Source organism: Schistocerca piceifrons, chromosome 2, assembly GCF_021461385.2.
Source record: "Schistocerca piceifrons isolate TAMUIC-IGC-003096 chromosome 2, iqSchPice1.1, whole genome shotgun sequence".
In the NCBI taxonomy this organism is placed as follows: Eukaryota; Metazoa; Arthropoda; class Insecta; order Orthoptera; family Acrididae; genus Schistocerca; species Schistocerca piceifrons.
The window spans coordinates 1120592871-1120664959 of NC_060139.1; the positions used below are offsets into that span (position 1 = coordinate 1120592871).

General features: G+C 40.0%; 1 pseudogene; it reads right to left on the bottom strand.

The window, feature by feature from the left end:
• Positions 1–27335: 27335 nt before the first annotated feature.
• Positions 27336–52079, bottom strand: LOC124776839 (annotated as a pseudogene).
• Positions 52080–72089: the final 20010 nt, after the last annotated feature.

Sequence of the window (72089 nt, forward strand, 5' to 3'; positions counted from 1 at the left end):
AGCAAGACACCCTGATACTGTAGTCATACCACACTGCGTTTTCTTCATTTTGCAAAATGCACGATTTCACATGTCTGAACATTTAAAAGAAAGTTTGAAATTATCAAGATCTGACGAATGTTTGTACAATTTCTTTCAGACTGTACTTTATTCTAGATAAATGCACTATCTGTGAAAAGAGTGCTTTACTATTAATATTGTCTGCAAAGTCATTAAATTACATGAACACGAACAGCAATGGTCACAACATACCTCTCTATGACACATCTGAGGTTACTTCTACATCAGATGATGACTCCCCAGCCAAGATAACATGTAAGTCATTCCTACCAAAGTATCCTCAATTCCAGTGACAAATTTCACTCGATACCCCTCACGGTAGCAATTTTGATAATAAGCATCGATCTGGCACTAAGTCAAAAGCTGTTCAGAAATCGAGAAATACTGCCTGCACCTGTCGAGTCAGGAAGACGAAAGTTTTAAGGTCAGGTTGACAAAACAGATTTTTAATACTCTTGGAAACAACCCTAAAGTTTCTGACGTAGTTCAGGGGAATGACAAAGGGATCTTTGACAGGCTGGATTAAATCTACGCGGCATCTCAGACCGACCAGAGTTACAACTTTAAAGGCTTCTACGCTGAGCAAATACAACAGAGGAAGAATGCAAAGGCAGCTTCTAGTAATCTGCAATTGCTATTCTGCGTGGTCTTTAATGGCCATTATCAAATTTTAAAAAATTAAGAATAACAATAACACAGTACACAACAGGAAGGGTACAGCAGACTTTCCCTGATAGTTCCTTACATTACCTTTCCTTGATTTTTTTAAAAAAAAAATGATAATGTTTCTAAGTCTTTCCTGGTTTCCATTGAAAGGTTTGGATTGTTTCAAAGATTAATTTACACATTAATATTTTAATGTATTCTAGGACAGGAACTCAAAGAGCACAAGTATAAAAAAACTGCATGTAGGACATTCATGTAAAGCTTCCCATTTTTAACTGCAAGGTAATGCCAGTCTATTTTGTTACAAGAAAATGAATCGGGACTTAGTTCTCCAGAGCTGATACTATTATAAGGAGTTGTGATGGAAGAACATGAGTTCCAAACAATGGATGCCTTGATCTGTTTGCTGCTGCTTCTTTTTAATCTCTGCTGCTAATCCCATGAGTGAAAGATCTCTACCAATGAAAAAGTAGATTTGAATGACATCAAGTTTCTTCTCTTGTCGATAGTTGTTTCTACTGAAGAGAAATGAGTCTGGTCATCTTTGTCCATTTGCAGTAATTCAAAGGTGTCGTGGCACCTGACATGTATGCTTGAAAATAACAAACGATCAATACTGTAATTAACAAAAGTATTGACAGCAGTAAGCTGTATTTATCACATTCAAAAAGTTTGTAAAAGCTGTGGACTCTTGTTTTATCATGTCAATCCATTTGTGCCAATGGCTAACAGAGTACCATTCACGATCATGTCAAGTGGCAATAACAGTTTGCTTGCATCATAAATATTGAGTGTCAAAAGTTAATTCTAACAATATGAAATAGGACAGATTGCTACCCACCAGTTAGAGCAGGCAATGGGCAGCAGACAAGCATACTGAAAAAAAAAAAGAAACTGTCAGATACTATATACTCAAAAAAACACTTAGGTACTGAAGGAATTATCCAAATACCAAATAGGGCTGAAATCAGTAAATGTGACATACATGTGAAGACAGAAAAATAATTACAGTTTCAGAAAAAACTGGACGATTTATTCAAGAGAAAGAGCATCACAAATTGGATGAGATGGTCCACCTCTGGCCCTTATACAAGCTTGGCTCTGGCTGATTGAGTTGTTGGATGTCCAACAGAGGGACATCATGCCAAATTCTATTCAAATGTCACGGTAGATAGTCAAAATCTCGAGGTGGTCTAATGGCCCTGCCCATAATGCTCCTTACATTCTCAATTGGGGAGAGATCCAGCAACTTTGCTGGCCAAGGTAGGGTTTGGCAAGCACAAGGACAAGCTGTGTGCGGACAGGCATTATCTTGCTGAAATGTAAGCAATGTATGGCTTGCCAAGAAGGGAAACAAAATAGGATGTACAGTATTGTCAACAGACGACTATGCTGTAGGGGTGACATCCATGTCACCCCTACAGCATAGTCGTCTGTTGACCAAAATGGATCTGTTACGAAAAGAAATCGCACCCCAGATCATCAGTCCTGGTAGTTGGACCGTATGGGATGTGACATTCACGGTGGTATCCCACCGTCTGGGGCGTCTTCAGACACATCTGTGCTGATCATTGGGGCTCAGTTCATAGTGGGATTCATCACTGAAGCCAATTATATTCCAGTCAATGCAATTCTAGACCAGGGACGTGCCTGGGGACACACCAGATAGCAGTGCGATACCAACCCGGGTGCTGGCTGCCATACAGCCAAACGAGGACTGATGGTCTACTGTGCCATTTCTTTTCATAACAGGACCCCTTTGGTTGTCATCTGTGTCACCATTACAACACAGATATCTGTTGACGATATTATATACCCCATTTTGTTTCTCTTCATGACAAGCCATCATTTGCTTACATTTCAGCAAGATAATGCCTGCCCACACACAATTCGTCTTCATACTTGCCACACGTTATCTTTGCCAGCAAGGTCACGGGATCTCTCCCCAACTGAGTATGTCTGGGGCATTATGGGCAGGGCCACCCTACCAGCTCATGATTTAGACAATACAATACGCCACTTGGATAGAATTTGGCTTGATGTCCCTCAGTAGGACATCCAACAAATCTATCAATGCCAAGCTTGTTCAAGAGTCAGAGGTGGACCAACTTGCTCAATTTGTGAAGCTCTTTCTCTTGAATAAATGATTCAATTTTTCTGACATCGTAATATTTTTTTTTTTTTTTTGTCTGTGCACGTACATCACATCTACATATTTCCATCCCACACAGATAATTCTTTCATGCTGCATAATGTTTATTTTTATCTTACGAGTGTAATCTAATGGACAGAGCCCACCTCAGCATAGGGAGTCTCTGCTGGTTGGGAGTGTGGAGGTGGACAGACAGAGAGAGGTGTACTAGGGGGACAGTTAACAGTGTGTGAGGTTGGAATGGGAGCAGGGGAGGGCATTGAGGTGTGGGGCCACAGGAACGAAGCCTAGAAACTCTAGCTGCAACATATTCCCCACTCCTGTAAACCCCCGTTACCTAAACCTTTGCTAGTCTCTCTGTCTCACATATCTAGGCCTTTACCTGCTCCCACCCCAGCCTCACACCACCACACCTGCTTGATGAGGACTGTCCCATACTTTCTAATATCTAAAAATCTTCCTTCAATGCGCCAGTCTGCCACTCAGTGTCTCCTCTAGGTGGGGAGCTGAAAGCTATCCTATTTCATATTATTGTTATTCCATCCCAGATTTCCCAATGCTTAAAAATTAATTTTAGGCTTGCCGTAAAGTATTACACAAACACTAAGTGGTTATTTTTTCTGATATTCAAATTATATTTTACTCTCATTTTTGTCCCTTTATCTAATCAACTTTGCAGTGGGACATTTCTGACGAAAGTACGAGTTATTCAGAAAGTAGGTAAAAAGTAGTGAATTCTTCCTTTGAATCACTCTCACTTTGCCTCAGGCACGAGCAAATGTGTGTACCCGTATATGCGTTTAGCTGTATCAAATTATCTTCCCCAACACACAAAATGGGGGTCATTATTCAATTTATCTCTAAAGTATGTGTGAAACGCACTTTCCACAAAAATGCTCAGATGCATAACTCTCAAAATATGTGTTTGAACAATAGGTCTGGAATTTTTAAAGACAAGGTGAAGAAACCATTGAATTGTATAATTTTTTTATTAATCACAAAGAAACAACATGATTCAAAGACATCAACAACAGCATTGGAAGTTCAAGTGAATTGTCTGCCTCCAATTCTGATCACAGAGAAACACTCCAATAGGAAAGAGGGCACAACATCCTGCTCCATTTTCAAAAGCTGCAAACCTGTAACAAAAAAAGGTCATGTGATAAATATTGTTTACATATCGATTACAGTAACAGAGGCATATATGGTCTAATAGGAAGAGGGAACAGAAGGGCAGGACATGGGGAACAATGAACAGATGAGATGTGAAACCACGGTAAGTTAATAGTGGCGATAATGCCAGTTAATGACATGTGTGGGAAAAGCAACCACTCTTGCAACTCAGAGCTACTCTTGTTTCTGCAACTGATCTTCCGTTCTTTCATTGTTCCTATTTTTCTCATATTAATAATTCTAGTTATAGAAGGTTTTCTAACTAAAAGCTTATTAGCATTTTGTAATGAAACCGATAAACAATACAGTCTCATTCTCTAATGGAAGAACACAGTACATCGCGTTCGTAAATAACTTGATCCAACAAAACTTTTCATATGAGTATCTGGACATTCATTACATGACATTTAATTTTAAGTATCAATACAAACACTTACATAAAACATTATTTACACTCAAAACCCATTATTCAAAACTGATGTCCATATGTGTAACTGTTTACAGTAGCAATTATTAATATAGTTACTATTGCTAGCTTTAATATGGATTGTTAAAAAGTTTAGAATGTTAACTTAAAAATGAACTGTAAGCAAAATCTTTTCTGTTAAAAAGTTAATGTTGAAACCACTGGAGAAACATTATAATGTATTATTGTAGTCATCATGTACACTGAAGAAAAAAAAAAAAAAAAAAAAAAAAAAAAAAAAAAATTTGCAACACCAAAAAGTAATTAACGTAGAGTAATGAAATTTCAGGAACATATATGTCTAAGTAACTTATTTAAGTGATTAACGTTGCAAGATCACAGGATAATATAAGTGCGAGATACACCATTGCAAATGTGATACACTAATACATTGAAATCCAGTGTAACTGCCCGAATGTAAGCATGGAAACGTACATGCATTGTGCTGGATATGAGTTTGTGGGATGAAGTTCCATGCCTGTTTCACATTGTCATCAAAACAGGGATGGTTAATGCTGTTTTTGGGAGACACTGGAGTTGTTCGATGATGTCCCGTGTGCACCGAATTGGAGCCAGACCTGGTGATCAAACAGGTCAAGGCAACATGTTGACATACTGTAGAGTATACACCCATGCCTCCATCTTTGCTACCCTCCCTGTTTACCTCTACCCTGTTGCTTCATAACCTGGGTTGTGAGTAACTGAATCCACTTTCTCTTCTTCCCCTTCTTTCCCCTCTCTCCTCCCCGATGAAGGAACAAAGTTCCAAAAGCTAGGATACGTAAATTTTCTGTTATGTTTTGTGTATCTATTGGATGTACTGGCCAGCCCCTCTATCTCTTTGCTAGTATTTGTTTCACGTCTTTATATGAGATTTTCCATCATCACAATAATGTTAGTTTATAATTTATGGACAGCCTAATCCATTATTTCCTGTCAAGGTTTGAAACTTTAGTAAATCATAATTTTTGTCTTGGTAAAATAAAGGTGATTAGATGTTTCCCTCATGCACATGTAAGAGACTGTCAGTTCACATCTACGTTTATAATCTGCAATCCACCAGGAGGTGCATGGTACAGGGTAAGTCCCATTGTACCAGTTATCAGGGTTTCTCGCTGTTTCATTCATGTATGGAGCGTGGAAGAATGATTGTCTGAATGCCTCTGTGTGAGCAGTAATCATTCTAATCTTATCTTCACGACCTCTGTGAGAGCAATATGTGGGGGGTTGTAGTATATCCCTAGAGTAATCATTTAAAGACAGTTCTTGAAACTTTGCTAATACACTTTCTTGGGATAGTTTACAACTGTCTTCAACAGTCTGCTATTTCAGTTCCTTCAGTATCTCTGTGACACTCTCCCATGGATTAAGCAAACCTGTGACCATGCTGCCTTTCTTTGTATACATTCAATGTCTCCTGCTAGTCTTATCTGGTACAAGTCCCACACACTTTAGCAATAGTCTAGGGGGGGGGGGGGGGGGGGGGTCACACAAATGACTTGTAAGCATCTCTTTACTAGACTGATTGCACTTCCCCATTATTATACCAATAAACCAAAGTCTACAACCTGCTTTACCCACAACTGAACCTATGTGATCATGCCATTTCATATTCCTACAAAGTGTTACACACAGGTATTTGTGCGAGTTGGCAGATTCCGACAGTGACTCACCAATATTATAGTCACAGGATACTAAGTTTATACATTTCTAAACATTCAGAGCAAGTTGCCAATCACTGCACCATGTTGAAATCTCATCAAGATCTGACTGAATATATATATGCAGCTTCTATGAAATAGCACTTCATTACAGATAACTGCATCATCTGCAAAAATCCTGATTTACAGCAAGGTCATTAATGGACAAGAACTGCAAGGGCCCCAACACACTTTCCTGGGGCACACCTGAAGTTACTTCTACATCTGATGATGACTCTCCATCCAAGGTAACATGCTGTGTCCTTCCTATCAAAAAGTCCTCAATCCAGTCACGAATTTCACTTGATACACCATATGATCATACTTTTCACAGACAGTGTAGATGTGGAACAGAATCAAATACTGTTAGGAAATCAAGAAACACTATTTACCTGTTGCCTTGATCCAACGCTTTCAGCAAGTTATGTGAGAAAAGTGAGAGTTGGATTTCATATCATCTATGTTTTTGAAAACCATGCTGGTTGATATCGAGAAGGTAGTTCCGTTGGAGATACCTCATTATGTTTGAGCTCAAAATATTTTCTAAGAATCTAAAACAAATCGATGTCAAGGCTACTGGATGGTAGTTTTGTCACTCCTACAACCCTTCTTGCAGACAGGTGTGATCTGTAACTTTTTCCAAAAACTGGGTAAGGTTTTTTGGATAGATTACAGTGAGAAGAGAGGATAACTCAGCCACAAATTCAATATTGAATCTGACTGCGATTCCATCAGGGTCTGGAGCTTTGTTTAATGATTTCAACTGTTTCTCAACACAACTGACACTAATACCTATTTCGTTCATTTTTTCAGTGTACGAGGATTGAATTGGGGCAGTTCTGGGTTTTTATTTGCAAAGGAACATTTGAAAATCGAGTTCGACTGGACACTAACTTTTGTGCCACTAACAGCCCTTACATACGACCAGAATTTATTTGGATTTTGTGAAATGTTATTTGACAATATTCTGCTACAGTAGTCATTGAAGGCTTCATGCATTGCTCTCTTGACAGCCAAACATGTTTCATCCAGCGTCTCTCAATCTATAATCCTACACTTTGTTTTACACCTATTATGCAGTAATCTCTGTTCCTTTAGAAGTTTTCTTTACAGTGACTGTATACCACGGAGGTTCCATCCCATTATGAACTGTTCTATTAGGAACCTATCTACTCAGTGCATGGTCAACTGTTCTTTTCAAGTAGAGGAAGAGCACCTCTACATGCTCCTGACCTGCGCTGAAAGTTTCAAGTTCCTCACTGAGATAAGATATTACTGATTTCTACTTAGTTAACTGAACGCATAATAAGAGGGAAACATTCCACGCAGGAAAATATATCTAAAAACAAAAATGATGTGACTTACCATACGAAAGCGCTGGCAGGTCGATAGACACACAAACATACACACAAAATTCTAGCTTTCGCAACCAACGGTTGCTTCATCAGGAAAGAGGGAAAGACGAAAGGATGTGGGTTTTAAGGGAGAGGGTAAGGAATCATTCCAATCCCGGGAGCGGAAAGACTTACCTTGTTGTTGTTGTGGTCTTCAGTCCTGAGACTGGTTTGATGCAGCTCTCCATGCTACTCTATCCTGTGCAAGCTTTTTCATCTCCCAGTACCTACTGCAACCTACATCCTTCTGAATCTGCTTAGTGTATTCATCTCTTGGTCTCCCTCTACGATTTTTGCCCTCCACGCTGCCCTCTAATACTAAATTGGTGATCCCTTGATGCCTCAGAACATGTCCTACCAACCGATCCCTTCTTCTGGTCAAGTTGTGCACACAAACTTCTCTTCTCCCCAATCCTATTCAATACTTCCTCATTAGTTATGTGATCTACCCATCTAATCTTCAGCATTCTTCTGTAGCACCACATTTCGAAAGCTTCTATTCTCTTCTTGTCCAAACTATTTATCGTCCATGTTTCACTTCCATACATGGCTACACTCCATACGAATACTTTCAGAAATGACTTCCTGACACTTAAATCAATACTGGATGTTACAAATTTCTCTTCTTCAGAAACGCTTTCCTTGCCATTGCCAGCCTACATTTTATATCCTCTCTACTTCGACCATCATCAGTTATTTTGCTCCCCAAATAGCAAAACCCCTTTACTACTTTAAGTGCCTCATTACCTAATCTAATTCCCTCAGCATCACCCGACTTAATTAGACTACATTCCATTATCCTTGTTTTGCTTTTGTTGATGTTCATCTTATATCCTCCTTTCAAGACGCTGTCCATTCCATTCAACTGCTCTTCCAAGTCCTTTGCTGTCTCTGACAGAATTACAATGTCATCGACGAACCTCAAAGTTTTTATTTCTTCTCCATGAATTTTAATACCTACTCCTAATTTTTCTTTTGTTTCCTTTACTGCTTGCTCAATATACAGACTGAACAACATCGGGGACAGGCTACAACCCTGTCTTACTCCCTTCCCAACCACTGCTTCCCTTTCATGTCCCTCGGCTCTTATAACTGCCATCTGGTTTCTGTACAAATTGTAAATAGCCTTTCGCTCCCTGTATTTTACCCCTGCCACCTTTAGAATTTGAAAGAGAGTATTCCAATCAACATTGTCAAAAGCTTTCTCTAAGTCTACAAATGCTAGAAACGTAGGTTTGCCTTTCCTTAATCTTTCTTCTAAGATAAGTCGTAAGGTCAGTATTGCCTCACGTGTTCCAGTGTTTCTACGGAATCCACACTGATCTTCCCCGAGGTTGGCTTCTACTAGTTTTTCCATTCGTCTGTAAAGAATTCGTGTTAGTATTTTGCAGCTGTGGATTATTAAACTAATTGTTCGGTAATTTTCACACCTGTCAACACCTGCTTTCTTTGGGATTGGAATTATTATATTCTTCTTGAAGTCTGAGGGTATTTCGCCTGTTTCATACACCTTGCTCACCAGATGGTAGAGTTTTGTCAGGACTGGCTCTCCCACGGCCGTCAGTAGTTCCAATGGAATATTGTCTACTCCGGGGGCCTTGTTTCGACTCAGGTCTTTCAGTGCTCTGTCAAACTCTTCACACAGTATCATATCTCCCATTTCATCTTCATCTACATCCTCTTCCATTTCCATAATATTGTCCTCAAGTACATCGCCCTTGTATAGACCCTGTATATACTCCTTCCACCTTTCTGCTTTCCCTTCTTTGCTTAGAACTGGGTTTCCATCTGAGCTCTTGATATTCATACAAGTCGTTCTCTTATCTCCAAAGGTCTCTTTAATTTTCCTGTAGGCGGTATCTATCTTACCCCTAGTGAGATAGGCCTCTACATCCTTACATTTGTCCTCTAGCCATCCCTGCTTAGCCATTTTGCACTTCCTGTCGATCTCATTTTTGAGACATTTGTATTCCTTTTTGCCTGTTTCACTTACTGCATTTTTATATTTTCTCCTTTCATCAATTAAATTCAATATTTCTTCTGTTACCCAAGGATTTCTACTAGCCCTCGTCTTTTTACCTACTTGATCCTCTGCTGCCTTCACTACTTCATCCCTCAAAGCTACCCATTCTTCTTCTACTGTATTTATTTCCCCCATTCCTGTCAATTGCTCCCTTATGCTCTCCCTGAATCTCTGTACAACCTCTGGTTCTTTTAGTTTATCCAGGTCCCATCTCCTTAAATTCCCACCTTTTTGCAGTTTCTTCAGTTTTAATCTACAGGTCATAACCAATAGATTGTGGTCAGAGTCCACATCTGCCCCAGGAAATGTCTTACAATTTAAAACCTGGTTCCTAAATCTCTGTCTTACCATTATATAATCTATCTGATACCTTTTAGTATCTCCAGGGTTCTTCCATGTATACAACCTTCTTTCATGATTCTTAAACCAAGTGTTAGTTATGATTATGTTGTGCTCTGTGCAAAATTCGACCAGGCGGCTTCCTCTTTCATTTCTGTCCCCCAATCCATATTCACCTACTATGTTTCCTTCTCTCCCTTTTCCTACACTCGAATTCCAGTCACCCATTACTATTAAATTTTCGTCTCCCTTCACAATCTGAATAATTTCTTTTATTTCATCATACATTTCTTCAATTTCTTCGTCAGCTGCAGAGCTAGTTGGCATGTAAACTTGTACTACTGTAGTAGGCGTGGGCTTCGTATCTATCTTGGCCACAATAATGCGTTCACTATGCTGTTTGTAGTAGCTTACCCGCATTCCTATTTTCCTATTCATTATTAAACCTACTCCTGCATTACCCCTATTTGATTTTGTATTTATAACCCTGTAGTCACCTGACCAGAAGTCTTGTTCCTCCTGCCACCGAACTTCACTAATTCCCACTATATCTAACTTCAACCTATCCATTCCCCTTTTTAAATTTTCTAACCTACCTGCCCGATTAAGGGATCTGACATTCCACGCTCCGATCCGTAGAACGCCAGTTTTCTTTCTCCTGATAACGACATCCTCTTGACTTACCTTAGGGGGGAAAAAGAACAGGTATACACTTGCACACACACTCATATCCAACCACACATACACAGACACAAGCAGACATTTGTAAAGGCAAAGAGATTCGGCAGAGATGTCAGTCGAGGCAGAAGTACAGCGGCAAAGATGTTGTTGAATGACAGGTGAGCTATGAGCAGCGGCAACTTGAAATTAGCAGAGGTTGAGGCCTGGCGGATAACGAGAAGAGAGGATATACTGAAGGGCAAGTTCCCATCTCCGGAGTTCTGTCAGGTTCGTGTTAGTGGGAAGTATCCAGATAACCCGGAGGGTGTAACACTGTGCCAAGATGTGCTGGTCGTGCACCAAGGCATGTTTAGCCACAGGGTGATCCTCATTACCAACAAACACTGTCTGCCTGTGTCCATTCATGCGAATGGACAGTTTGTTGCTGGTCATTCCCACATAGAAAGCTTCACAGTGTAGGCAGGTCAGTTGGTAAATCACGTGGGTGCCTTCACACGTGGCTCTGCCTTTGATCATGTACACCTTCGGGTTACAGGACTGGAGTAGGTGGTGGTAGGAGGGTGCATGGGACAGGTTTTACACCGGGGGCTGTTACAAGGGTAGGAGTCAGAGGGTAGGGAAGGTGGTTTGGGGATTTCATAGGGAACTAAGAGGTTACGAAGGTTAGGTGGACGGCGGAAAGACACTCTTGGTGGAGTGGGGAGGATTTCATGAAGGATGGATCTCATTTCAGGGCAGAATTTGAGGAAGTCGTATCCCTGCTGGAGAGCCACATTCAGAGTCTGATCCAGTCCTGGAAAGTATCCTGTTACAAGTGGGGCACTTTTGTGGTTCTTCTGTGGGAGGTTCTGGGTTTGAGGGGATGAGGAAGTGGCTCTGGTTATTTGCTTCTGTACCAGGTCGGGAGGGTATTGCGGGATGCGAAAGCTGTTTTCAGGTTGTTGGTGTAATGGTTCAGGGATTCTGGACTGGAGCAGATTCGTTTGCCACGAAGACCTAGGCTGTAGGGAAGGGACCGTTTGATGTGGAATGGGTGGCAGCTGTCATAATGGAGGTACTGTTGCTTGTTGGTGGGTTTGATGTGGACGGACGTGTGAAGCTGGCCATTGGACAGATGGAGGTCAACATCAAGGAAAGTGGCATGGGATTTGGAGTAGGACCAGGTGAATCTGATGGAACCAAAGGAGTTGAGGTTGGAGAGGAAATTCTGTAGTTCTTCACTGAGAGTCCAGATCATGAAGATGTCATCAATAAATCTGTACCAAACTTTGGGTTGGCAGGCCTGGGTAACCAAGAAGGCTTCCTCTAAGCGACCCATGAACAGGTTAGCGTACAAGGGGGCCATCCTGGTACCCATGGCTGTTCCCTTTAATTGTTAGTATGTCTGGCCTTCAAAAGTGAAGAAGTTGTGAGTCAGGGTGAAGCTGGCTAAGGTAATGAGGAAAGAGGTTTTAGGTAGGGCGGCAGGTGATCGGCGTGAAATGAAGTGCTCCATCGCATTGCGGCCCTGGACGTGCGGGATATTTGTGTATAAGGAAGTGGCATCAATGGTTACAAGGATGGTTTCCAGGGGTAACAGATTGGGTAAGGATTCCAGGCGTTCGAGAAAGTGGTTGGTGTCTTTGATGAAGGATGGGAGACTGCATGTAATGGGTTGAAGGTGTTGATCTACGTATGCAGAGATATGTTCTGTGGGGGCTTGGTAACCAGCTACAATGGGGTGGCTGGGATGATCCTTGTAACCATTGATGCCACTTCCTTATACACAAATATTCCGCACGTCCAGGGCCTCGCTGCGATGGAGCACTTCCTTTCACGCCCATCACCTGCCGCCCTACCTAAAACCTCTTTCCTCATTACCTTAGCCAGCTTCAACCTGACTCACAATTTCTTCACTTTTGAAGGCCAGACACACCAACAATTAAAGGGAACAGTCATGGGTACCAGGATGGCCCCCTTGTACGCTAACTTATTCATGGGTCGCTTAGAGGAAGCCTTCTTGGTTACCCAGGCCTGCCAACCCAAAGTTTGGTACAGATTTATTGATGACATCTTCATGATCTGGACTCACAGTGAAGAACTACAGAATTTCCTCTCCAACCTCAACTCCTTTGGTTTCATCAGATTCACCTGGTCCTACTCCAAATCCCATGCCACTTTCCTTGACATTGACCTCCATCTGTCCAATGGCCAGCTTCACACGTCCGTCCACATCAAACCCACCAACAAGCAACAGTACCTCCATTATGACAGCTGCCACCCATTCCACATCAAACGGTCCCTTCCCTACAGCCTAGGTCTTCGTGGCAACTGAATCTGCTCCAGTCCTGAATCCCTGAACCATTACACCAACAACCTGAAAACAGCTTTCACATCCCGCAACTACCCTCCCGACCTGGTACAGAAGCAAATAACCAGAGCCACTTCCTCATCCCCTCAAACCCAGAACCTCCCACAGAAGAACCACAAAAGTGCCCCACTTGTAACAGGATACTTTCTGGGACTGGATCAGACTCTGAATGTGGCTCTCCAGCAGGGATACGACTTCCTCAAATCCCGCCCTGAAATGAGATCCATCCTTCATGAAATCCTCCCCACTCCACCAAGCGTGTCTTTCCGCCGTCCACCTAACCTTCGTAACCTCTTAGTTCATCCCTATGAAATCCCCAAACCACCTTCCCTACCCTCTGGCTCCTACCCTTGTAACCGCCCCCGGTGTAAAACCTGTCCCATGCACCCTCCCACAACCACCTCCTCCAGTCCTGTACCCCGGAAGGTGTACACGATCAAAGGCAGAGCCACGTGTGAAAGCACCCACGTGATTTACCAACGAAACTGTCCATTCGCATGAATGGACACAGGTTGGTTGGTTTAAGGATGAAAGGGACCAAACTGCAGAGGTCATAGGTCCCTTTTTCCAAAATACTAAAAATACCCACAGAGATTAAAAAATGTTCAACAGAATAGGAGACAGACGACACAGAACAAAAGAAACGTAGACAAGGACCAGACAAAACAAAATAAAATCACACGGAGTGCGACGGTGGTCAGCCGACCATAGGAACAAAAAAAAGGAAAAGTCAACCACCGAAAACACATTAAAAACTGAGTTTAAAACCGTAGGCCAAAGGCCAAAATCAACAAATAAAACACACGCATTTACATTAAGCGATGAAATCCCCCTGCCTGAATAAAACGCAAAACTAAGTCCGGTACAGCAGAGGCGTCAGTTAAAAGCGCAGGGAGCCTATCAGGCAGCACAAAAGTCTGCCTGAGCACAGTTAAAAGGGTGCACTCCAACAGAATATGGACCACCGTCAAGGACGCCCCACAACGACAAAGAGGTGGATCCTCACGACACAGTAAATAACTGTGCGTCAGTCGGGTGTGGCCAATGCGGAGCCGACAAACGACGACTGAGTCCCTGTGGGTGGCTCGCAGGGATGACCGCCAAACAGTCGTCGTCTCCTTGATACGACGGAGTTTGTTTGGCACGGGCAGGTTGCGCCTTTCAGTGTCCCAGAAATCGAAAACTTTGCGGCGTAATAGTGCCCGCAAATCAGTCGCCGGGAGGCCAATCTCCAGAGGTGGTTTACTGGTGGCCTCTTTCGCCAGGCGGTCAACATTCTCATTGCCGGGGATCCCAACATGGCCTGGGGTCCACACAAAGACCACAGAGCGGCCGCTACATGCAAGAGTATGCAGGGACTCATGGACAGCCATCACCAGACGAAAACGAGGGAAATACTGGTCGAGAGCTCGTAAACTGCTCAGGGAATTGCTACAGATAACGAAGGACTCACCTGAGCAGGAGCGGATATACTCTAGGGCACAAAAGATGGCGACCAGCTCAGCTGTGTAAACGCTGCAGCCATCCAGCAAGGAACGTTGTTCAGAATGGTCCCCTAGAGTAAGCGCATATCCGACACGACCAGCAACCATCGAACCATCAGTGTATACAACGCCAGAGCCCTGATACGTGGCCAAGATGGAATAAAAACGGTGGCGGAAGGCCTCTGGAGGGACGGAGTCCTTTGGGCCCTGTGCCAAGTCGAGCCGAAGGCAAGGGCGAGGAACACACCATGGGGGTGTCCGCAAAGTGGCCCGGAAAGGAGGTGGAACTGTAAAAACCCTAAGCCCGGAGAGAAGCTCTTTGACGCGGACCGCGATCGTACAACCTGACCGGGGCCGATGTTCAGGAAGATTGACAACCGATTGCGGGAACAGGAGACGATAGTTTGGATGCCCGGGCAAGCTAAAAACATGGGCAGCATATAAGGCCAGTAAATGTTGGCGCCTCAATCACAGTGGAGGGACACCTGCCTCCACAAGTATGCTGTCCACAGGGCTGGTGCGGAATGCTCCTGTCGCCTGTCGAACCCCACAGTGGTGAACGGGGTCCAGCAGTTGCAACGCTGAGGGCGACGCTGAGCCATACGCCACACTCCCATAATCAAGCCGGGACAGCACAAGGGCTTTGTAGAGCTGCAGCAGCGTATTACGATCGGCACCCCAAGTTGTGTTGCTGAGGCAGCGAAGGGCATTCAGATGCTGCCAGCACTGACGCTTGAGCTGACGAATATGTGGAAGCCAAGTAAGCCGGGCATCAAACAGCAATCCCAGAAAATGGTAAGTGTCAACAACCCTGAGCATGGCATCCTGAAGATAGAGCTCAGGGTGGGGATGGACAGTTCGACACCGACAAAAGTGCATAAAACAAGTCTTCGCAGGAGAAAATTGAAACCCATGAGCTAGGGCCCATGCCTGCGCCTTGCGTATGGCTCCCTGCAACCTACGTTCTGCAACACTAATGGTGGAGGAGCTGAACAAGATGCAGAAATCATCAGCATATAACGTGGGTGAGACAGACGACCCTACTGCTGCTGCAAGGCCATTAATGGCCACAAGGAAAAGGGGCACGCTCAATACTGAGCCCTGTGGAACGCCGTTCTCCTGGATATGAAGTGAACTATGGGATGTGCCAATTAAAACGCGGAATGTCCGAACAGATAATAAATTCTGAATAAAAATGGGGAGAGAGCCCCGGAGACCCCACCCGTGCAACGTGGCGAGTATATGGTGCCGCCACGTCGTGTCATATGTTCTGGAGACAAGGTGTTGGCGCCTGGAAAAAGCAGTGCGGATTGCAGACTCAAGAAAGACCAAAGTATCGGCGGTGGAACGGCCCTGACGGAAGCCGCTCTGGCACTGAGCCAGAAGACCCGAGACTCGAGCAGCCAACACAGCCGTCGACTCACCATACGTTCCAGTAGCTTGCACAGAGTATTTGTCAAGCTGATGGGCCGATAGCTATCCACAGTAAGCGGGTCCTTACCAGGCTTCAGCACCGGAATGATGGTACTTTCTCGCCACTGCGACGGAAAGACACCATCGCTCCATATGCGGTTGAAGATGACAAGAACACATCGCTGACAGTCCGGGGACAGGTGTTTGAGCATCTGATTGTTGACGCCATCTGGCCCAGAGGCTGTATCGGGGCACTGTGCCAGGGCACTTTGGAGTTCCCACAAACTAAATGGGGCGTTATACGTCTCAGGGTGGCGAGAAGCAAAAGAAAGCCGTTTGCCTTCCTCCCGGCGTTTAAGCGCGCGAAACGCAGGCGGGTAATTCCCCGACGCAGAGGCCCGAACATAGTGCTGTGCGAAATGCTCGGCGATTGCATCAGCATCGGTGGATACCGCCCCGTTGATGGTAAGCCCTGGGACACCTGTAGAGTGCTGCACTCCAAAGATGCGCCGAATCTTCATCCACACCTGGGAGGGTGAAGTACGGGAACCAATGGTGGAAACGTACCTCTCCCAGCACTCCTGTTTCCGCCTCTTGATGAGCCGCCGTGCCTGAGCACGGAGACGTTTGAAGAAAATGAGGTTCTCCAAAGACGGGTGCCGCTTATGTCGCTGAAGAGCCCGCCGACGTTCTTTAATGGCTTCAGCGACCTCCGGAGAACACCAAGGCACTGCCTTTCGCCGGGGGCACCCTAACAAACGAGGAATGGTACGTTCCGCAGCGGAAACAATCGCTGCAGTCAGTGTCTCAACCGCCACATCGATGGTACCGTGGGGGAGAGATGCAACAGTGGCAGCAGAGAATGTTTCCCAGTTTGCCTTGCTAAATGCCCATCTAGGCAGGCGTTCGTGGGATCGACACTGGGGTAGTGAAAGGAAGATGGGAAAATGGTCACTACCACACAAGTCGTCATGGACTCTCCAGTGGACCGATGGTACAAGCCCTGGGCTGCCCAACGACAGATCTATGGCCTAGAACGTGCCATACGCCACACTGAAATGCGTGGCAGCACCAGTGTTTAAGAGGCAGAGGTCGAGTTGGGAGATGAGATTCTCGACATCTCTGCCTCGGCCAGTAATCTTCCATCCACCCCACAGGGGATTGTGGGCGTTAAAATCCCCAAGGAGAAGAAAAGGCGTGGGAAGTTGGGCGACAAGTGCAGCCAATTCGGTCAGGGAGACTGTACCACCTGGAGGGAGATAGACACTGCAGACGGTTATGTCCTGGGTAGTCCTTATGCGGACAGCCACAGCTTCCAAAGATGTTTGAAGGGGCACAGGAGCACTATATACAGAGGTAAGGACATACACGCAGGCTCCACCTGACACACTATTGTAAGTGCTACGGTTGCAGTAATAACCCCTGTATCCACAGAGGACAGGGGTCCGCATTGCCGGGAACCAGGTTTCCTGGAGAGCAATGCATAAAGCAGGTGTCATGCTTACAAGCTGACGTAGCTCAGGTAGATGGCTAAAATAACCACCACAATTCCACTGGAGGATTGTACAAAGTGTGTCCTGTAGAGGCATTCAGGCACCGAAAATGCAAATTACTGGGCAGGGTCACATGCTGCCACCGACTGAGTGACGGACGTCGCTACGGCCATCGTTTCTGAGGAGACGGCGAGACCCATGGTCATCAGGGGACGCAAAGAGCTCGACCTCATCCTCAGAGGCTAAGCTGACAGGAAGCGTTGGTGCGGGAACCACTGGGTCCTTATCCTTCTTGGAGAGCTTCCTCTTCTCTCTCTTGTCTTTGGGAGGAGGGTTGGCATGCTGGGAGGGCTTTCCTGACGCATTATCAGGAACAGAGGAAGAGCGTGAAGCCCTTCGACCAGCAGCTGGTGGCTTCTTCAGCCACTGGCTAGTGTCTTGTGAGACACTGGGGAAGTCCTTGGAAGGGACTCCCCCAAGGGATCCCTTCCGAACAAGTGAGGCCGGAGGAGGTTGTTGCGTCTCCGGCTGAGCAGCCAGAGAGAGCTGTCGCTTCCCCGGCTGAGGAGCCGGAGAGGGCTGTCGCCGCTCCGGCTGAGAGGTGGGGACCGACGTCCCCGGTTGCTTGGGGTGCACTGCTCCCAAACTGGGTGTTTTGGGAGCAGTGGAAGAGAGAGTGGCCCCCACCGGTGGTGGGGCAGGCGAAACGTGACTGTTCGGTGGGCCAACTGTGAAAGGAGTCTTTGCAGGAACTGGTGGCTGCAGTGTTACAGCAGCATGACTCTTCAACATAGGTGTGGGGTTGAGCCATTCTAATTTCTTCCTCGCCTCTTGGTAAGTTAAACGGTCCAGGGTCTTAATTTCTTGTATCTTCCTCTCTCGTTGGTAGGTTGCACAGTCTGGCGAGCAGGGAGAATGATGCTCCCCACAGTTAACGCAGGTGGGAGGTGGAGCACACGGAGCATTTGGATGCGAAGGTCGTCCACAATCACGACACGTGGGGCTGGCAGTGCATCTGGAGGACACGTGTCCGAATTTCCAGCACTGGAAGCATCGCATAGGGGGCGGGACATAGGGCCTGAAATCGCACCGGTAGATCATGACCTTGACCTTCTCAGGCAAGCAGTCGCCCTCGAAGGCCAGGATGAAAGCACCGGTAGCGATCCTATTATCCTTGGGTCCCCTAAAGACACGACGAACGAAGTGTGCACCTCGTCAAGCCAGGTTCTCCCGTAGCTCGTCATCAGACGGTAGCAGAAGATCTTTATGAAAGATAATCCCCTGGACCAAATTTAGTGACTTATGGGGAGTGACGTTAACAGGTATGTCACCAAGCTTCTCACAGGCGAGCAACGCCCTTGACTGTGCAGAGGAAGGTGCTTGTATCAAAATGGCCCCGCTCTGCATTTTGGAAAGAGAGGCCACTTCCCCGAACTTATCTTCAAGATGGGTCGCAAAGAACAGAGGCTTAGTCCCCAAAAATGAATCCCCATCAGTTCTGCTGCACACAAGATATCGCGGTGAATATGGCTCCTGTCTGTCCGCAGCCCTGCGTCCCTCCCAGGGCGTGGCTATGGAAGGGAACGATTTGGGGTTATATGCCACAGCTTTAAAGTCTATTTTACCACGCTTAGAGACGTTGGTGGTCGTGCGACCACCGGATTGAGATTGTACCCGCTTCATTGCGGGGTATCCGCCCCGATGCCACCCACTCCGACCAGGGGCTCTCCCCACGGGTGCCATCCAGCCACAGCAAAGGCCACCTAGCAGGATGGCCGTTGCCGGGAGTCCTGATGCCCCGGAGAGACGGGCATCTACTCCTTGGCTTACGTGGGGAGGCGGCAGCGCAGGCATCGGCAGTAAGATCCCTGTGTTGTCAGGGGGCTACAACCTAGAGGGTACATGACGACCCCACCACAACGGGCTGGCTGCCGTGCTGGATTTTGGGTGCCATGGGTAGTCCATAGTGATCGTGGGTGCAGATTATGATGCACTAAGGGCGTAACTTACACAATCCATCAGGTGTGTATGCCCAAAATGAGGGATGGAGGGTGCAGTTACGACACCCAGACGATAAAGAGTGCCAAGGTCTTAGGGCACAGAGGACTGATGGTGCACCATGTAAGGGGTCCTTCCCCAAAAGGCCTTACTTCTGTTGAATTTGGAAAAATGGAGGTCAAACCCTAATGGGGACCATCACATTAAAGGCCGAAACAGTTGAGACTCCTTTTAGTCGCCTCTTACGACAGGCAGGAATACCGCGGGCCTATTCTAACCCCTGAACCCGCATGGGGGAAATGGACACAGGCAGACAGTGATTGTTGGTAATGAGGATCACCCTGTGGCTAAACATGCCTTGGTGCACGGCCAGCACATCTTGGCACAGTGTTACACCGTCCGGGTTATCTGGATACTTCCCACTAACACCAACCTGTCAGAACTCCGGAGATGGGAACTTGCCCTTCAGTATATCCTCTCTTCTCGTTATCCGCCAGGCCTCAACCTCCGCTAATTTCAAGTTGCCACCACTCGTACCTCACCTGTCTTTCAACATCATTTTTGCCTCTGTACTTCTGCCTCGACTGACATCTCTGCCGAATCTCTTTGCCTTTACAAATGTGCTTGTGTCTGTGTATGTGTGGTTGGATATGGGTGTGTGTGCAAGTGTATACCTGTTCTTTTTTCCCCCTAAGGTAAGTCTTTCCGCTCCCGGGATTGGAATGACTCCTTACCCTCTCCCTTAAAACCCACATCCTTTCGTCTTTCCCTCTCCTTCCCTCTTTCCTGATGAGGCAACAGTTTGTTGCGAAAGCTTGAATTTCGTGTGTATGTTTGTGTGTCTGTTGACCTGCCAGCACTTTCACACACACACACACACACACACACACACACACACACACACACTCTCTCTCTCTCTCTCTCTCTCTCTCTCTCTCTCTCTCTCTCTCTCTCTATTCGAATTTTACGATTCCAACAGGATAAAAACATGCCGTGTGAACTTATATTTGAAGAAATTCTAGCAGAACTAGAGAACCATCAAGAGAGTGACGATGAAGATGATATATAGAATTGGCGATTATTCCACCCGATGCAGATGTAATAACAGATGAAGAAGACACTGACGAAAATGTACTGTTGTACAAGATGACGCCGGTACTTTAGAGCTCACAACCAGCTGAGATGAAGTTAATGCTACAGTTGTACATCCAGAAGCCAAAAGAAGGAAAGCATTGGGAGGTGGAGGAGAAAGTGGTATGTTATCTACAAAAAAATATATATGTAAGTGGTATAAATGTCAACCAACGTACACAAACAATAGTGAACCAGGGAAGAGCAACAAACATTATGATGCGGAATGTCTAGCAAGTAACACAGTGCCCCAGGTGTTTGAGGATTTTTTTTTTCTGAGAAACTAATGGATACTATTATTGAACAAAGCGAAATTTATGCTTGCCAACATAACAGAATAAATTTTCTGCTAACCGAAGAAGAACTAAAATTATTTATTGGCGTACTACTTCTGAGTGGTTATCATAAGCTTCCCCACAAGAATAAGTACTGGGAACAGGTTCCTGATGTCGGTGTTCCTTTAGTCTTCAACTCCGGGTCAAGAAATAGGTTTTGGGAAATAAAGAGATTCATTCATCTCAATGACAACTCCAAAATAGACAGAAACGACAAGATGTACAAACTGAGGTTATAATTTGAAATGCTGAAATAGGAATTTGGTAAATTTGGCGTATTTCATTCAGAACTCTCAACTGATGAAATAATGGTACATTATTATGGCAAACATTCAGCTAAAATGTTTCTGAGGGGAAAGCCTATGAAATTTGGATATAAAATTTGGTGTCTTACAAGTTCCAATGGCTTTCTTTATAATTTTTCACCATACTGTGGCAAGACTGACAACAAACAGGAGCCTTTAGGTGCAAGGGTAATAAATGAACTAACCAGCATGATTCCAGAATCAGAGTATCCGAATTATAAGCTTTTCTTTGACGACTTTTTCACCAGTGTTGACACACTGATCACACTCGGAAAGAGTAAAATGAAAGCTGCAGAAACAATAACAGAGATCCGAACTAATGCATGTCCTTTAATTGACTCAAAAAGAATGGCAAAAGGAAGGAACGAGGATTCTATGACTACATATTTGACAAAGAGAATGAAGTTCTGGTTGTGAAATGGAGTGACAACAAACCAGTATGTGTAGTGACAAATAACAGTACTATTATTCCTCGAGTTCTACTAAAAGATACTCACGGGCAAAGAAAAAGGAAATATCTGTTACACTGCCACATATCATTGAAGAATACAATGCCCATATGGGTGGCATATATCTACTGGACAAGCAGATATCACTTTATAGGACGAGGATAAGGTCAAAGAAATGGTGGTGGCCATTATTCACACAGATGATATACACTCCTGGAAATTGAAATAAGAACACCGTGAATTCATTGTCCCAGGAAGGGGAAACTTTATTGACACATTCCTGGGGTCAGATACATCACATGATCACACTGACAGAACCACAGGCACATAGACACAGGCAACAGAGCATGCACAATGTCGGCACTAGTACAGTGTATATTCACCTTTCGCAGCAATGCAGGCTGCTATTCTCCCATGGAGACGATCGTAGAGATGCTGGATGTAGTCCTGTGGAACGGCTTGCCATGCCATTTCCACCTGGCACCTCAGTTGGACCAGCGTTCGTGTTAGACGTGCAGACCGCGTGAGACGACGCTTCATCCAGTCCCAAACATGCTCAATGGGGGACAGATCCGGAGATCTTGCTGGCCAGGGTAGTTGACTTACACCTTCTAGAGCACGTTGGGTGGCACGGGATACATGCGGACGTGCATTGTCCTGTTGGAACAGCAAGTTCCCTTGCCGGTCTAGGAATGGTAGAACGATGGGTTCGATGACGGTTTGGATGTACCGTGCACTATTCAGTGTCCCCTCGACGATCACCAGTGGCGTACGGCCAGTGTAGGAGATCGCTCCCCACACCATGATGCCGGGTGTTGGCCCTGTGTGCCTCGGTCGTATGCAGTCCTGATTGTGGCGCTCACCTGCACGGCGCCAAACACGCATACGACCATCATTGGCACCAAGGCAGAAGCGACTCTCATCGCTGTAGACGACACGTCTCCATTCGTCCCTCCATTCACGCCTGTCGCGACACCACTGGAGGCGGGCTGCACGATGTTGGGGCGTGAGCGGAAGACGGCCTAACGGTGTGCGGGACCGTAGCCCAGCTTCATGGAGACGGTTGCGAATGGTCCTCGCCGATACCCCAGGAGCAACAGTGTCCTTAATTTGCTGGGAAGTGGCGGTGCGGTCCCCTACGGCACTGCGTAGGATCCTACGGTCTTGGCGTGCATCCGTGCGTCGCTGCGGTCCGGTCCCAGGTCGACGGGCACGTGCACCTTCCGCCGACCACTGGCGACAACATCGATGTACTGTGGAGACCTCACGCCCCACATGTTGAGCAATTCGGCGGTACGTCCACCCGGCCTCCCACATGCCCACTATACGCCCTCGCTCAAAGTCCGTCAACTGCACATACGGTTCACGTCCACGCTGTCGCGGCATGCTACCAGTGTTAAAGACTGCGATGGAGCTCCGTATGCCACGGCAAACTGGCTGACACTGACGGCGGCGGTGCACAAATGCTGCGCAGCTAGCGCCATTCGACGGCCAACACCGCGGTTCCTGGTGTGTCCGCTTTGCCGTGCATGTGATCATTGCTTGTACAGCCCTCTCGCAGTGTCCGGAGCAAGTATTGTGGGTCTGACACACCGGTGTCAATGTGTTCTTTTTTCCATTTCCAGGAGTGTATATCTGCGTAGTAAACACATGGCGTGCATACCAAATTGCTAACTCTAATGAGAAGCTCTTACTTTTGGATGTCCGACAGAGAATAGTGATGTTTTTTCTATCAAAGAAAAAAGGATCAGTACCAAAACAAAGAGGACCACAAGGAAGCAAATTGATGGAAATGGAAATGTCGTGTGGCTAGGGCCTCCCGTCGGGTAGACCGTTCGCCTAGTGCAGGTCATTCGATTTGATGCCACTTCGGCGACCTGCGCGTCGATGGGGATGAAATGATGATGATTAGGACAACACAACACCCAGTCCCTGAGCGGAGAAAATTTCCGACCCAGCCGGGAATCGAACCCGGGCCCTTAGGATTGACAGTCTGTCACGCTGACCACTCAGCTACCAGGGCGGACAGCAAATTGATGGGAGGACGGGTGAGCACAAATGTACGACTAGATCCAGGAAATCATTTCTTTGTGCCAAGTAAAACACAGAAGAGATGTGCTTACTGCAAGAAAAAAACAACAAAAATTTGTGATAGGTGCAATGTTGGTGTACATGACAAGTGTTTTGCTTCATTTCATACTGAATATACATTCCATATTAAAATATTCTTTATTTAATGTTTGTGTTGCTTCTTACAATATTATGCATGGAGAATAAGATTGTGAATTTGGATAGCGCATTTGGCCAATGTCCCAAAAATGGGACGTCTGTAGTTTTTGTTCTAATAAACTGAAACTTTTCAAACCAACTTTTTATTCAATTTATCACTCAATGTAACATATTTATGTATAAAAGTTTGCAAAAAAAAAGATCCAATAGAGTTCTGGCCGGTAGAGCGTTAAGGGAAAACCAGATGTAACATAGAATGTCTGGCAGAAAATCTGCTACAGGAACTACATCACAAACCCCGACTGCTCACAGATTATGCAAAGGACAATGGTAACTTCCGAAAATTCTCAAAAATACACATTTATTTGCATTGATATACAATGAAATTCAGGGGTGATGTATAATTTGGCTGAGCTGTGAACCACAAAGCATTGTTTTGCTACGTAAATTACGTATACAAAACACTGGTAGCACTAACTTACAAAGTATAGTTTTGCAGGCATCTCAAAATTCTGAAACTAAACTATTTCTCACATAATTGGACAACAAAATAAGAGACAGACTATTTTGAATGACGATGATAGGCATACTGTTCTAAAAAATTTTGAAAGAGCACAATTTAGTTTAAGCCTACAATTGACGCTAATAGTACTAGTTTATCACGGGATTCCCAAATGTTTGAAATTTCACAACATATCAGAATTCAAACAAGTATCGATACAATCAATAAAAAATTACGCAGAAGTGACATGAACAGCAAAATATACTAATATAGAACTCCAAATAGACACATTATCTAGTACAAACAGTCCCCACATAAGGGAAAATTCCTAAGTCAGCTTTATTTAAATGGGTAAATAAAATAAATAACAAAACTGGAAATTGTCCCTCCTCTTGCAATGGATTGCTACTGGACAACTGCTTTTGTACATTAAATGGAGAGTACAGTACACATCTAATTAACACCAATGGATTTCTTTTCACAGAATAACAATCTTTGGATACTGTACTGCATAGTGTGGGAATTCTGAGACATTCTGGGTTGCTGCAGAGTGATTCATTTTCTAAAATAGACAGTGTAGTGGTGTACACTGTTAACACACTAGGCATATTACACGGGCCACTTGTTCACTCCTTTTGTACACACATCAGTTAGACTGAGGTAGCAATGGAGTTTAAAAGAAGACATTCATACATGGCACTGAATTTAAGATAGAAGTGAATTTAAAGCAGTATTTGGAATCTCTTCATGCAATAAACCAACAGTCTGCTGCTGATTTAATGATTTCTGAGACACACTCTTGAAGACTGAAGTCAATAATGACAGCCACTACTGAAGGAAACTAGCTTCACCTCTGGATAATGATGACTGAAGAGGACAGCTCCCCACTGTCTCTACCAACAAAATGAATGCAATCTTTGAATCAGATCAGAACTAGTTTGTTGAGTTCCTGCATGGCAATCTTCAGATCAGAAAAATAGTTGTTAGATACAACACCTTTTAACACTTGAGTAAAAAAACTTGCTGCTAAATCCTGATATTAAACAGTTGAAAAATTTGATTCTCAGTGGTCAAAAGCAGCATACAATAACTAATGACAGAAAACAACTGTACCAATCTTAGAAACAAACATGTGATAGACCTTCTCAGAACACACCCACATGGCAAAAGTGAAAAAGAGGACACAAAAATTATTAATGTCATTGGATGAAAACGATACTTTTCAACTTAAGATAATATAGTTACTAAAAATATTTTTAGTTAAGCAACTAGTTTCAGCTCGAAAAGCTATTTTTCGGTTTACACACATAGCAGGGTCTCTCAGAAATAAAAAGGCAGCAAACTCACACTATGTGCTACTGTTCATCATGGCTTACAAATTACAGTAGAAATGCTACTGTTTGTTGTACTTTAAAAACATTTAAAATGGCTTTTTGGGCCAGAACTAACTGTACAGGGTGATTCAAAAAGAATACCACAACTTTAAAAATGTGTATTTAATGAAAGAAACATAATATAACCTTCTGTTATATATCATTACAAAGAGTATTTAAAAAGGTTTTTTTTCACTCAAAAACGAGTTCAGAGATGTTCAATATGGCCCCCTCCAGACACTCGAGCAATATCAACCCGATACTCCAACTCGTTCCACACTCTCTGTAGCATATCAGGCGTAACAGTTTGGATAGCTGCTGTTATTTCTCATTTCAAATCATCAATGGTGGCTGGGAGAGGTGGCCGAAACACCATATCCTTAACATACACCCCCCCCCCCCCCCCAAAAAAAAAAAAAAAAAAAAAAAAAAAAAAAAAAAAAATAATCGCAGGGGGTAAGATCAGCGCTTCTTGGAGGCCAGTGATGAAGTGCTCTGTCACGGGCTGCCTGGCGGCCGATCCATCGCCTCGGGTAGTTGACGTTCAGGTAGTTACGGACAGATAAGTGCCAATGTGGTGGCGCTCCATCCTGCTGAAATACGAATTATTGTGCTTCTTGTTCGAGCTGAGGGAACAGCCAATTCTCTAACATCTCCAGATACTGTAGTCCAGTTACAGTAGCACCTTCGAAGAAAAAGGGACCAAAATCTTTATTGGCTGAAATGGCACAGAAAACGTTCACCTTAGGCGAGTCACGTTCATACTGAGTTGTTTCCCGCGGATTCTCAGTGCCCCATATACAGACATTGTGATGGTTGACTTTCCCGTTAGTGTGGAAAGTTGCTTCATCACTAAACACAATCTTTGAAACGAAAGATTCATCTGTTTCCATTTCAGCAAGGATAAAATCACAGAAATCGATTCTTTTAATCTTATCAGCTGCAGACAGTGCTTGAACCAATTTCAGACGATAAGGTTTCATAACTAACCTTTTTCGTAGGACTCTCCATACAGTTGAATGTGGAATTTGCAGCTCTCTGCTAGCTCTGTGAGTCTATTTTCCTGGGCTGCGAACAAATGCTTGCTGGATGCGTGCTACATTTTCATCACTCATTCTCGGCCGTCCAGAACTTTTCCCTTTGTACAAACACCCATTCTCTGTAAACTGTTTATACCAACGTTTAATACACCACCTATCAGGAGGTTTAACACCATACTTCGTTCGAAATGCACGCTGAACAACTGTCGTCGATTCACTTCTGCCGTACTCAATAACACAAAAAGCTTTCTGTTGAGCGGTCGCCATCTTAGCATCAACTGACGCTGACGCCTAGTCAACAGCGCCTCAAGCGAACAAATGTACAATTAAATGAAACTTTATAGCTCCCTTAATTCGCCGACAGATAGTGCTTAGCTCTGCCTTTTGTCGTTGCAGAATTTTAAATTCCTAAAGTTGTGGTATTCTTTTTGAATCACCCTGTATAATTAAGGAGAGGTCTTATTAAAATACAACAGCTTAAATGGAAAAAATATCACCTTCATTCATTATGAAGGTTGTCGTAATGTCAGAGACATTTTGAATGTATCACACATATGTAAATTTAATTACCTGAGCAGATCAGTATCCTTCATCACTCCAAGTAATGTTGTAAACAGGATATGCAGTCTTCAGAATTTCTACAGTCTTGCTGTGGTCTGCCTTCCCAAACCCCTGAAATGAAGCAGTCCTTGGCTGTTTTAAAACTAAAGTACAATTAAACAGTGTGCTACATATCACAATAATAATTAAACACTAAAACGAGAACTCTTAACTACAACTACATCATAAGTAAACAATGTGCTTGTACGTACACTAAAACTGCATCTAATACAGAGCACATGAAACCGTAAAGCAATCTGAAATTTTCTACACCACACATCACAACACAAAAGCAGCAGAAAAAGGGAGTGTGTAAAGACCTTCAGAACAGATGTGCAAGATGCAGCATCAGAATTAATTTTTCTATTGATGGGTCTGGCATTGTACACAACACTGAAACACAAGCAGCAGTAACCGTGCAAAAAAATTAAACACGTACCCACAATCTGCAACTGTATTAACTGTGTTAAATGAAACAGGTAGGTCACAAAATGTGTGAAACACAGTCTGAAAAGTATAAAATAGGTGCGAGGGGTACAGAGGAATCATTTGGTCTGCTCCAAGTGCAAGGAATTGTTGATTTGAGTAATTATGACAACTGTCCTGGCAACTGGAAAAAGTCTTGTAAAAACACCAGGCTCACCACAATTCATGTGCTGCCGTAACTATACTCAATCAAAAGATACAGAAGCTGATAATAATAATAATAATATTAATAATAATAATGTCATAAAATTATGGGACAGAAGATCCTCTCTCTCTCTCTCTCTCTCTCTCTCTCTCTCTCTCTCTCGCTACATATACAACTCTCTCTCGCTAAATATACAAGTGGAAGCAAGGATTGTGGCCTCAAAAGTAATCTGAAAGGTGTAAGAAAAAATCCTGAATCAGATTGAACAGCACAGTTGGTATCAGCATTGTCCACGGAAGGCAAGGTTTCAGGATGTAGTCCTGGCCCGGCACATAGTTTTAATTTGTCAGGAAGTTTCATAATCATGGCTGCTACCCAGAACAACAGTAGCCATTTCAACCATAACACTTGTCCACAACACCACACCCAAATTATTGTACACGGTTGTAAGAAGCATGATGATGATTTACAGGTATTAACATCTGGTGACATTTACTTCTGACCATCTAACAAGGTATTCTATAATTTGTGCCATGTAACCAAAGCAGAAACTGCTTTCCCATGGAGGAGCTTGGCGTATAACATTCTTAAAAGCTTTAAAAATACTTGAATTATAGGGCACACAACGTATGAACAGAAACTTCACTGTTCTTAAAATATTTTTTGTTAACTGTGGTCTGCAGCTTATACGAATTGTAGAAATGACATCATGTAACACTTTAAGCTGTTGATAATTTTTTTTTACGATGCAACCAGTTTTGGTCAAAGACCATTTTCGAGCACCTGTTGTTCCCACAGCATAGAAACAGGAAAAATTCAGGCAAAAAGGATATTTCAAAATTGTAGTAACAATACATACAATGCTTGTGGATATTTAATTTATATTTCTGACATTGTATTCTTTTGATATATATAGTTTTTGCTGGTAATCAAATTCTGTAAGTGTTGCTTGTATTGTTACTATAATTTTCAAACATTCTTTTCATCTCAAATTCTCCCGTATCCGCGCTGTATATACAACAGGTGCCTGAAAATGGTCTTCAACTGAAACCATTATGGTCTTCAACTGAAACCAGTCACACAGTAAAAAATTAAGTTGAATAACAGCTCAAGATGACACATACTGTCATTTCTACAACTCACTGCTTTTGGTACTACCTGTGAGTAGCTGTACACTTTGATGACCTTGGCACTGGGGTCGTGCTGTATTCTGCCACCACCAGTGCACTCTGTATCAATGCCGAGGCCATTCACCCTGTCCATCGTCTCATCGTAGATGTCCGAATGGAAGCCAACTCACTTGTATCCTCGCACCTAGTAACAGGAACCATAGTCAAACTTTGAACAAAATGTATCAAGAGTACTAAGCAAGAAGAAAACACAAAAGTAGCAACGTGAGTGGAAATTGTGGCATCAAAAATAATCTGAAAACATAACTTAAAGGAGCTGTTGTTATATCCACTATCTATAGGAAACACACACAGGAGCTTCTGTTTCTTTTTTTTTTTTCCTTTCCCCCCCCCCCCCCCCCCCATACCTACTGCAAATGCAAATGAAAGCTTTTGTATATTCAGACATGTGTTCTCTCGGAAAACACTGAACATAACGTAAATCATCTAGCTGACAAGGTAGTTGGCAACATCAGCACATGGCTTTTGGAGAACGGATTAATACTTCACTGCCAACAACTGAACTCTTGTAAAATAGAAATAGTCTTGTCCTGAGCTGGTCGAACAGACATTTTAAATTCTTAAGACTGAAGATAGATGAAAAGCTCTCTCAGAAGTATCATGTTCAACACCTTAAGCAGAAAATGAACACTTCTGTCTTCACTATACACTATGTCTTGGACACAAACACAAAAGCTTGTTTACTTTTGCTCTGTTATCTCATATGGTGTTATAGTTTGGGCCAATTCTGTGCACTTGGCAAGAATATTCTCATCCCTGAAAAATGCAGTCGGCAAGCTCTGCAGTGCCAGCTTGTGAACATTCAGGGTTGCCGCAAGTTCCCCCAAGTGACGTTCCCCGATTTCCAGCAAGTTTTAGCATTTTTCCCTGACAAATTTCGAGATCTCAAGGGCAAGTAAAGACAAGTTCACAAAAAAAAAAAAAAAATGTAAGGACTTCTGTATTTCTTCCCCTCATGAGCAAAAATCTTAAGTACTAATTTCAGCATCTTTTGTAATGAACAGTTTTTAGATGGAGAAAGAAAGACAATGGTATATAATATTCCATTAAGACCACTGATGTTATTTTATTTCAATAAAACTAAACATATTTGGTGACACAAATACGCATTTCCTTGGAGTCACAAGACAGATTTAAAATACCTACACTGATTTCAGAAATAACCTCAGAAAAAAGTAGGCCTATTGAAAGAAGTATATAAGGCAGGCCAAAATATACAGGTACATAGCATACAAACCGCCTGTGACTGCCACAAGTTGTTCTTCCTATCGCTCATACTTTCTAATATACAGGGTGTACATTACATCTGGGAACACTCATTTTGAAGAGATACCCTGAAAGTTCTTTTTCATGTATACCACCACAGCATACTTTGGTGATTTGCCAATAGCACCAGTCATAAATATGGCAAGTTCAGGTGCGGAGCGAACTTTCTGTGTGTTGGAGTTCAACAAAAAAAGTGTGTGCTACAGCTGTTCAATGGATGTTTAGAACAAAGTACGGTAAGAAACCACCAACAAGGAAGGCACAACAAATTTATTATGATGGGTTGCTTGTGCCCAGCACAGAGAAGCAGACATCCCAGTGTGAGTGAAGTGAATTTGGATTGCATACGAGAGACATTCATAAGGAGTCCAAAGAAATTGGTGCGTCGTGCATCCCATGAACTCGAAATGGCTCCACTGACTGTGGCAAGTCATGCGACAGAAGTTGTCTATGAAACCATTCAAATTGGAGCTAGGGTAGAAGGTCAATAACGACGACAAAGACAAGTGTTTTGAGTTTTGTTCACAGTTGCAACAACTGAATAAGGACGGGGATGGAATTTTGATCGCTTCAGTTTTAGCAATGAAGCCACTTTTGACACTAATGGGAAAGTGTACAGGCATAATTGTCGAATCTGGGGTACAAAGCATCCACACGAATGCATTGAATTTGGGTGCGATTCGCTAAATGTAAATGTTTTTTTGTGCTTTGTCGTGTCGAAAACTGTACGGGCCATTCTTCTTCGCCAAGAGCATTGTCACTGGATATTCCTACTCGGATATGTTGCAGCAATGGCTGATGCCTCAGATGCAATTGGGCTCTCCGTTCATCTTTTAGCAGGATGGAGCTCCACCCCATTTTCATCGTGAAGTTTGTGGGTACCTGAATACGGAGCTGCCGCATCGATGAACTGGCCGTGCTACAGAAGGGAACAGCTGTTTCATGAAATGGCCTCCCTGATCACCAGATCTCACTCCGTGTGACTTTTTTTCTGTGGGGACACATTAAAGATCCGGTGTATGTATGGTCTCTACCACGTGATGTAGCGGAGCTCCAGGAGAGAATACGAGAAACAAATATCACAATTGACGATGCCATGCTGGGACAGGTATGACACGAATTCGATTACTGTATTGATGTCTGCCGGGTCACTCATGTTTCGTGTACTGAATGTTCGTAAAAAAAAAAGATATGTACATCCTGTATAAATTATTTTCTAAGCCCCAAAATGTACTAGAATAAATAAAATGTTTATAAAACAATGTACTGCACAATGTACTTGCAGTGAGAAAGTCATAATTCCTGAACTCCATCGCCCGTGGCCTCTGGCCTGCCGAGGAGCACCACAGTCCTGAGTCCTCGGATAAATCACGAAAACCCACTGCATTATACCACACACAAACAGAGCCAGCCTGGGAGCAGATCGGCGAGACTAGATCCGATGGGCAGGGCTTGCACATTATTGGGAAACGATGGGCTTCAAATCGTTAGAGAGACCCACAGAAACGGCCTGTGGTTTTGGCCCATCATGGAAGTCCATTCATGTGGCCAGCTTTACACAAGTCACTGACATTATGTTGACGAAATGAGATGGTGGTGATAAATCCATCAATTTGTGCAAATACTCTACACACACACACACACACACACACACACACACACACACACACACACACACACACACCACATTCACACAATCACTCAGACACAACTCGTGCACATATGACCGTTGTCTCCAGCCACTGGGTCAACAATCTCCAAGAATCATATCAAAACAAACCACCCCTCACGCCTCCCATCGGAAGCTACTAGGCTAGTGGCAAGAAGTGGTGGCAGCACTGACTGCAAGCTGAGGGGAGTGGTAGGAAGTGGAGAAGCAGTAAGAATGAGGGAGTAGGGAAGCGGTGCATGTATTAAGCTGCATCCAGCCAGCGACGATGCAGGAAATCCCAGTAAACAAACTGTTTCATCTACTGAGACAAAAAACAAGATTTCTCCAGGTTTTTTTTCCAAATTTCCCAGCAGGGCAGAAAAAAAGAGTGATACACGTAAGTATTCAAATCCACACACAAAGGTTACCTTGTGGTATGCTACAATTCTGCACAAGAGACCCTCACAATACATGAGAACTTCTCTATGCAACATGTAATTTATCCTAATTTCTCTTAATTTCATATTTTATTAATTCTGTAATTTTTTGTTTATAAATTTTATATTCAGCTTTCTGTAAACTAGGTACCACCTCATCCCACGAGCTTTGGCTCAAAGTCTCAAGATACGCGATAAAAAAAATAAATGTCAATCCCAAAACCTCACACGCCAATATAATGATCTGCATGCAATCATTCTGTTGATAATGGCACATTAAATTTGGAAAAAAAAACTGATGCCCTTGATAATTCAAAGCTGTCATTTAAAGTCACAATTGTATGTATTATAGAACACTGTACAGGAAAAATGGAGTTGTAAATGTAGCTGTGTTTTAGTGAAAACGACGTTTTTTCAAATGATGGAGAACCAATGGAATACTTGTTGGTAACATCTGCTCTATACCATAAACCAGCACAGTACGGCACTTTATGAAGTTTAGTCAAAGGCCTGTTTTGTGAGATAATTTCTTTCTGGAAGTTGAATGCATTGCTTCCGTCACCAAAGCAGGTGTAAAAAAAAAAAAAAAATAAAATAAAATAAAATTTGCATTCAGCCCCCTCACATCATTACATCATCAGTGCAAACCAGACGATATTTCTCGTGTAAATCTACACGGCTATCTGGCAGTTCACACTTAAGGATACAGGGCATTTTTCCAGCTCAATATTATATTTCTTTCAGGCACTGTTTATAATGTATATGTTTTAAGATTTTTTGTTGATATCAGGTAATAGAGCACACTTTCTAAACAAATTAGAAGTATTTTGAATATTTTTGAACCTGCTTAGAGTTATTTAAAAAAAGTAACAAGGAAATTCTTCCTCAAACTGAGGTACCATTTAATCCAATGTTATACATTTGAAGGAGACCAAATTTTTACCAGACATGCATGACATGGCTGAGATACTAGACCTATTTAATTCCACCTATTACGTATATTACAAGGATAAAAAAGTATCACATCTTACATTTTAATATTTATAATTTTTTCCAAATAAAAATGTTATTTTTTCTATGCTTTAGCTGATTCTGCAATAAAGCTTAGGTCTACTACATAAGTATGGACTACCAAAAGTTACAGAAAAAATTAGAGCAATGCTTTATAAACTTTAGGAAATATTTGTACCTGAATTCTGAAGAAAACAACTAGCGGGAAATTGCGAATGAACATATGAGTCCAATTAAACTGTGCCTCAGAACATTCCTGAAGCATAGTCTACATCCTGCAGCCTTTCTTCATCTTCAAGCTTCCTCTTGGCATTCCTTTTAGCACTTCTTGCTTCTTTGGTAACTTGAAGAGCGAATCTTTCAGCTTCATGCACCCATTGTCTGTCACACAGAAGAAATTGATCTTTCATATTAGAGCCACATTTTATGCCTAAATTTCTCAGGACTTCCTACCTTCCTATCACTCCGTCATTGAAACATAGCACACCATCTAGTACACCAACTTTTAATGTATTTAGTCCTACAAAAACATTCTTGAGTAATCTTTCCCGTATGGAATGGTTGAAACTTTCATTTGTTTTCTGAGTGCCCCCATGAAGACATTTACCGTATTTACTCGAATCTGAGCCGCACTTCTTTTCCGGTTTTTGTAATCCAAAAAACAGCCTGCGGCTTAGAATCGAGTGCAAAGTAAGCGGAAGTTCTGGAAAATGTTGGTAGGTGCCGCCACAACTAACTTCTGCTGTCGAATATATGTAGCGCTACACAGGCATGCTTTGCAGGCACAAAGATAAATACTGGCGCCAAACCCTCTGCATGAGTGCATTAAAAAAAAAAAAAACAAAAAAAAAGGGGGGGGGGGGGGGGGTGGCAGACAAGTTTTTCCTCCGTCTCGAGTTTCGACCACTGCATTTTCATACATTATCCAACAAAGTAAATACAAATTCCGTATTGTGCACCTTTGAATGTAGCAGCATTTCAATGCGCTACGAAAATCCGACTGGCAAGACTGTTTGGGATGTTTGTCAATATGGCCAACTTTACGTTCTGAATTTTTTCCTAACTGTGAGAAGAGATGGTTCCTTATAGGAACTTTTATGAATTGTGAATAGCATGCAGTATTCTCTTCACATAAGAATAATTAGAATATAAACATTTTGCCATGTATTCTTTCGTGTTTGCTGCTAACTCATTTAAATCCTGTCTGCCTAATAAACTACGAAACTAGAGTGAGACAACAGCAAACGCGGAAAAATATAGATATCATCCCATGTTTATATTTGTATTATTCTTATGCCTAATAGTGATACAGTCAGAAATGAAGCACGGCAATTGACTAGATTTTTGAATCTAAGATGACTAATTTCAGTGCAGAATGTAATGTACTAAAGAGGTGCCTGCAAAGATTTTCAAACGGAGAAAAATTTTCGCTAAACTCCCGTTCAGAATATCTGCTATCATACGCTGTCTATTATTTGGTTCTTGTTGATCATTCTCAAAGAAAGCAGGAGTGTAGGTAACTGCAAATAGCAGTCTCTTGCCATTGTTTCGCTAACGAAGTACGCGAAAGAGGAAGGGTACCCGTATAATACGGACGGAGCGCCTGACGCATAGCAATGGCTACCTGGTAAAGCTTAACTACTGAGCTTACGACTCGAACCAAACTACTGTAGCTGTATCGTCATTCATTTGACCTAAATTGTGTCTCATATTACAATGGACCAAGTTTGTTTCGATTTGGAGGTGCGGCCTAAAACTTTTCTCTCCCCTTGAATTTCAAGTCTCAAATTTCAGGTGCGGCTTAGATTCGGGAAAATTTTTTTTCCTGGATTTCGAGTCTCATTTTTCAGGTGCGTCTTAGATTCGAGTAAATGTGGTACTAAGCAAAACAGGGTCCACTCAGATCTCTAAAAATTGGTTTTATTTCATTCATAACAGGCTCAAGAAGATAATGCTTATGATATTTTGATAGTATATTTGACCACTTTCCTTTGCTTTTTGGTAACCACACCTAAGAATCTGCTCCTTTAGGGCAAAGTCCATGAACAGTGTGGTCATCTGTGGACAACTTATGAAAGTAGGTGGCCCATACAGCTTTCCTCATTGCTGTATCATCATTCAGAGGTGCATTTTGTCTAATGGCCAGTCCTTAATACCTCTGAAGGAGGTCTGTTTCAGTTTCTGTCAATCTGTCTCAGCCAGACAGAGATTTTCAATCAGATAGCAATTTTCCTTTCATTTCTCTTCTTAGCTTCCTCAATCTAGCACCCATCCTCTTTTGCACATGTCCACAACACTCCAGTTTTGTTACGAAGCTATCACCATAAACATTGAACTCATTAATTTTATTGAAAGCTTTAGAGTACCCATCACCTAGGTACTTTGTATATCTAACGTTATAAACGGGCACTGACCTCTGAAATAATTTTAGAGCTCCATCACACTCCATACCTCTACTGTAACCATCATAATTATTATAACACTGATGTTCAATATGTCCTTCAGTGTTACTATGTCAGATGTGGCAATAATTAGATAAGCACTCAACATCAACAACTTTTCCATTCTCCACAGAAGTAGCACTTAAAACACCATTCAAGGAACGATGTCCTCGATGTTGCCATGTCCCATCAAGTGCAACAGCAATGTCCCTTGTTTCACTAATATTAACAGTTTTTTCTACTCCACATTTCATAGATGCTTTAGACACAACCGTCAAGGCACCTAAAAGTATTCTTATGTACTTGCTGAACCTACTGGGAGGAGGAAGGTCAATCAAATGACAAAACGTTTGTGCAGCCTTTTCTTCCTTTTCTTATTGCACGCATTGCGTACACTAACCTCAAATTCACATCATATGAATTATGCACAATGTTCAAAGTCATTTTCGAGGTAGATTTATTGCAGGATCTACACAGACCAACTAATTTTGACGCCAAACCCTTCCTGCTACTTTGTTGTTCAGTTATTTCCAGACAGCCTACACCATCACATTGTTTACATTTTTCCACTTCCTTTATCAAAGAAGATAAGATACCCACACCAACAACAACAAATTCACTACAAACAGCGTCATTTTTAACACAAAAATTTGAATCACCAGGAGGCGTGCCATGTGCGAATTTCTTCACTGAAGAACTGACACGTAGGTTACTTTCAACAGTGTGGCTTGTTTTGTTTGTGAACTGGTTACCACAGAATTTCCTTTTATTGAATTTCTTGATGTGTGGCACACTAAAAAATATGTATTTTCACAAATATATGTAGCGCTTGGGAAACAAACGTTTATTAACATGCGAACAAACTGCTTCAGAACACAAAAGTAAATACTTGCAAAGATAATCATTTACAGACGCTAGAAACCTGCACTGTTACCAACATATACAATGTATCATACATATAATCGCTGGAAACAGAAAGAAAGTGCACAGTTCTTTTCAAAATAATACTGGTTTCTGTAACAGAAATAAAGGGGGCATGGCAGTATACAAGGTGCGAATGTAAAGTAATGACACTGATATGAAAAAAAATGTTGCTTACAGTTTTAGTCAATTTTCGTGTTGTCTCCTTCAAAGTTCCCTTCTGATTGCACACACTTTTTTTAGCACTTCTGCCATTGATGGTAACATTTCTGGAACTCATCTTCTGTAATATCCTCCAAGACCTTCGTCACAGCTTTTGGGACATCTTGCGTTGTTTGAAAATGGTGTCCTTGACCGCCATTTTGATTCTTGGACAGAGAAAAAAGTTGCACGGATCAATATTTGGTGAATAACGTGGCTCTGGCAGTACCGAAATTTGTTTTGAGGTAAAAAATTACTGTACTGACAAAGCAGTATGGGATGGTGCATTATCGTGATGCAGAATCCAATTATCAGCAATGTTATTATTAGACAAACCGTTCCTCGATTGATGTGCAGTTCTCCTGCAATCATTTTCATGGATAACCTTCTATTAGATTTTATGAGTTCATGCACCCTGGCCAAGTTGACATCCGTCCGTGAGGTTGACAGTCGTTCACTGCAGTCTTCATCTTCAACATTTGTTCTGCCTTCACTAAACATTTTATGCCAATCAAAAACTTGAGCTTTTGACATAACCTCCTCTCCAAAAGCCTTCTTAAGCTTACCGTAAAAGTTGTCATCGCGTTTTCACTCAATTTAACGCAAAAAGAAATGGCATACTGTTGCGCAATATTATGCAGTTCCATTTCTGTGATGAGAGACACTAACACGCGTTAACTTATTACAGCACAACTAATGACTGAGCAGTTGCTTCAACATGCCGCTTGAACTAGAAGCGGCTTATAGACCAAGGTCACAGATATTGTGCCTACGCAAGCCTGCAGGGGTGCCACATCTTGCAAAGAAAATCAGTCTCATTACTTTATTGTCGCACCTCGTACATGACCGTAACTTTAAAATTTGGTATGTATAGGTCATTTTTCATTTCAAACCCTACAGTGTATATATCAATGTAATCAGGAAAGACTATAGAATTTAATAAAGTCATTTAAAAAATTTTGATTTTTCCACCATTTATAAGTATCCTGTATCCTTAAGTGTTCGGCAGAGGATGCATCGAAAAGCCTTCAGACTATTTCTGTAACATTCCACTCTTCAACAGCTTCTGTGGGAGCTCTGATTTCTCTTACTTTATCACGATAATAATTTCTCCTTATGTAGGTGGGTGCCAACAAAATATTTTGCCATTCAGAGGAAATTTCCTGAAAACATCTCATCATAACAAAAAACACCTTTGTTTTAATGACTGTCACCCCAACTTGTATATCATGTCAGGGTATATGCGGACAAGGAAAAAAAATTCCCGGATTTCTCAGTCAAAAATACACTTTCCCCCAAGTGAAAACATACTTTTTCCCTGTTAACTGACGGTATATTTTCTCTTGGAACTGTATACCTTATAAGTCCTTTGATTATGGTTTTATACACGGGCGTAGAATTTCCTGGCGCTTTAGGAAAAAAAAAACACGCATTTTGGAAAGATCTTTGATGTGCAGCAACATGTATGCTGCATATTTTTGTATTAGGAAAGTATAAACTCGAATTCCACCAAACACCGCATGTTACTTTCCAAAGCATTGAAATTGAGATTGGGATGCGCTTTTGTAAGTTAGTCATAGCTCATTTCATGCAATTTCGCCAGCCGATCACAGCAGGTATTCAGAGCTTAGGACACGTGATGTAGTCAACCAACAGCAACATCACTGTTAAGTAGCGCGAACACACAAACAGAAAAAGTTAATGGCTCAAATTAATGTAAATAGTGTTGCTAAACGAAACGCAAAGCCTTCACATATAATATTGGTCTATCAGATTAATACGCTGCAAGAGAAGCTAAGCTTTCTCATAAAATGTTGGTCTTTTATGCGCGTATTACAATTTAAGATGTATCACACAAATGTGCCAGTAAAATTTTTAATAACGACATAAATGTCTGATCTCCGAGGCTCAAAATTCATCTAAATGGCTCATCATCAAAGAGTTGATTTTTAAATGAGAGTCAAACACTTTGTGATTTAAGAAATTCATCGTACATTATCTCACATAGTTCTGGTGTAACTGCTAGAATGGTACTTTGATGGTAACGATTTTCAACACACCATTCGAAATATTTTCCCACAACCTGTTAGAAATAGGTTCGTTTCTGCAGTTGCCAGAGAGCGCCAGATGACAGGCGTCACCGCGCAAGCGCAGCTACGATGTCGTAGGGAGCCCGCATGTTCGTACGTGTGAAACATTAAAAGATCTTACATTATGTAAGAAACAAGACATCAGAGGATACTCCAAGAGAATTGGAATTTCGTGACCCATACTAAAATGTTCACATTTAAAGTGCAAATTTGTATGTCCAGAATCCCACGACCTGTTATTAAGCTTTTCTATGTGGTTTTTGGGATGTAAATTTTCTTGGAGTACCAGTACTGTCCTGTCTCATGTTTGGTTCTTTATTATGGCGTAATGCCAAATGTGCTAGAAGTTGAAAATGTGCACTTGAAATGCAGCAAACACAGTGTCTCAAATATATTGTCTGCCTTAGTGGAAAAGATTAATGAAAGAAAATTTCTTTGGCAAACCAACAAAAATAACTTCATTGTTCTAAAAGGCAATTAACGCTTGACTGTCAGAAAGATGGAAATAAAATAAAATCTGCAACTAATAACACAGTTTAGCCTTCCATTATTATGTGAATGTATTTTAATTCACTTGATAGCTCCCGGCCACAGAAATCTGTTTTGTCTTCATTTGATGTGGGAGCAGTAAATGAAGAGGAAACAGCAAAAACACTAAATGTAAAAATGGGTCACGTGTAGACTACCCACTTCCCAACTGTAATTCAGACTGTTCTGCGCATCAGTCCCGGATCTAGGGGGAAAAAGGGATGGGTATACACTCGCACACACACACATATCCATCCACACATATACAGACACAAGCAGACATATTTAAAGACCATTTTTTTTTTGTGGGGGTGTTGTGAGGGTGACATGGTATTAGAAGGTGGAAAGTGTAACATGAGGTTGAAATGAAAATGAAAGATAAAAATATATGGGGAGAGATAAAGGTGAACTAGAAAGCAACTGGAAATCTGGTATGAAAAAAGGCGAAAAAGTGTTGGTTAAGTTGATCCTGTGGTGAACTTGGGTTGGTAGACAGCGATGTGCATAAGGGTTACGTGGTTGTGTTGCCGCTAAAACACGTTAAAGGACGGAGAAATTCGGGAAAATTTCGAAAAAAACGTGTAAATGTATTAAAAGGAGTGGTGTTGTGGTGAAAGATTACGAAAATGGGGTTAACAATTGACTGACGAAGAAATAATGACGTTAAAACCTGTGGGGAGCGGCTAAAAATGATCAGTGATGTGCAAAAACGGAAGTGGAAATAAAGTGAAAGTTCTTAGAACTAGCTGAAATGGTTGTTTAATACGTGAAAGCAGCTGTTATTGAACTAGAAACGGTGGATTTTATAGCAGCGGTAGTGTTGAAAGCGGAAAATAAAATTTTTTTGGTTATGTTTTGGAAGTGGGTTACATATTATTGAGTATATATAGGTGGGATAAAATTTTATAGTAGATTACGGTAAAAAGGGAAAGGTGAATACAAAGTGAGACTACTGGTAAAAACAGAAAGAGAAAATACAGGAAAATAAGACGACAGGAAAGATTTCGAAATGCAACAGCGACAATAACAAACGTAATTGTTGGGTTCAAATTAATGATATGGTTATAATAGAGGGAAACATTCCACGTAGGAAAAATATATCTAAAAACAAAGATGATGTGACTTACCAAATGAAAGTGCTGACAGGTCGACAGACACACAAACAAACACAAACATACACACAAAATTCTAGCTTTCGTAACCAATGGTTGCCTCGTCAGGAAAGAGGGAAGGAGAAGGAAAGACAAAAGGATATGGGTTTTAAGGGAGAGGGTAAGGAGTCATTCCAATCCCGGGAGCGGAAAGACTTACCTTAGGGGGAAAAAAGGACAGGTATACACTCGCACACACACACATATCCATCCACACATACACAGACAGACAGTGACAAAATAGGTGTAATCAGATCGGGAAACAACACCAGTCTTGGGTCCTATTTGTATTAACAGCTTTTTCAGTATTAGACAACGACATTTCGACTTAACTTCATTAACTCTACCAGAATCACCGGTTTAGCTATCCCGTGATTATTCTCCGGTTAGGCGTTGTTACATGGTCGTACAACACATTTTCCGTGCTTCTTCCAGAACAGAACTTAAAGTAGCTGCTAGCTGGGGACTGTACAACTCGCCCTTACTAGTATAGCGATCTGCCCAAAAATTTTTTGTCAAAATTTCATTTTCTTGTGTACACCGCAAAGGTAATACGTAATCATTCTTACGTGTTATTCGTTTATTTCCACTCCTGTAGTCTGAATCTATGGATTCCGCTAGTAATTACAACAACGCTCATCATTTGCAAACACAATCAACCACACAATCAGACAGCGGTTGGTATTCATCCGTTCAGCCTTACTTCGCTCAGCTCTGTCAGATTCCACTGACAGAGGAAACATGTACACTACGCACGCATTCACAAATCAACTTACGATTCATTCAAAATCAACTTAGAATGTGTTAAAAATGTTCAAAAACAGACAGGGATGAGTTTCAAAGTAATATGAATAATCGATAAACTAACGTGCGCTGGATGCGAGTCGCTTTGTGAAACAAGGTTTCCTCCCCCCCCCCCCCTCAAGAATATGAATTTGCCCCCCCCCCTAGATTTGGACCTCCTGCGCATGTATAAATCTGGCAGCTTGGGCGCTCCAGTAAAATTTTTCCCGGTAGCATTTAGCTGCTTGCTGCGACTGCTTACACAGCCAACAATTTCTGTAGCCAGAAGCGGGAGAAGGTACTACTCAACTGTGCATGCGCATGATCGAGCTCGTAACTGCTAAAATGAATTTAATGTAAACAGTTGTGACGTCACGCTCAGCGGAGGCAATTTGCTGTTACGAAGCATTGCACAGTCTTCCTAAAGCCTTTGACACATTTTACTGTTGGCGGACACTTGTATGAGCACTGTTTTGTTGCTGTATATGGTGCATTTCCCTTGAAATTTAAGTTTTATTTTCGTTTTTTCTCTTGTTCATGTTTTATTGCTGCAGTATTGAGACACAGTAATATCCTTTGTTAGAGTATCGGTTCTTACCAATCAAAATTACAAAAATTTAACTGAAAACAAAAACAATGAAAAATTTCCTGGGTTTTTCCCCGGATCTTCCGGGTCGTATACACCCTGCATGTCCATGGCGCACTCCCCCTTCTTAGCTATAAAACAACATACGTTGCTCTTCTTTGAATGCTTTTTTTATGTCCTCTGTCAACACTATCTGGCAAAGATACCATAGCACACAGGGCCATAACTGTAGTTCAACAGTGTTTCAGTGAAAATCTTTTGTGCGTTTTCAGTTGTATCGCCATCCACCATCTCACTTCCAATTTAACAGTAAACACTGAAACACTATGTTATGCAGATAACAACCAACCTTAGGCTACAATTCCCCATTGCAAGTCACCGACATCAGAAGAAAAATTCAACTGAGAAAATTGAAAAATGATGCTAACGACTGTCTCTCAAATAATAATGTATCACAAAGTTGACCAAATATTAGTTTACCAGTTACTGACCACTAATTTGCTCGGTTCTTTGCCATCAGGACCCTCTGGACCAAAGACACGTATTAGAACATACTTAAATGTTCCTTCTGGGTCGATATCCACATCAGGAACAGCGGCAAGCTTCTCTGCTGCTGTCATTAGTGTCCTGTTAAACAGATGTTAAAATTATTCCAGGAATATTTATATACAACACGTGAGAGAAGAATAGTGCTGCAGTCACAATGTAAACAATACAATTCTGCATCTAGGATTTATACTGGAAACAATGTTTCCTTCAGAGAAATAATGATCTAATATTTGGATTTTTAAACGTGTGCCTATTAAGTAAATAAAAGCATTCCGTGGAAGATCTTACACCATCCAAACCATAAAACTATCAATTAATTGTATCCAAAGGGAAACATACTTGAGAAAGCCATAAAATTACAAAGAGAGACAACTGCATTCTCGTAGAAAGAATTCGCTGGGTGAATTCCTTCATGTTTGGTGGACTCAAAAATATTTTTTAAAAACATTTATTGGTTATCGTTTAGAAAGAGCAGCCATTTTTGTTTCAGGCTTTCTTACACTTTTATAAGCGTCTGTGGTTTTTTAAATTATTCAGTAATGGATTGCCCCAGACCTTTCATATAAGAGGTATTTATTTCAGCAGACACTGGACTATAAATTAAAACCATGATCACCCTGCTGAATGTATTAGGGAATACACTTTTAATGTCTCAAAGTTGTTGGTTGTAAATTTTAAAAACCCATTTTTAATACTATCTTTCCAAAGAGTAGTTTCTTAGCCTTAATACATTTTGTGGTATTACACTACTCAGTACAGATACCTTTTTTTTTTTTTTTTTAGAGAGAAACAATTATGACAAGCTTATACTTAGAAACACTTTAAAAACAAATCTTTTGAATTTTTTCATTCTTTGGTCTGCAAATCTTTGTTAATGGACCAGATATAAATCTGAAAATTACACATTTAATAGACCTTTATGATATCAAACTTCTGTATAAATTTCAACCTTGAGATTCCATGGACAAAAAAAATTTCAAATATGAGTCAAAAATATGTTTCTTACTGTTTGCAATATCTGGGCTGATGGAAACAGTGTATAAATTACATAATTTAAAAATATCTAGGATAACTCTTTAAAAAATGAGACAATTCATTACATTATCCCGTTCTCAACTTGTTTGTTTTTGCTACGTTGTTTATTGAACAACAGAGATATTTCTTCACTCATGTTGGGCACAGAGTTAAATGTTCGCCTAGTCACAGTCATAAATTCCAGGGGAGAAGACAACTCCTTTAATGCATTTTTAACGGGCCTCTCGTGTTGATCCTTTTCAAATTTTGTAAATGGGGTTCTTGGTGCTGGTAAAATGTAACATCCACATCTTGGTTTTGACGAGCAATGTTACCAACTTTGGCAATCCACCACTGTTCGTCATAGACACAAGCCACTATGTCCTTACTTTGAAGTGTCAGTGGTACAAGTTTTCCACAGTGATGACATTCACTATCAGAGGATGTTGATGTGAACTTACAGTTGAGCAAGTTGTATGACTGAGGCATAAAACAATGAAAAGATCGGGTGCCTTTAATCTTCTGACAAGTTTTGAATCTTTCCTCCAAGACATTGGCATAGAGTTCTCATATTTCCTCACATTTAATGAAACATACGTAATCCCTTTTACCTATTCTTTACAGAATTTGAACATTTCTTGACGTGTCCAGATTTGGTTCTCATAGGTCCGTTGCAGACTAGCTTTTGTGACAGCTCGCTTTGTTGTACCCTTTATGCCATCACACTCATTCTTCCCAGGACATGATGCAAAAAAGTGCTATTCTGCACCGAGCCAACAGTCTTTTTTTCTTTGAGAAAGGAGATATTAATATTTGTTTGCTTTTATATTGGCCTGCAGCACCATCAGAGAAGTTCATCAGTTTGTTTATGGAACTGTCGTGCTGTTTTACGTAGTTTGTTAACTGCAGGTGAAAAGCATGCACTGCTGTAGCTTTGTGCTCAAAGTAATCATTTGCAACACAAAAACTATAACTCTAGTCTATCTGGATCTTTATAACAGAACACAAATGGACAAACTGTGGCCTGTTTGTTTACCCAGTGGCGCCCTTGTATTTCACTTGAACAACAAAGGAATAGTTTTCAGAAAAGTCAGCAAGAACTATACATTCATCAACTGCCAAGGTTTGCTTTTGCCCTTCAGAAATTTATCCTGACTTTGGCAATTAAATGACACACTATTGAGTTTTCAAGGTTAGTAACCAACACTTAGAAAAACTATTCTCGTTATTTTGAGACTCCATTGTTCAACTGCACACTTCAAGGGCTCATTATTAACTAAGTGTGAGTGAACAGATGTTGGTGGAAGGGGGATGACAACACACAGATTTGTACAGGCTTGTCTACATCTACATGGATACTCTGCAAATCACATTTAAGTGCCTAGCAGAGGGTTCATCGAACCACCTTCGCAGTTCTCTATTATTCCAATCTCGTATAGAGCGCAGAAAGAAGGAACACCTATATCTTTCCATTCGAGCTCTGATTTCCCTTATTCTATTGTGGTGATCGTTTCTCCCTATGTAGGTCAGTGTCAACAAAATATTTTCACATTCAGAGGAGAAAGTTGGTGATTGGAATTTTATGAGAAGATTCTGTTGCAACAAAAAATGCCTTCCTTTTAATGATGTCCAGCCCAAATCCATTATCATTTCTGTGACACTCTCTCTCATATTTCGCAATAATACAAAATGTGCTGCCCTTCTTTGAACTTTTTCAATGTACTTCTGTCAGTCCTATGTGGCAAGGATCCCACACCGCGCAACAGAATTCTAAAAGAGGACGGACAAGCGTAGTGTAGGCAATCTCCTTAGTACTGCCAATACATTGCAGTCTTTGGTTAGCCTTCCCCACAATATTTTCTGTTTGTTACTTCCAATTTAAGTTTGATATCATGAAGATCCATTAAGTGTGTAATTTTCAGACTTTTATCTGCTCTCCTTACAAAGATATTGTAGGTCAAAGAACGAAAAAATTCAAAAAATCAATTTTTTAAAATAGTGTACATTTTGTGTAAGCTTCTCACTATAAGAAGTAGTTATACTGTATAGTGTAATAGCACAATAAATATTAAGGCTGAGAAATTACTCTTACTTTGGAAAAATACAATTAGGATTGATAAAAAATCTACTCACCAAGTGGCAGCAGAACTCGCACATAAAAGACGGAAGAGGGGTGAAGGAAGAGAACTGGAGAGGTCTAGGAAAATTGGTAGATATCGGGAAAGTCACCCAGAACAGCGGCTCAGAGGAGACTTACCGTAAGTAATGTCTTTCCTTCTCATCCCGTACGGTAAGTCTCCTCTGACCCGCGGTTCTGGGTGACTTAACCAATATCTAACCCTTTTCCTAGACCTCTCCAGTCTTTCTCCTTCACTCGATTACTTCCCCTTCCACCCTTCTGCCTGAAGAAGGAGCCACTGGCTCCAAAAGCTTGCCAATTACAGCTGTCTTTTATGTATGTGTTCTGCCGCTGCTTGATGAGTAGAATTTTTATCTATCCAATTAAATAGTTTAAAGAATACGCTTTTTTAGCTTGCAATCAACAAGTTTGAGCCATTAAAAGTAGGGCCTATATTAAGGAATACATTCAGCATGGTTATCATGGTTTTTAATTTATAGTCCAGTTAATGATTCTTCAACTCAGTACTGAACAATTTAAAAAAAAAAAAAAAAAAAAAAAAAGAAAAGAAAAACAGATGCCTGTAAAAGCAAAAAATAGCCACTGTTTCTAAATGTTGAGAATAAAATTTTTTAAAAAATGTCTTTAAACCCATTAAACATTCGGGAATTCATCCAGCAAATATCAATTTTTTTCTAAAATGACCGAGCGACTAGTTAGTTTTTTCCCTGGCCCACTAGTCCTAGCTTACATAACAGAAATTTTGATTTTTATCAATACCAACCGTCTGCTTTCACCTATCACATAATCAAAATGCTGGACATAAATCACTCATCGAAATCAGCCACACACTGCAACGACAATTTTATCTATTCTCATAACGAAACAATCATAGGCTCCCCAACTTGCATTTAAAAATAATGCAGAAGCAATATACATATGGAAAAAAATGACATACTGTTTTAGAGATAAGGGATCTAAAATTCTTTTATATATTTTTTGACATAATCTCACAAGCATTTCACAACGCTGTATCCAATTTTGACAAGCCAGCTAGCGCCTTTAGGGTAAAGGCACATACTGGTTTCCATTCTGTTCTCAACAACATTGAACACAACAGAAACTAATCTCTGTCTACCGTCAGCTTCAGCATATGCCTTTCGTCTGAAGACTACCACTGACTGGTTGAAACTAATTACGGCATTGTGAAACGACCCATGTGTTTGTGTGGAAGTTTTGTGCATGGATATCACACACACCACATCATCAGTAGCATGCTACCAGTCAAAGGCAGTGTCAGTAGATCCAATCAAACCTTCGGAACTCGGCATTAGGGAAGCATCCGATTTAATCCATCTGCTTTGACCCATGACGTCATCCATATGACAGAAACGCCTACGTCCAGAGTATACAAAATGTCGTCAATATTGTCACTATGTACACATGCCAACAAACCTGCAGGAAAACAGAAACAGTGAAAGTAATCTTACTTCAATGATAAAATGAAACTACAGAACAACCGCGGGAAATAGGGGGTCTAGGGCAAGGACAACCTAATTTTAACAACATCACATCACATCACCCCTAAAAAAGTCTCAACCTACAACATAATGCTACAGCCACAAAGCCAGCAGGAATCATACAGTTCACTCGACCTATATAGCTCAAACCAAGCCCACAATACCAAAAAACCAACATCTGCAATAACGAAAATGGCACTTACGCAGTTTAGGGGGTACATGCGCTGATCATGAGAAAAATACCTATTTTTGAAGCAAACATATTTCTGAAGATATAAGCATATATATGCGCGGAATACCAAAAAAGTACTTATTTTCATATGGAGGTGGGGGAAAAAAAAGATTAATTAACTGTCTGCTTTCACCAGCTTATTCATGTTGTTATGCCAATATGCTGCAGACACTTTAATATATTTCTTCACAGAGTTCTTTAGCCATAGGTAATGCTTACAGTTTCATACATCCTAACCATGATAGCTATTGTTGGCTTTACATATTGTTGCATATGGTATATGTCCCTGTTGCTCACAGTTATGCATCTTGATCAGTGCGCCCAACAACCTATATTTTTCTGTTGAGGCTGTCCGTTTTGAAGCATCGTATATTACTGCGTGTGCCAAAATGGCGAGAAATTTTCCAGATTTGAGCGACTTTGTAATGGAAGATTTATACCATGTTATGGAGAACACCCGAAGCTCAATACAATGGGCTAGGCAACAAGATCTTATGAAGAACGATATGGTGTGTGAAAATGGGTATTGTGTTGGATACAACGAGATGAAGCTGGAGAAAACTACAGGGAAAGATGGCGAAATTTGGAGCTGCTCCATTGGCAGGGACTGTAGAAAGAAATGTTCAATCAGGAAAATGTCATTTTTTGCTGGCAGTCATTTAGACATTTCTAAAATTTTGCAACTGTCTTACATGTGGGTTTTCGAACTCAATAGGCAAAAGTTTTTAATGAGGGAGCTCAAAATTGGCAGTGAGCACACTGTGGTCGATTGGTGCCAATTTTGTAGAAATATCTGCCATGAATATTTCTTAATTGAGCCAATAGTTTTGGGCGGCCCTGGCCATACTGTTGAAATAGACGAGAGCTGCTTCGTCAGCACCATCGAAGTCACAGGTGCGAGAGCAATGGGTCTTTGGTGGTTATGACGTTGAGACAAAGCAAAGCTTTATGGTTGCTGTGCCACAACGTGATGCTACCCATTTGCTGCCAATTTTGCAACAGTATGTTTTGCTACTGGAACCACAGCAGTTTCTGATTTGTGGCAACTTACAACACCATAGGTAACTTGGGCTACAATAATCTGGCTGTTAATCATTCGCTTTATTTTCTCGATCCCTTTACAAACGCAACCACAAATCACATGAAGTCAGTCTGGCAAAAAGCTAAAGAAAAAATCCTATAAGGCCTTTCAGAACTCACCGTGCTATGCTGAATAACTACCTGGCGGAATTTCTCTGGCGTCAATGTTTTGGGAAAATCCATTCCACAATTTTGTTATTAATTCCACCTTTCTTGAAGAGAGAGAGAGAGAGAGGAAAAAAAAAAAATTAAATTCCGTGCATACATATGCAATATGTCAATTTTGATACAAAAAAAATGTTGAAACAGTTAACTGATTTTTTTTTTTTTTTTTTTTGCATCCAAATGAAAAATAAGTACTTTTTTGGTGAAGAGCGCGTCAGATATGACTGTAACACTCAAGTTTTGAAATAAAAAAATTTTTGGTATTCAGCGCATATATATGCTTATATCTTCAGAAACACGTGTTTCCTTCAAAAATAGGTACTTTTCTCGTGATCAGCGCATGTACTCCCTAGACTGCATAAGTGCCACGAAAAGCAGAATCAGATGTTTCCCTCGACCTATACAGCTGAAAGGAAGCCCAGATAGCAAGGAACCAATACAGCTGAAAGGAAGCCCAGATACCAAGGAACCAATAGCTACAACCCGAAGAGTGGAATCAGACATTTCCCTTGACCTATGTAGCTCAAATGCAGCTCTCAATACCTACCAGCAATAATAATAATAATAATAATAATAATAATAATGAAAACAATGTAAACTTCACACACCAACATACCAAAAAACACCACAAAAACCAAAACCTTCAACAACTCGAAAACGCAAAAACTTGTATATACACCAGATCAATTAAAACCAACTAAAGTACGATAAATGTAAAACAGACAGAACATCAGAATTACTACAGATTAAAACAAAAATAAAAGTTTATTACCAACAAAAGCATGCAACAAAATCACCTAGGTTGACCGCCGCTACCAGTACACACACACACACACACACACACACACACACACACACACACACACACAAAAAACTAATCAAACCTAACAAAATGCCACACACATAAATAACCATCACTGAAAAATGAAGATTTCCAAATCCACATTGCAGCACTGGCTACCCAGACTCAAATAAACCCATGTTACCATAGTGATAATGAACCCAATATCACATGTTAAACTCAACAAACACAAACCAATTCAAAAACACACACACAACACCATTATCTCATGGGTCAAAGGAGACAGGTGGAATAGAACACTTCCAATGGCCCCTTAACTTAGTTCCTACCTCACGCAGACAGACAGGATGTGAGGACAAGAATGAATAGTTCTGAAAAATAAGATTAGTGTTTCACTTTTAAAAGTGTTAATCAGCAGTAGGGCCTCCTGGGATCTTGCTTCCTTGACTATCAGTAGTGACCAGCCACACTGTTTCTTTATAAAACAATTCCTTAATAACGTCATTGTTTAATATTTGGATTCTTGCACTGATATCACCTCACGTGTAAGATTGTTCCCCCTATTGTTATCTAGACAACAAACTTCAACTCTAAGACATGATATCACGGTACATAAAAAGATTTTTACATGTTAGTCTGAGAACGTGGACAGTGACTAAGAAGGCATACCCTAATATTGCACTTACTTTAAGTTTTCAAAATGTCACAACCCCTTTCTTCTGTCATTTACCACTCTTTAACCTCTGGCAACAATCTGTTAATATAAAAACTGCACTGTTTTTAGAGTTCATGTTAAACCACAGACCTCTCTATAACTGACTGGTTGGAGAAAGGCAAGACAAAGAACTGGTTATGAACTGTTGTGTCCAAATCAATCTTTGAAATGCCAACAACAGGATTAGTTAAAAATGTGATACCAAGCTTATGAACGACAACACCCTTAACGTGGTGGAGATATAAGAGACAGAACTGATCAACTGCTCACATAACTAATAACACGAAAACATTAGCGAAATAAAATGCTAGAGACTAACAGGATCTCTGTGAGAAAAGGTAGTTTTGGGCCCATGATGTTCTTTCTATTAGTCCTTCAAATATATTAAAAACTTGAAAATACCAGACCACAATTCGAAAATGGAGCCTCACATAGGTACTTAAATGTATCTATGGAATGACCTACCTTAAATGTATCTGTGGAATGACCTACCAACCCAACCTATCCTAGATATATGTTTACACTAGTCTACAGATCAGCCTGTCAATGTAAATGAACACATATATACATCTTGTATGCCACAAGCATTCCCCCAGTCGAACACCATCTCCAGTAGGCCTAGACTTAAAGTACACCTAGCAAACAATACAGTCTAAGCTACCAGCCACAAAAAATAAACTGCATATTATGATCAAAACACACACTCAAAATATTTCACTGAAACAAACAAAATATCATAGATGCCATATGACATCACAGTTCATATAGGCTACCTATGGCTCATGTTGCTCACTGGACTCCAAACACGTTTATTTTTTCACACACAAGCATTTATTGCTTAGTCCAGTTTCTTGAATAAGTATCATGAGGCTATCATGGTTAAGTTTGTCAAATTAACTCCCAAAAACATCTTTTTGATAGCAATATTCTTGAATACTGGTTGTTTCTCAGATTCCACACCCCCTTCAGAATACCAGCTTGGTGCTTTCTGGGGTTTAGATATTAGCTACACAGTCATAGTTACGCTACAATTAAAACAAAACTTATTCACAATTCCAATTACAATATCTACACATTTCATGTACCGGTATTCGTAAATACAGATCTTTACATACTTGGTTTAGGTGAAATAATGCCAATGCGTCACAATTATTTCGATGTGAGCAATGAAACTTCACGTAAAACATGACTGCGATACAATGCATAATAAAATAAATATACCGAGGTCTAGAAATAAGCATGATTAAACATAAAAGGGATGATTAATACAGTTCAATATTAAAAAATCTGTATTCAACAAAACCGTAGTCCTACAGAACTGGAGGGGTGCGACGGTAATGGTTTTATTTTATCAGTGAAATTACATACCAGTACTGGATGTTACTAATGCTCCAAAACATCAGACAGTATATATAATAATGGTATGAGACAACGAAGGGAGATTATTTTAGGACGTACTTTCATCAATTTTGATATGTTATGACTCGTAATAGCCCTGGAGACGTCTTTTATAACAATCGAATAATTTGTAGCAGTACACCGATAAAAATAACTGCTTGCAACTAGCAAGTAATCGCGCAACGCGCAACCAAACTTCGAACACACAAATAACTTCTTAACCCGATACGATTACATGACAATAGACACCAGACGCATACTCAAAATAACAAACCTAGATAAGCACAGCACTGTATTTCGTGCGCCTCCAAACAAACTACTTTTCAGAGATTGTATTTTAATAAATGAAGACATACCGGAGCAGTGGATTTTAATAATACCGACAACCAAAGACAACAAAGCAACAGAACTACGCACTAGAACAAGCCAGTTTATTTGATTAATTTAAAATGTGAAGGAAAAAGCAGAGTTGTTATTTGCTGACATGAACCCATGGCTTTTTAGATTAAAGTACTGACTTCGAAAGTGGGGGCATTTGATGACAGAATTAAAAATCATTATTGACAAAGCCAATCCAATCCAATAGAGACCGTAGATCTTACACTAATAACTAAACAAGAAATTTCCAGAAACTTACCTCCGCTTATAAAAATGTCCACAGTGTGCGTTGGAAAAATGTGTAGAATAATGAAACTCAAGGAGAAAATACGAATTGCTTTGGAAGTAAAGGATACTTATTATAAATGTCACTATCTTTATAGTAAATTTTGCATAACGTGCGTTTCGTATTTAAATTTGAACAAAACCATTAAACAGAGGCACATTTTCGAAGTGTTGTTTAACTGTTTTAGTCACTCAGTACAAAACACCTTCCTAGACTCTTTACTAGTTTCAAAAAATGGTTCAAAAGGCTCTGAGCACTATGGGACTTAACTTCTGAGGTCATCAGTCCCCTAGAACTACTTAAACCTAACTAACCTAAGGACATCACACACACCCGTGCTCGAGGCAGGATTCGAACTTGCGATCGTAGCGGTGGTCTGATCACTGAAAATATTACTGCAACTTTTCTGAAGTGTATAATCCTCGACTCATTTGCCAGATTTATGCATTCTGTAATCTCACTAAAAAACTCAAGGAAAATAACAGAGACAGTTCTATCCTTCTCCAATCCGTGCATGTATCATGTCTTCAGTGAATTCGGCACCGACAGGACATTACGAATTTTACTTTTTTAAATGTCCAACCACACATGCATATTTCCTTGTCCAGCAGTTCATTCGGTTGGGCAGTCTCCAGTATACGTTTCCTTCTGTGTTTTGTTTGTACAGCACCAATCATTCACATAGATTTTAACTTATTTTTTTGCCAGTGCACTGTTAATATCTGCGAAAACAAAAACTGCTGCACAAGCTCTGCAAACAACAAATGTGATCTTACAAAACATCAAACAATGGTTCTTCGACAATAAAATGAAAACGAATGAAGAAATAACACAACAAAATCTTACATGTAGCCTTACGAATGTTGCATACCCCGATAATATGGAGGCTATCAAACTGCTGGGATTCCTGGCTGACAGCAAATTAATAATGAATGAACAAACAGTGTATGTGTGCTCCCAGCTCTCCGATGTACTGTCTGCAGAAAGTAAGTTGACACTCGGCGCCGTGGCTTATGGGAATGACTGTAAATGGGAGATGCCTCCACTGTCACTCGCTTCAGCCACCGCGCCGAGTGTCAACTTAGTTTGTGTGTACTGTAATATACCTTCTGAGGAGAACAGGTGTATTAGCTGACCCATACCTTATAACAGTGCATTATGCAATATTTAATAGCCACATCAATCATGGCCTACTGTTATGGGGATATTCTGAAGGCTGCAAGAATGTGGCAGTGCTACATAAAAAAAGCAGTCAGAATCTTTGCATCAAGCTAAAGACTGCAGCACTGCAGGCCTATGTTCACCCAATTAGAAATAATGAAATCTAGATCCATTACGTGTTTTTATACCACATCAGAGTAAAAGAAAACCAAGGTGTTATCTGCATGAGGCAGGACATGCATAATCATGAAAGGAACATTGATACAATGGTTGCTTTAAAAATATTCAACTCATTGCCCCAGAAGTGCAGTTCCTGTCACCAGGACCATTCAAAAGGACAACTGCACAAGATATGAAAGAGTAATCTTCTCTCTCTCTCTCTCTCTCTCACACACACACACACACACACACACACACACACACACACACACACACAAACACCGAAGCGCCAAGGAAACTGGCATAGGCATGTGATTTCAAATACAGGGATATATAAACAGACAGAATATGGCAATGCCTATGTAAGACAAGAAGTGTCTGGAGCAGTTATCAGATCGGTACCTACTGCTACAATGGCAGCTTATCAAGAGTTTGAACATGGTGTTATAGTCAGTGCAAGAGAGATGGAATACAGCAGATCTGAGGTAGCGATGAAGTGGTGATTTCCCCATATGACCATTTCTCGAACATATGGTGAATATAAGAAATCCAGTAAAACATCAGATTTACGACATCGCTGTAGCTGGAAAAAATCTTACAAGAATGGGAGAAACGACGACTGAAGAGAAGCATTCAGTGTGACAGAAGTGTAACCCCTCTGCAAATTGCTGCAGATTTCAATGCTGGGCCATCAGTGTGCAAACCATTCAATGAAACAGCATCAATATGGGCTTTCGCAGTCGAAGGCCCACTTGTGTATCATTGACAACTGCACAACACAAAGATTTACACCTCGCCAGGGCCCGTCAACAATGACTGATACCATGTTGCCTCTTTTCAAATTGTATCGAACGGATGGACATGTATGAGTATGGAGACAACCTCATGAATTCATGGACCCTGCATGTCAGCAGGCGACTGTTCGACCTGGTGGAGGCTCTGTAATGGTGTGGGACGTGTGCAGTTGGAATTAAATGGGACCCCTTATACTTCTAGATACGATTCTGACAGGTGACATATATGTAAACATCATGTCTACCTGCCTCCATTCATGTCCATTGTGCATTCCGACGGACTTGGAAAAATCCAGCAGGTCAATCCGACACCCCACACGTCCAGCACTTCCACTGGCCTCCAAACTCTCCAGACATGAATATGTTTGGGCATACCTGGGATGCCTTGCAACAAGCTGTTCAGAACAGATTCGACCCCCTTCTACTCTAGCAGACTTATGGGCAGCACTGCAGGATTCATGGTGTCATTCCTTCCATGACTACTTTAGACATTAGTTGAGTCCATGCCACGTCATGCTGCAAAACTTCTGCATACTCGCGGGGGCCCTACCCGATATTAGGCAGGTGTACCAGTTTCTTTGGCTCTTCAGTGTGTGTATCATACATATTTCCTTATATACATATGAAAAATGATAAATAACTCTTGCATATTTAATCTTCACACAGTCTGTCCAATCATGACTGGTAAACGACGCAGATCCAGAAATTAAAATCATCAAGTTACTGGTATTTCTATAGATACGTTAACTTTGCACACCTTATGTTATGGATGTAAGAGCTCTGGAAACCAAGGGGCTGTTAGTTCTGTTTTGCATATATATCTACTTGATTAGTTCTCATTAGTTGGAAAATAATATTGTGGAAATATGAAACCTACCACCCCAAGAAACGACAGTGAGAAGATGGATGTCATGTAAAAATAAGCAAACACTGCAGAAAGTGCTAGATTCCCAATTTCTGGAATAGACAGGAAGATTTATGGGTCTCTACGTCAGCCGAACATAACGAATAGAATAGTTTGGTAAATTCCATAAATGGATATAAGTCTGCCACAGCAGCCTGTATTCGAGATGACTGTAACTGCAAAATCATCTGAAAGGAAAAAAGATCAAGGTCAATTACAAATACACACTTTCTATCTAATCAAGTGCTTCAGATGAAGGATGTTTCATTTATTTATTTATTATACACCTTTAAAAATGCAACCAACATAATCTTTTGTGTACACAGACGTAGCAATACAATTACATAAATAACAAGCACAGACTAAGAAATATTTTACGTAATTACTATTCGACATTAAATTGTCCATCATACTGCGTATGATGTATTCTGTAGAATCACATACATAAGTTTAATGTAATGAAACTATATTACTGTCTGAGATAATTTTTAAAGCCTATTTCGAACTCCTCTATTGTATAAAATACTTTTTCTCTCAAAGCCACATCTGTGCGACGTCTTTAAACATATTGGTGACACATTGTGTACCTGTAGTGACAACATATTAAACTGTTTTACCCTCATGTATTTGTAACTGTTTCCTTAAGTCTAGCGACTGTGATGTCTGTCTTCTGTTTTAGGTGTGTATTACATTGACGGGCCACGTGGCTACACCACCGCGGGGTCGAGGCACCTTGTCACAGTTCCTGCAGCTCCCCCCCCCCCCCCCCCCATCAGAAGTTCGGATCCTCCCTCAGGCATGGATGGGTGTGTTATCCTTAGCGTGAGATAGTTTTAGATTAAGTAGTGTGTAAACCAATGACCTCATGACCTCAGCAGTTTGTCCCAATAGGAACGTACCACAAATTTCCAAAATAACATCAATGGGTAGAGTGTTTTAGTTTGTAATAGTGCTAGTTTTCTTTTGTATGTATTAGACAACTTAATATGAAGAGGAATGTAGCTGTTGGTATTTTTTTTTTTTAAATAGGGTTTCCAAGACTCATTATTTATAGCCCCACAGATGCATCTGAACTTCTTATTTTTGCCAAATGTGATCTTTTTTTGCTCCAGGGAAATTCCTCAATAACACAATGGCATGTCAATTGTGCTTGGAAAAAGGTATAGTATGCATTTAGCAATAGCTTATCATTAACACATGACCTTAGTTTACCTAACAAATATGTAACACATACTAAGTTAGTAGAGATATATTTGGTATAATTCTTCCATGTTAATTTCGTGTGAAGACAGAAGTCAAGAAGTTTAGCTGAAGCAGTTATTGTCATCCTCTTTAATTGATAAGGTAAAGAGAATATTTACAGTTTGTCAGTATTAATACAAAATTCAGTGAGATGGAACCACTTACTGGCTGCACTGAAATGATCCCTACTTTACTGCTTTAATGCTCCTCAATTTTTACCAGTTGGAACAAAAGTGGTACCATCATAACATAAATTTTCACATACTAATCACTGGTTATGACATAACGTATCGTTAGTCACTAAAATTAGGAAGTATTATGTTATGTGGCTGGCATTTGGCTGAAATCAGAAATTAGTGGCTAGTGTTTGGTTGAAATCAGAAATCGGTCATGTGACATTCCTCACTCACTAATTTTGAGACACAGTATTGTATCCATCATATTTCGTTGTTTCCATGTTATAACTTGGATTTTTTGACAGTATGCAATTTGAAGGCAACGTCAAATAGAAGATTTATCACAAACACATCACTCTATATACGATTTGTTATAATTAAATATCTCTTAGACACATCAGTCCTTAAGAGATTTCAAGATGAAATGCATTCACTGTGGTTAGAGACGTATTGTTACAGAACTGAAAGAAGTAGGATAATATCCTAGAACACACTAATACCTTTTCTCTCCAGCTTTGCTTTTGTAACACATTCTGGGTCTTCTTATTTATGTAATAGAAGCATGTCCCACAATATTCGATGTTATTTACATGAAATGAGTTTCTTCTCTTTCATGGCTTCAAGCTTAAAAAATGAACGATGAAACTGCTGCTAGTGAAACAAGCAGTAAAGACATTTACATCATATGAAATTTATATTTTTTCTTATCACAAATACTTGACTTTTTTTTAATATGTCATGATTCTTGAGGGTGTGGTTAGGTGGGAACCTACAAGTAAAGCTTAAGTTACTGCGAGTGAAACGAGCAGCAATCATATGTATAGTCTTGCTTGTTACCAATACTTTGTGGTTTCTTTGAAATAAGCCATGATTTTTGAGAGTGTGGTTATACACAAACCAAAGAGCACAGCTTAAATTGGTGCAAATGAAATGAGCAGTAACCATATTTATAGTTTCGCTTGTCATAAATGCTGCTTGGGATTAGCCGAGCGGTCTAAGGCGCTGCAGTCATGGACTGTGCGGCTGATCCCGGCGGAGGTTCGAGTCCTCCCTCGGGCATGGGTGTGTGTGTTTGTCCTTAGGATAATTTAAGTTAAGTAGTGTGTAAGCTTAGGGACTGATGACGTTAGCAGTTAAGTCCCATAAGATTTCACACATATTTGAACGTTTTGTCATAAATATTTAGTTATGATCGAATCTTTAGCAGCGCTTTCATAAATGTGGTAGTCAAGACAAAGAGCACATTACACTGTGGGAGAAAGACATCATGTCACAGTCTGATTTCATGCAAATGCCAGTCACACACTGTGGTACTTCCTGATTTCAGTCACTCATAGCATAAGAAACAGTCCCTAATACAACATAAAAATGCTATCAAGTTATTGTGTCTTTTCATATAAATCTTTTCACTTATATCTACTTTATCAGCTTTCACTTTGTAATTTAAGTTTTCTTATTTAGAAACTATCATCAGAATTACTAACACTTAGTGGAAATCAGAACCACCCACAGTAACATTATGTGTGTGGAGGATGGATTCTATGGACTAATCCCACTAACTCTGATACGAAAGTGTGTTTCACTTTGCTTTTTGGTACTTTTGTTAAATATAGTTTTTAAGCATATGAGATAGATTGATCAAACTGTGAGGTCAAAATGCCGTGATGGAAGTGATCTGGTTAATCTAAAAGAAGATGTTTTAGTCATTATTAATTAACTAAAACAGAAATAAGGATGTAGCAGCAAATTTCGAGATAACTCAACCTTACAAAATCCGACGCCTAATACGTAATGTGCTAATCAGATACAGTCTTTTAATATACCAATTAAATTATGTACAATTTTGGTTTTGTAGTAATTATTGTTTTCGTAACTTTTAGCCCTTCTGTCCCCACACCAAACCAGTTTAGTCAATATATTACAAACACGATTTGCCTCCAAACAACAGAGACAGAGTGTAAGGATACCTGAACATCATTTTGGTTGTCTTTGAAATTGTTTAAACGATAATTTGATTGAAAAGTCATTGTGTAATTATAACCTGACGCCATAAGAACGACATTACACATCACCATTGTAAAATTAGCTGTTATAGGCAGTTATCTACTAACCAACTAATAAGGGACACATTTGTTTGGTTTGACAGCTTCAGATGACAGTGTGTATTTTCTTTTCTGAGCTATGATATGGTGCAAACATTGATGGCAGCCATATTTAAATGCAACAAACGTGGATGTTTGCAGAAATTTATTCAGGAGTGGTCAAGGTTTTAAAATTTTCGTATTTGATATGGCCCTCAGCAGACAATTATACCCTAAGAATAAATTGTAACATGGTATTATCAGTTTTATTGTATCTCAAAGCATTGGTAGTTGACTCTGTATATTTTGAAGAACACACTACTTTCATAATCCAAAAGGCAAGCATATTTCATAAATAAATGCAAAGTAAATCTTTTTGTACTAGTAATAATGAATATGGATACATTCTTTTCAATTAAACGATCGAAAATGACATCTGCATATGATTCAACAAATCGGGAAATTATGGCAGACAATATTCACTGAAGATATTTTCGTTCATATAGTTATAATGTTTAGATTGTCACTGAATACTGCAATAGAACGAAAAAGTCAGACAGGCTACATAAACCTTGTTGAATATCACAAAAATAACAATAAAAAGTGACTGATTAAAATAGTAAATTTGAAGTCATCTGGCTTACAAAATGTAAAGTCTGATCATGTGAATGGATTTATTAGATTATTTTCACACCATCCAGTGTTTCGGGCTGACCTGCATAATTAAAGTAAAATGAAGCTTCTTTTTTGGTTTGTTTGGATAATGTGCAACCCACAGTCAGCATTCTAAGCTCCCAAAAAACTCAAGTTAACCAGTAGAACTGACTTAACAGCCTAGAACTGAAGAAACAAGATGATACTCTAACCCCAGGTTGTCACAATATTGTGCAACATGCCTACTGCACTTCAGGGTTCATAACTCTATAGCTACATGTAGGCAATGGTTTTGCCACAGTGGTAACACCGATCCCCATTGGATGACCCAAGTTAAGCGCTGTAGAGCTTGGCTAGCACTCGGATGTGTCACTGTCCCTGTCTGCCAAGTGCTGTTTGCAAGTGGGGTGCATCGAGCAGGTAGTTTGGAGAATTTAAAAAGGGAAACGAATAGCTTGAAGATTGATATATTTGAAATTAGTGAAGTGCAGTGGCAGAAAGAACAGGACTTCTGGTCAGGTCTGTACGGGGTTATAAATACGGAATCAATTGGGGATAATGCTGGGATATGTCTAATGATGAAGAAGAAAATAAGGGTGTAGGTTAAGTTTCTATGAACAGTATAGTGAACACATTATCGTAGTCAAGAAAAAAATGAAGCCAACATCCACTACAAAATTACATGTTTATATCCCAACTAGCTTTGCACATGACGTACAGATTGAAAGAATTTATGATGAGATAAAATAAATTATTGTGATAGTTGAGGGAGAGTAAAATTTAACTTTGATGAGGATTGGAATTAGGTAGCAGGAAAACGAAAAGAAGGGAAAAGAGTAGTAGGACAAGGACTGGGGGAAAGAATGAAAAATTCTGGTAGATTCTGCATGGATCATAATTTAATCATCACTAATAGATGGTTTAAAAATCATGAAATAAGGCTGTACACATGGCAAAGTCCTGCAGACACAAGAAAGATTTCAAATACATTACCGGATGGTAGGACAGAGATCTCGAAACCAGATATTAAACTCAAAAAATTTCCAGGTGCAGATATGGATTCTGCAAATATTTTTATTGGTTATGAATTGCACATTAAAACAGAGGAAACTGCAGAAAGGTAAGAAATTAACGTGATGGGACACAGATAAGTCGAAAAAAGCAGAGGTTGATGAGAATTTCAAGGAAGAAGTAGGCAACTATCGACTGAAAGAAGCTTAAGAAACCCAACAGAAGGCAAATGGGTAACACTGAGAAATAAAATGGTGAAGATAGTAGAGTATCAAACAAGTAAAAAGAAAAGGACCAGTAGAAATAGCTGGATAATGCACGAGATATTGAAATGATTGACGAAGAAGAAAATATAAAAATAAGGCAACTGCAGCCGTGAAAAGGAAATACAGATGTCCAAAAAGAGAGATTGACAGCAAGTGCAAAATGGCTAAGCAGGACCTGCTATATGAGAAATGCAAGGATTAGGAAGCATGTATAACTAGGCAAAGATAAATTCCGCCCACAGAAAATTAAAGAGTCCTTTGGAGAAAGGGAAGCTGCTGTATAAATGTCAAGAACTTCAATGGCAAGCCAGTACTAATCAAAGAAGGCAAAGTTGAGAGGTGGAACATATACACAGAAGAGCAATGCAGTGTAAATTATGTTGAAGGTAATGTTATGGAAAGGGAAAAGAAATTAGATGAAGATGAGCTGAAAATATAACACTGGAAGAAGAATTTTGGCAGAACACTGAGGACTTAAGTGGAAACAAGGGCCTTGTAGTGGACAATATTCAGTGTGGATTATTAGACGCTGTAGAGAGCCAACCATGACAAACTATTTTACCTGATGTGCAAGATGTAAGAGACAGGCGAAATACCTTGAGAATTCAAGAAGAATGTATTAATTCCAGTTTCAAAAGAGGCGGCTGCAGATAAGTCCGAATATTACCGAACCATCAATTATTTAGTCATGGTTGCAAAATACAGACACTAATATTCACAGAAGAATGGAAAAAACCATTAAAGCTGATATTGGGGAATATGTGTTTGGGTTCTGGAGTATGAAGGTACACACAAAGCAATACTGAGACTACGAATTATCTTAGAAGACAGTTTAAATGAAGATAAACCTACATTTATAATTTTGTAGACCCACAGAAAGCTTTCAACAATGTTGATTGGAATACAGTCTTTTAAATTCTAAAGGTAGCTGGGATAAAATACAGAGAGCAGAAGGTTATGTACTTCTAGCAAACAGACCGTATTGCAGTTATGAAATCGAGGAGCATGAAACATAACTTTAAACGTAATTTTAAATCTTCGTTAAATTTTTTCTCCCTTACATGGTTAGTGTCGAATATTTAACACCTTACCTCATTCGCATATTAATCAGACGTTTGAAGGTGTTTCATACATATGAGTTTGAATCTTTAAAGAATCAGGTGATGGATTTACTGATGAGGCACGTAAAAGTTTTAGTTGATTTTTGCTGTTTTGACAGCAAAGTAACTGAGGATGGCGGAAGCAGAGAGGATATAAAATGCAGACTGGTTGTAGCTAGAAACACATTTCTCAAGAAGCAGAATTTGTTAACATCTAATACAAATTTCAGTGTCAGGAAGTGTTCTCTGAAGCTATTTGTGTGGAGTGTAGCCTTCTACAGAAATGAAATGTGCATTACAAGCAGTTCAAATAAGAAGAGAATAGAAGTTTTCCAAATGTGGTACTACAGAATAATGCTGAAAATTAGATAGGTAGATCGAGTGTCTAATGAGGTGGTACTGAATCTAATTGGGGAGAAAAGAAATTTATAGAAGGATTTGACTAGAAGAAGGGACCATTTGGTACTACATGTCCTAAGGCATGAAGGTAGCGGTAGTTTGATAGTAGAGGGAAGTGTGCTGAGTAAAAATTGTAGAGGGAGGCCAAGCAATGAATACAGTTAAGCAGTTTCAATTAGAGGTTGCTGTATTTAGCCAACATGAGGAGGCTTGCACAGGATACAGTAAGGTGGAGAGCTGCACAAACCAGTCTTTGATTCAAGACCACATCAACAACTACATCACGTTTTATTGGTAGCATTATTATTATTATATTTTCCTTATTGCTATGCTTGAGACGCTAGAAACAAAGGGAATGGATACCGCTACTAGTTTCACAGTTGTGTTAGGCTTTAACCATAAAGATTGCACTGTCTGAGAGGCTAATTTTGCATTTTTGAATTGATGTGTTAATCCGAGAATGTTATTAAAATTGTATTTAGAGAAATACAATATCACTCTTTCCAACGATCTGTGTGCTGAGATGACGTGGATGCGACCGCACCCTGCTCTGTACTGCTATGAGAGTATCACGCCACTTCAAGGCAGCCAATCCCGTGTCAGCACGTCACCACGTGACCGACGGAATGACGGCAGCTTACAGGACTTCGTTCTTCCTGTTTCTTTTGCGCAGTACTCTTGCCATACGACTGGGCAAGCTGACGCATTGGTTAGCTCACTGTACTCGCATTTGGGAGGACGACGGTTTAAACCCGCGTTCGGCCTTCCTGATTGAAGTTTCTGTGATCTCCCTAAATCGTTTCAGGCAAATGCCGGGGTGACAGCTTTGAAAGGGCATGGCCGACTACCTCCCCCGTCCTTCCCTAATCCGATGCGACCACCGATGATCTCGCTATTTGGTCCCCTCACCCCAAATCAACTCAAACCCTCTTACCAAATGAGGCAACATAAAAGAAATCTATTGCTTCTATTAGTGAAAACACGATTTCTCGAAAGTTTTTAAAAAAATGTTAATCATGACAAATAACAACCATCCTGTGGTTTTCCACACTCATGCAGCATATTTGTTTGCAGAACCATTATAGCCGTAGTTACGGCATGAGTGAATAAACACCAAGTATGAAGAAAAAATTACGACTACTCGTGGTAAATTAGAAATCTGATAATATCCGGTATGAAAAACTGTCATCATACCCACTCCTGTGTGTGAGTTTTGTCTGAGGCGAAATGACGGGAAACTCAAAGCGGTCACAAGTCAGTGTAGTGCGATTTAGGTTTAACAATAAGTTGTAAAACGAAGGTGGTCTTACATAGCAGCGGCGTGCGAGACGAAAGTGGAGGAGGCTGGCAAAGAAGGCGTGGCCAATATCTTATTCACAATCTCTCGACGTCAGCTATTATCGACTGATCGAGAAAAAGAAGTAGTCCATCTTTAGGCAAAGCCTTTACAAACTATTTCATTATGCCTAACTTTATATGTAGAGGTGGCAGGAGGACGTTATTTGGATCTACAAGGTTTTGTGTAGAATGTTCTTCTCGCCAGGGTTTAAAGACTTCCTCACAGACGAGTTCTTTCTGTACCAGTGTTCATCCCTAGCCCTACTGTCCCATTCACACAAGAAACATGGAAATTTGGTAAAGCCACCTTGCTGACCAAGGAGCATGCATGTTACTTTTAGATCGCCACATATCATCCAACCATGAGCAGAATAGCCTATTTTATTTAACATTATTTCTAGATTTTCATAGCTTTTTTTCATGTGTACAGATTGTCCAACAGGTATAGATGCATACATGTTACAATTGTCTAATAAAACAGCCTTAAAACTAGTTTTGGATGAATCAATAAACATCCTCCAGTCTTCCTTGCTGTATTCAATACCAAACTCATTCATCAGACCTGGAATGTCTGAGCAGTGCACTAAATCACCTTCTTGTTGAAAAAAGTTGGAAAATTGCTGCTCACTCTTTCTATGCATGTATATGCTGGTTTCAACTGCCAATAAGTTCTTTTCTTTTAATCTAAAGCCAAGCAATTCAACTTTTTCTTTCATTAAGCCCAGATCCCTAACCAAATCGTTAAGCTCGGTCTCAGTAAACAATTTGGGCTCTAGACTTTCTGTATTACATTGGAATTCATCATCATCTGGTTCATCTAAATCACATTGTGCATCAGAAAATACTTCTGTTAGAACAGAATTTAAATCATCTGGTGGGTCAGGAAACAGCAAATCTACACCATACCTTACTGGTCGGATGGCAGATGAAAGGTTAGAGTAGCTTATTACCTTTTTTGTTTTCTGCATAATGACCAGTAATATCAACACTGCAAAAGTAGCAATCATCGGAATGATTTCTTGGCTTCCTCCATATCATGGGAACAGCAAATCTAAAGGCTTTTTTCTCCTTTTTGAACCATTTTCTCAGGTCTCCAACACACACACAATATACCTTGTGTGGCGCCTAAAATTTATCTTGATCACCAAGTTTAGATCGAAAGTATGATAGATAAACCTTTTTCAAAAAGTCAACAATGTTTCTTTGGTGTTTTTAATCACAAATTCAGAACAAATATAACAAAAACTGTCAGCAGAGTTTTTACAACCACGATTAAACACTGTATTGAGCACATGTACAGGAAACGAGAAAGTGAAGTTAGATTGACAGTATACAAACCACCATCTGTTAACACAAAAATAGAATTGACCTTTTGTGCCAGCAAATGTTTCTCATCTACATTTATTACACCTCATTTTAAATTATTTTAACTATACAAAAGCTGTTAAATTCTTTAAAAAATCGCTTAATTTAATGAATTTAACTGTAAAGTGTGAAGAAATGGTGGGTGATACAGTTTTTGAAGTATCATATTTAGATTTCCCATCCTAACAATAAAAAGAATAAGGTATTTTCACCAAAAAGTTTTCCATTGTTGGTCTGTGTAATTATTTGTTAATATGGATTTCTCTTCACTGTAACTTTTCTGGTGCTGTAAGCTGTATATTTTTCTCAAATTAGTAACTTTCTGCTAATTAGGAGATAGCATTTCTTTGGAAGTACAATTGTACTGACCATTCATATATGATGCAAAAACACTTGATAAAGGTTTGTTTTCAAATATGAGCTGTAACGTTACATGCATTCTGCTTAACCTTAATGAAAGTTATCTTAATCCATTTTGACATATAAAAAATGTTTGTTTTGTTTTTTTCTCTGCATGCAATAATTCATATTGTCACAGAGTATGCAGTTTCATGGCAAGTCACATCTCCGATAGAATTAACAGCCGAACCAGCAAGTACCAAAAAAGTAAAGTAAAGCAGCTGCCGTCATTCCACCTTGCAGACATGTGGCGCCCATCCTTACCCATGTACATGCACAGACAGTCATAAACTTCCAAACAACATGCTATTCTAGAACAACATACTTATAAAAAACCGGTATGCTCACTATGATACTCATCATTTGTCGGCCTGGTAGACATTGTGCAACACATTACCTTACCCAAGTGGTATGTTATACTGTATGTCACCTTTTTGTGTATGTAAACGATGTCATCACAACCACAGGACATAGAGAAATAAATAATACTGCTAGTTCAGATTGTACATTTGTCTTCAGAAACGAAAATTGTTAAAACTTTGTAAAATAAAAACCCTTTACTTATGGTATTTGAACTAAGCAATATTTCATATAATTCCATTTCAAAACATCTTTACTCATGATATAGCCCTAACCTTACTTAATGATTACTTGTGGATTACTTACAAAGACTCAGTAAAAATTTATCATTTCAATGTATCTGATCTCAAATACTATGCTTGAGGTCGGATAAACACTGGTGCAAAGTAACCATTCTTCAATAGGAATTTGAATTCTTGAAGTAAGTTATAGTCTTAAAATGTTATGACCATATATTATTTTTTCATTGTCTCTATTTATGTATGTGGACCAGCCACAATGGTGGCTGGTAAACCAGCTGTACCTCTGTTTTAATTATCAATGGTCTATTCAGACACAGTGAGTATTCGTAGCCTAGTCATGCTGACTGGACATGGAGTAATTATTAATTCCTATTATGAATTGATCATAGTTGTATCTTCATCTGGATTACCAACTAAACTTGTGAGGAAACATAGGCTTAGGAGCCTCATTTCTTATTTCCTCTACACTTCCTTCAAGTAGGATAAGGTAAGCAGGCAGTTAACCTACTTATTCTAAGTTAAGCTAACATTCCCTAAAAATGTGTATAAACTAAATCATGTGATTTAACCATCCAAAATAAGTAAAAATTCCCCTCGTAAAAAGCTCCTAGCAAACAAAGGTACTGCTAACCATAAGAAAAGTACGAAACATTCTAAGGAATAGTTGTGAAACACGCAAACATCCCAAGTCGTTGGATGTATCCATTCAGTTCTGACAGCAAATTATAGTTTTCCCTAGACACTTCGAGCTTTTCGGAGTTTATATATTAATCTGTCAATTCCAAACAATCAAATGTAATAAATGTTGAGAACAACTAGTGTAGTAAACTCGTTAACTTCCTACTTTCTGTGTTAAGAGCAGCACACAAAGTTAAGACAATTCTGTCCTAGTTATCCATTTCTGAAATGAGTATAAGAATTAGACCACAAAACTCAGGTTCGTTCCTATATTTGGCAACTTTGGAGTAATCCTCAAAGCTAATAGTATCCTACTTCTGCAGAAACTCATAAATACTCCTCCTCCTACAGAAAAATCCTTCATAAAGACCATTCAAATTTTATAACTGTATTGGCCCTATATATATATGCCTCCATTTTTCCTCCATTTAAACTTAAGTAATACTCCCTTTATCCCACCTGCACTATTCATAATATAATTCATGTATATATGTGTCTCATAGCCTGTTCATTATTACATCACTCCCATTAAACCACTACTTTCTCGTCTTCCCTCTTATAACTTTAGTTACCTTAATTCTATTGTATTTTGAACCCACACCTTATTACTGAGTTTCCTCTTAAATATACTACTGTCTCTTAAATATACGACTGTCTCTTAAATATACTACTCTTTGTTCAACTCAGCATGAACAAGAAACATTATTTTGAGTAAAGTCATCTAGACCGATATTAAGATTTTCTTCATTTATTACACCACTTCAGCTCCTGCCACTATCAGAGATCGAAAAGGTTAGAACTTACAGAACAAGGTTGTCCTTGACAAAATATATGTTGTTCCTTTTACAGAGTAGCCTTTTTGGACTTAGAATGTAATCTGGATATTCTTGCCATTTATTACCATCTCTCTATGTGGTGATGGCTATGCATGTAAGAGAGAATCTATTCAGTTCTGATGTCTCTTCTGATCTCTTGTTCTTTTTAAATGTGAGCTGTGGTAAATTATGGTGACTTCTGTGAGTAATGAGTAATTCCTTAATAGTAAATGCTATCTTCTCATGCATACTTATCTAGATATTACTCACAAAATACTTATTCTCATGTATTATGTAGTGAAGTTCATAGTCAGTGTGAAATAGTGACTTGTCTTGCTTCCAAATTGTTCGGTAATTGAGTAATTCAACTCATGCTTGCCAATATTTCAGGTAATGAAAGCTGTTTTTCTTTGAGCTCCCTCTCCTGGATTCGATTCTCCTTGGTACAGCTCACAACCCAAGTTGAATTATTATACATCAATGGCTAGTTTGAACACCTGATTCACTTTAGGATAATGCTTTTGCTGTAGCTTGGTTAATATTGCTAAAGCCTTCTTTTGTACTTTCATCGCAGTTCCAGATAGTTTTCTATTTCAATAAGCTCGATAAATGAGCATCTTTCACAGACTAGCCTCTTATAAAGCTCCTATAGAATCCAGCCAAATCTAAAAGTGATCATAGATGCTTAATATTTCTAGTCTCTGGACAGTCTTTTATAACTTGCATTCTTTCTGGTCTCGCGTCCGTCGGCCGTCGTAATTTAATATATTATTATTGTTGTTATTATTTTTTGATTGTTGCCGACTTACGTGGTGGGCCTTAATAAAAATGATATTTCATTTAATTTTGATTTACGATTAAATGCTTTCCTGAAGGTCTCCTTTTTAGCAATATTAATCTCAAATTATTTGTTACGTTAATGAATGTTAGACTCGCTGAATCTTAAAACATGAGCATATAAGCTGAACAATGTAATAAACTTTTCATATTAATTTCCTCGGCTAGTCAGCTCACTTTAAAGCAAAAGATCTTTAGTTATTAATTACAATTGCGGCCCACACACGCGCGAGAGTATTTTTTCTTACATCCATTAACCATTGTATTGTAGTCGGAGTCCTGGCTCTGGCTCTCGGCTATGGTACTGAAAATAAGAATCTTAAAGCTACGTATTTCTGCAACTTCATGCGACCGTGGAGAAAATTTAATATTATGTTAATAGCGGGCGAGTATTTCGCTTCCACTAATTTTTCATAAGTTAATATCGCCACGTAATGGCGTTGTTGGCTGCATCAGCCGCTGCAATTGTTGAACTGTAAATTACTTGAATGCAGGTTAATTCAAGGAAGGCGGACATGAAATCGGGATCACCTCATACAAATTAAAAGTGCACAATAATATTAAATATATATATATATATATATATATATATATATATATATATATATATATAATCTGCTTAACTCATACAAAGATGCTTACATTTGCCAGCACTCGTAAGATGTCCGTCTATACACAATCAAGACAAGAGAAGAAGTGAAGACTACTAAAAAACTTAATGAAAGAGCGTATCTTGTTGTCTCTTTAGATCACTTTGTTATATTACTCTGTATTGCATTTCTTTGCATTTCTCGACAGAGGAATTATTGTTTTACGGCTACATGATAAAAATCCATCATTCAACTTTTAAATGTCTCATCTTTTATAAATACTGTTTTTTAAGTCTTTTCGTAATATAGCACTGGGGACGCTATATACTCATAAAATATTTATTCTCACCTATTATGTAGTGAAGTTCATAGTCAGTGTAAAATAGTGACTTGTCTTGCTTCCAAATTGTTCGGTAACTGAGTAATTCACCTCATGCTTGCCAATATTTCAGGTAATGAAAGCTGTTGTTCTGTGAGCTCCCTCTCCTGGATTCGATTCTCCTTGGTACAGCTCACAACCCAAGTTGAATTATTATACATCAATGGCTAGTTTTAACACCTGATTCACTTTAGGATGATGCTTTTGCTGTAGCTTGGTTAATATTGCTAAAGTCTTCTTTTGTACTTTCATCACAGTTCCAGATAGTTTTCTATTTCAATAAGTTCGATAAATGAGCATCTTTCACAGCTTAGCCTCTTACAAAGCTCCTATAGAATCCAGCCAAATCTAAAAGTGATCATAGATGCTTAATATTTCTAGTCTCTGGACAGTCTTTTATAACTTGCATTCTTTCTGGACATGGTTGTATTCCCATTATTCCCACACTGTGTCCCAAAAAGTCAACTCTTGTCACCAAAAGTATGTTTTATAAACTTTTATTAGTAACCCTTTTTCTTCCAGTTACCTCAAAATATATATCAATAATTGTCAACAGTCTTCCCAAGTCTTGTAGACTATTAATAAATCATTGACATACATTATTAATTCTTGCACTAATTCCCTCCCTAATAAATATTGAGCAGGAATGAAAACCGACACAGGAATGTCCAATTCGGTAATGGAGTAATTCAATCATGCTTGCCAAGACTTCAACTAATGAAAGCTATTGTTCTGTGATCACCCTCTCCTGGATTCCATTCTCCTTGGTACAGCTCACAACCCAAGGCGAATTGTAATACTTCCATGGCATTTACTTTAAACTGTAAAGATTTTCTTTCAAATAAGAAGGCTGTGTATGGCCTTGAGTGTTCATGTAATGCTACCTGCCAGTATCCTTCCATGAAATCTATGGAAATATGAAATTCAGCTTCATCAAAGTTAGATAACATCTCTTCTGTACTCAGGGTTCTAACCCTTTCTGTCTCTTTGTGTTTATGGAGTGATCATGAATCTAAAACTAAATGAACACCTACCACAAGTCTCTTAAGTACCCACAACAGACCCTAAAAATACATTGAGTTATATTGCTGTCTATCTCCTTTCGTATTTCATCTCTCACGGCAATTCGAACGTTTATTGGTAGTGGATATGACTTGCAAAAGGAAAAAAACTGTGTCATCTTTTACTTTAAAGTTACAGAAGTATTCCTTCATTAGTCCCAAGTTATCTGTGACCACATCTTTACGTTTTAACAGAATACCTTCTAATTAAAATTTCTGTTCTTCTGGCACTACAGGTGATTCTCTTGCTATCGATTAAATGCCAACTCCTCTTGATTTAATACTTCCCTTCTTTTTCTTGTTTATTTTCATCTGTTGCAATAATATCAGTAAACACAACTAAATGAATATGCTCCTCTGATGATGGGCCTTGCTTAGATTTCAATGGATTACTTTGGAAAGCTATGCTAGCTACCTTTTTACCTATTTTCCACACAAATATTTTCTGGTTGAAATCCAATCGATAATAATTATCAAGTAACCAATCTTATCCTAACAGGATATCTATGGCACCAGCAACAATGTTTGATGGAAGTTCCACTTTTTAATCGTAACTGGTAGTCATATTTCTTTTTTAATTTGCTTCCCTTTATTACAGGTGGTTCCAGTAACACACACTCCCATTACTGGTACTAGGAGGCAACAATATTTCTTCCTCATTAGCGCTAGCCATGGTGTAAGATTAATGATATTTTATGCACAGAATATAGGTGAACATCAACTTTCTTTCCAAAAATGTCACTCACTACTATTGGTTTACAATGTTCTTCCTTAGCTGTTACTTTTCCTTCTTTAAACAACTACTCAAGAATAGGTCTCAGCCATGTGAGGATTACTGTCTTCTCTGAATGAGGGCCTACTATTCTATTATTAGTTTGGCATGGATCTTAGTGTCAAATCTTTTTCCTGAACTTTAGGGTGAATTTTACAACAATTCATCCACAAAGCTTTAATGTAGCAAAAATTATGTTTATATCTTTTTTAGTAATAGGTCAAATTTCGGACAACTTTTTCCATAATGAATCATATTTCGACCAAATTTTTTTCCAGAAATCCAAATATTTGTCGTATTTTTAAGTACACAAGAATATAAACACGAAAATTTTGCTCACATGACAATGTTTGAGGTAATGTTGTCACAATTAAACACAATTACTACAAAGATTTATTTATCGGGTTTATAGTAGACAAGCAGTGTAACACATTATGTAGTCCGTTCACTGATGTAAAGATTGTTGCACAGAGTCTACAAAACATTCTCGAAGCCAACAAGGGTGGCTTCTGGCGTAATAAACGTAGCACAAGTAGTCGCCCCATTCAGTTTGAATACAAACTTAGTCCTATTCGACGAAACCAGGGGAGAAATTCTTCAGCAATGACAAGGAAATATTATTTTATAAACTATATGAAGTTAAGGTTAATGGGGGAAACGGCTTTATCGTGTAAAAACACTGCAACACCTCCAAACACAGTAGCTGCACGAAGATAAGTGCTGAAAAGGACAGCAGGCGAACGCTGTTATTTGAGTAGACATGTCCATCTTCAGAGGTGCAAGAACTTGTTTAAGATGGTGGTGT